General features: G+C 34.9%; 1 protein-coding gene and 1 pseudogene across 1 annotated transcript; both read right to left on the reverse strand.

Annotated features, from left to right (window-relative positions):
• Nucleotides 1-7,679: 7,679 nt before the first annotated feature.
• Nucleotides 7,680-57,660, reverse strand: OSTN (osteocrin). The gene is made up of 5 exons (XM_066347694.1): nucleotides 57,608-57,660; nucleotides 45,195-45,293; nucleotides 41,163-41,377; nucleotides 13,098-13,194; nucleotides 7,680-7,911 (listed from the first exon to the last, which is right to left on the reverse strand). The coding sequence occupies exons 1-4, from the start codon at nucleotides 57,617-57,619 to the stop codon at nucleotides 13,110-13,112; spliced, it is 411 nt and encodes a 136-aa protein (XP_066203791.1). The 5' UTR covers nucleotides 57,620-57,660; the 3' UTR covers nucleotides 7,680-7,911; nucleotides 13,098-13,109.
• On the reverse strand, nucleotides 32,458-32,532 carry LOC136380174 (U2 spliceosomal RNA; annotated as a pseudogene).
• Nucleotides 57,661-72,089: the final 14,429 nt, after the last annotated feature.

Genomic DNA, 72,089 nt, shown 5'->3' on the forward strand with positions numbered 1-72,089 from the left:
AGGTAGCTCTTTCAACAGTTCAAGACCTTCTATTTCTGAACTCTAGTCCCTTTTTACTTGTTTGCAAAGATATTATCCCCCCCTGCATTAATCAATTTCTTGTAATACTTTGCTACTTGTACCCAGTATCAACCTAAAAATACTGCCAATATTCTATTTTCTAACCTTTTATTCCACATGTTCAAGGAAACACAATCTGCATCTGAATTCTGACAGATGTCAGTTGTACCACATATTTTGCTACTTTGGAAAATGTCTTTTAATTTTTTCCAGTCCACAGTATCAGTTTCCTTGTCTGCCATGAACAGGCTGCTGAAACTTAGGTTCTTAGGGAAGCATCTTACTTCAAGTTATCAAATTGTGTTATGGGACAAATTAGGCAAACTACATTAACAAAATAACTTCAAAATCTTAGTGATGTAACTTCTTTAAGATTCATTTTGCTTTTACTTGAAGCCTTATCTATGTGGGTCATTTTCCTTCTCTTCATGCCAACACCATGTATCCCTGAAACAGAATAAGAGAACTGAAGGTGAGCACACTGTTCAATGCCCAAATTAAGCACATGGTCTCAATCTAACTTAATGAGGTCAGGGAAATACCTGGGAAATGTAGAGAAGCACAAGGATTAGCTGGAGAGTCTTATCTCTACCAAAGATATTTTGGGATTATTATGCCAATAGTGATTTCAGTGGACCAGTAAATATATAAATTTTGAGTTTAGGGAAGCATCCAAGACTAGAAATATAAATTTGACAGTTATCAGCATATCAATTTTGGTATTGTGATGAGACCATTTAAGGAATGACTCCAGATATAAAAGAGAAGACATCCAAGGTTGAGGCCCCCATCACTCCAAGGTTAGAGATTGTGCAGATGAGAGTCAGCAATGGAGACTGAGGACCAAGCAATGGAGACAGGTGCCAAGGAAGGAGGCGACAAAGAAAAGAATGCCCAGAGTCAAATAAAAAACTTTCCAAGAAGTAGTTCAACTGTATCTGAATCTTTGACAGATCCGGTGAGATGAGAACTGAGACCTTCCCTCTGAATATCAATGAAAGTTATTATGGCTTTGATAAGAATTGTTTGATGGACTTTTGGTAAAAGGGAATGTGATAAAACAAAATGAAACACTGACAATAGATAACTATTTTGAGGAATTTTGTTCTAAAGGCTAAAAAAAATGGGGTATCAGCTAGAGAAGTTTGAGGGGATCAAGGAAGCCTTTTGTTTACTTTTCAGCAAGGAGATATTAAAACATATATGAGTGTAGTAGGAGCAAAGCAAATATTTGTGGTGATAAACATAATGATTAGATGCCCAGAGCAAGTCACAAAAATAGCCTACATTATATCTAGAGTGTGGTTCTATTGGCATACTTAGAAACTGTCTACCCTGAATAAGCATGAAGTTTACATGGACCCAGAGATTGTTTAAGGCAATAGTAATTTACACGTACTGTGAGATATTGTAATTTGCTCTAATTTTTTAATATATAGTTGATAAACACGTGCTAAATTCTTCCATTCATTAAAACTACAGCTAACACCTAGTATTACACTAACAACAGGAATTACAAGTGACCCAGACAGAAAGGAAGTGTCACTGGAATGCTAACTTTTTCCTTCACATAAATGATAAGTGTTAGACAATCATGGAGGAACTGGCTCTACTGGCAATACTATTCATGACAGGTTCTGTTAACCAAGTTTAAAAATCTTTCCAAACTGCATTCCATTGCATTCTTAATTGAACTGCTTAGGTCACGTAAGTCTTGGATATAATGAATAGATTTATATTTTTCTGCCAGACTGAGCTGGAGAGCATTATGCTAAATGAAATAAGCCAGTTAAAAAAACTGAGAATTCAAAGACACGCAAAGGAACAGAAAAAGCAGTGATGATAACTTTCCAAAGCACAATATAAAAGGAAGATTGCATTAAGGAGGCCAAACTCTTCATTTTAATGTCTAAAAATAAAATTCTCCTTTCATAGAACTGGAATGTGCTTTTGTTTAAAGGAAACCGTGGCTCTTGTAGAAATGAAAGGTAGACTGTGAGTGCTATCATAACACTGTGTGTAATGGTTATGAGCATATGGGTGACAGTCTCCAAAGTGAGTAGAGTTAGGGAAGGAAAGCTGGGAAGGTAGCTACTTTATTATTTATTTGAATGTGTCTTAACTGTACTTAAAAACTGAGGTTTTTGTTTAACTCTTTCATTGTACATCCTATTAATCAGTAGTGAATCAAAGGCCCATCTTCCTGAGATCTTAATTTCACAAACCATTTAGATGGAAGGAAATGTTAAAATTTATACTTAGTTAAATAAAGCTACTGTTTGTCAGGCAATTTGTTGGGAACAACCTATAGAAGATTTAAAAGGATTTATGCATTTGAAGATTGAAATGCTGTTCGAAGTGGTTTGATTTTTCTGAAACATCATTTTATGATTGGAATATGAATATTTAATGTGAGAAGTTACAGTGAGTCTTTGGGTTATGACAGTCTTGACATATGACATTTCGAGTTTATGACATTCATTCCCTTAAAAACTTAAAAAAATTGAGACATGAATGTTTCAGCTTACCGTTAGTGTCATATTTAGGGACTATGTGGGCAAACTAATTTGGTTGTGCGTGGCAGAAGAATATGCAGTAATGCCATGTAAGAGGGAGTCAGCACCCCCCAGTATGCTTACCTGTGCCATTTTGGACTGTTAAAAGTGCAAGTGTCCTGTTTGTGTTGCTTTGTTTGTAATTTTTTTGTTATTACAGCACATATATTTATGTCCTTTTCTTTTTTCTGTGGCTTAGTTGTGTTTTTATGTTCTAGATTATGATTTTACAACTGTGTTAGGACAGGTAAGTGACTTAGGCTAGGGTGTGTTTCAACTTACACCAAAATTCGGGTTATATCACTGTCATAAGAACAGCACTGTATTGTAACCTGAGTACCCCCTTACTTAAATACCATTTGTTGGTTTACAAAGGGAACTTTAAATTCTCTTTCTTCTTCTTTCCCTTATAAATAAAAGCTCATTTATCACTTCTTACTTAGGTGACTTCTTTTTGGGATTTCAGTTACACCCAATTATAAAATAGAGGCTGCATCTGATAAGACAACTTACTCTAGTCTCTGAATTGTATTACATATATTATAACGCATATTACACTATTAGAATACAATAGTGCTGTCCAATAGAACTTCATGTGATGATGCAACAATTCTCTAATTTGTGCTGTCATTACAGTAGTCACTAGCTACAAGTGATTATTGAGCACTTGAAATGTGGCAAGGATAATGGAGAAGCTGAATTTCCAAATTTTATTCAATTCTGATTAATTAAAAGATGTACATGAGACTAATAAAAACCATACTTACCATCCCTTTTGAAAAACCTTCTCATACTCAGGCACATATAAAACTATTTTATTCAAATCTTATATTTTATTAAATAGCATCCTAATTAAGAATTTGTTGAGTTCTTATTTAGCTTGCTTTTGGAAGCACAGTGTCTAGTCTTTTCTCTGAATAAAAGAAAGATGTGAACACCAGGACAAAACATATATCTCTTCACTCTACTGCTTAAAGATTGTAGCTTTTTCAAGCATAAAGAAACTGTGGTATTTATTTTGCATATCATATATCAGTTGCACTTTGAATGACATGGGATACTTTCCATAAATTCTTTGTCCAAATATAGTTTTTGTCTGGTGATGGCTATACTGTTAAACTATCAATTAAAATATGTAAAAAACCATTTTGGGAAATTGAAATAAATTATATTTTCTCAATTTATGTGGGAAATATGCATAAGTGTTCTTTTGTGCTGGCTATTATCACTTTTCTGTGAATTTGGACAATTATCTTTGAGATCGCTACAACTAAAAATACATTAGTAAGGAGAAGAAACATAATTTATTGGACTCTGAAAAAAAGTAGTATTAAATGTCTCAGAGATAGATATTAAGAAAACTTTTGGCCCTGGCCGGTTGGCTCAGTGGTAGAGCATCGGCCTGGCGTACAGAAGTCCCAGGTTCGATTCCCAGCCAGGGCACACAGGAGAAGCGCCCATCTGCTTCTCCACCCCTCCCCCTCCCCTTCCTCTCTGTCTCTCTCTTCCCCTCCCGCAGCCAAGGCTCCATTGGAGCAAAGATGGCCCAGGCTCTGGGGATGGCTCTATGGCCTCTGCCTCAGGCACTAGAATGGTTCTGGTTGCAACAGAGCGATGCCCCAGATGGGCAGAGCATTGCCCCCTGGTGGGCATGCCAGGTGGATCCCAGTCAGGCACATGCAGGAGTCTGTCTGACTGCCTCCCCATTTCCAGCTTCAGAAAAATACAAAAAAAAAAAAAAAAAGAAAAAGAAAACTTTTTTACAGAATAATATGCTTTTTGGTTTCTTAATTCTCATCTCTGCCTCCTTCACAACATCAGCAACTACTTGAGACTCTCAGCATGTCTATAAGAGACTAGACTCAGTGTGTTAAAATACAACAAACAAAACAAAAACTCATTGGCTTTTCCTTGATTGGTATTTCTTCCCCACATTTATACATTATACTGCTCTTGCTTACGTCTGAACAAGCTTATTTCATCAACTCAGGACTGGGAATTCAACTCTAATTTTGTCTGCTACTTGCACTGGTGCAGAAACATTGTCAAATAACTTTATAATTTAAAAATATTAATGACTAGAATAGTCGGCCAGATGAACCTACATACATTCTCTTACTTCATAATATGGGGAAAATGCAGTTTGTCTACATAATATTAATTTTATGGTGCTTAAGGATAAAACTATTCCATAAGAGAAAATGAACAAGGCCCTGTCTGGATGGCTCAGTAGATAGAGCGTTGTCCTGGTGCACTGAGGTTTGGGGTCACGGGTTCTATCCTTGGTCAGGGCATGTAGGAGAGGCAATCAATCAGCACACAATTAAGTGGAACAGCTAAGTGGAACCAAGGGTTTTTGCTTCTCTCTCCCTTCTCTTTCTATCTCTCTTAAATTAATGGGGAAAAAAGACAAAATGAACAAGTTGCATAAAGTGAAAAAATAAAAAAATACATAAAATAACCAAGGTGAGTAATATGTTTGTAGTACTACATGTATAGTTGTTAGGAGCCAATTAAATGTTTCTAAGGATTTGTTGTTCAATAATGCCTGAATGTTCCCATTTTTTACACCATTTATGAGCACAAACATATTACCATAAAGACAGGAACCCCTGTTTTCATCATCTCATGTTTATTAACTTTGAAGCAGTTGAACAATACTTAAGCATTTTGAAACTTTTAGGGTAATGTCATTTAAAAAGCATTTGACACTTCTTTTTAGAATATTTCATTAAATACTCTTTTAATAATTTTCTATAAGAAATATAATTCCTGAAAGCTATCTGTAGATTAAAGGTAGAACTTGCTAAACTTTATGTAGTGTGAATAAATTTTTAAGACTATGTAGCCAAGATCAACATCTTCATTAAAATTTGTTTATGTAATTGATACCGAAACTTAGAAGTCTATATTCACAATTTGTTCTATGAAGCTTCACACAGAAACAAGGAGAAAAAAAGGTAATGTATTTCTTTGAAACAAAATGAAAAGTCCCTTCTAGTTGGTGAATTCTCAATGAAATACAGTTGTGTTAGTAATATATAATACATTGGAAAAATGAGATGAGTCATCATAGTCTTAACAGAAATTATGTCTTAATTTTTTGCTAAGTTAAAATAATGCCCTAGCTTAAACTAGTATCCTGCTGACTTATTTTTTGCTCTGTACAAAGTAGTGATAAAAATTAAAATATGAAATAAAATACTTATAAGTGAAGAAAATAACTTTCTCTTCATGAAAGTCTTATGTATATATTATAAGACAAATGCATTACATGCTAGAATAGAGTATAAATCAATATATTGTGACCTCTTACTTTAAATTGGATGCCATGCCATATTTTGAATTAAAATATTTTAAAAGATAGGAAGTCAATTTATTTAATCCAACCAAATCTTCACCATGAAAAAAAATTTTAGACTTAATTAGGTTTGAATATCTTTGTCAAAGCATGAAGCAGTTTAGCACCCTATTGGATTAGAAGTTTACAAACACTCAAATGGGAGAGAAAAGAAAGAAAGGTTTTCCAAGGAATAGGACATATTTTTGTAATTAATTGGAAGGTTGGGGAAAGGTGGGCAAGAGAATTATAGCTCCTTTTTAAAGAATTCTATCAAATAGTAATTCCTGCAGGATTTTACCCATGTAGGATTGCTTACTTTTGAACACAAGTTTATGAAAAACAAAATTGGTGAGCTTTCTCAAAATTCATTTTTCTTTGTTCCAGCTCTTCTATCACAATGAAAAGAATCATTCATTTACTGTTTTTCCCTAAACTTAAAGATTTTCAGCAGTTGGAAAATTTTCTCCAAAACTAAAAAGTTATATACAAAATCATTCTGTATTCTAAGTACATATGTTTAGTTTTATGTTTTTTTCTGAGTTTATTATTCTTTGGTTTGTACGTTTATTCATTTTTAGCTAAGATTAACAACTACTCATTTCTCTCCTCTTCTTTCAATATGAATATACAGTACTTTCTTTTAACACTCTTCATTTTATGCTAAAATAAAACTCTGTTGTCCTGGCCAAACTTTTTTCCTCCCCCATATCAGGTCTGTTTGACAGTGATTACTATGGTTTAAATAGTGTTTTCTAGGGAATTTATAAACCTGTAACTTATGTTGAATGTCTGGTCCATGTGTAAGTTATCTTTGTGTTCTGAAAGCATATCCAGTGCACAACGCTTAAATTATAGTAAAACCACAATTAACTGTTGAGAATTGAGATTCCAGAATATCAAACTTTATGCTTTGATAGAGCATTAAAAATAATTTGGATCCCTTTAAAGAAACCACTCTCAAACACGTTATACTCTTTAATGCCTTATTAAACACAGCATATGAAACAGATTAAACGTTTCTTAGGTGAGTCAGTAACATCAAAAAAGATGGCTTATTGTACTATGCTAAAATTCACTGTTAAAATTATGTGTATTTAACTGGCACAAGACTGTTCTGGTCTTCTGCTTGATAGTCTTTGACTTCCCTATACTTTTATCTGTTACTGGTGTAAGTCGTTGTTCTCATAATCAGCCACGGCTGCTCTTAATTAACTATCAGTTGTAATTGAGAGAAATGGAAAACTATTAGGGAACACAGGATATCCAAACTTGACAAAGCAATAATATCCTTCTCTTCTTAACTCCAGGTCAATATGCTTTGATCTGCAGGTATTTTCTCAGTACTTTGGGACACTAAAATTTAGAAGGCTTAATTACTGTTGTTCTTTCTTTGCTTAGAGATCTTTCTATGCTGATTTCAAAACTGGGACTGAGTTTTATTTGATTAAAAATGACTGAAGTCTGAATATAATATGAGAAGTCTAATTTCATAATTATTACCCAAGAGGACCACAGACAAAGGGTAAGAAAGAAGTGAAGCAAGAGAAAACACACAGCACTGTCTTTCTCCCAATAATGAACAGATTGCTCCTAAATTTTACAGAAACAAGTGAGCCTTCAGTTCTTCAACTGCATAAATGTGAATGGTAAACACATATAGAAAGCATTTCACGGCATTGTGTTTTTTGATTGTTTCTTAGAAAAGTAAGGTTTGGGGCCAAGTTACCATTTCTGAACAACTAAAATATACATTAAAAAAAAAACTCATGCATTGAAGTGATCTGCATAATTTACTTGAAGCTATAACTATACTGTAATGTGACAGGCCTAAGTTCAAGCGTTGGAAAGAATTTGAAGAAGGCCAGTTTCTTAAAAGTTTAATCATTAAGGAGTGTGAAGAAATTCTGAAGCATCTTCCATGTTTCTGTGACATTTCACCCGATGAAGTCACATCTGCAAAAATGAAAGTTGAAAGGGTTAAAGCTATGGAGAACTTTGTAGATCAGGGGAACTCCATCAAATGCAGTTGAGAGGAGTTAAAACCTAACTACTTGATATTTCCTTATGACTTTTATTTATGAAGCATATTTTTACTGCAAAAATAATATGCAAACTTATAGTTTCTGATCAAATACAAGAGAGCATTTTTAAATGTGTAAGCTAGTTCCTTGTGTTCAAGCCACACCTTCTGTTTAAGTACTTGCTGTAATCTATTTCTTCTGAGATTTCAGTCTTGGTTCAAAGGGTGTTGTCATGACAAACAAAAGATAAGAAAATCTGACTACTGCTTTCTGTTTATTGTTATGATCACAGGTTGATATTTGTTGTAAATTTGGCTCTGTTTAAAGGATTCAGCCATTCAACCATATAGTAGCATTTAAATGTTATTTTTGTTATTTGAGTTGTAATAATTAATTTGAATGGTGGTATGTCAATATTGTTCGAAAATAAAAATTTTCAGTATAATACAGCAACATGTGCCTTACTATTGTCTTAATGCATGTGGCAGCAATGGGACCACAATTAATGATCATATTTCTACCAAATTTCATCAACTAGGCTTCCTGATTTCAATGGCAAAAACTAGAACTTGCTACTTGCATCTACAGAATCTGTAAAACCTAGACAAAATACCTCTCTAGATGTGAGTTTCTTAGAACTGAGGCCTATTAAAAATTTAAAGCTTTGCTCCAATAAATTAATGATTTGGGGAGGATATTGTGCAAATGTCAGATTACTATCCTTTGCAAAATAGATTTCAGGGAAGAGATTAGTACTTTTTTCCCTGAAAACTAGATAATACACATCAGCTATTTCTAGACTTAACCTCAAACTAAGCAAAACTTCCATGATTACTACTAGTTTCATTTTTAGTGTGAAGACATATAGTAAAACCCAGAAGGTGAAAACCCACAAATAAACCTGCTCTAAAAGGGTATATATCTTCTTCAACAGAAGTAAAGCCAAGATTTTCACAAAGTCTGAAATACTGTTGTTTTAGAAATGTATAACCAGTGATATTAGCATAGCAATGACAATTTAGCACCTGCAAGGCCTTATGGATCATAAAGAGAATGTTGTCCCAGAAGGCCAGAGAGTTGGTTCTGGATCTCATTCTATCTGAAAGTCCTTAAAATTTGGGACAAATCCATTTCTCTCACAGTCCCTGGGTTCTCATTTGTTAAAAAACAAAACAAAGCATACAAAGATTAGATTAAATGAGACTACATATTTTTAATCTCTAATGCAGTGGTCCCCAACCTTTTTTGGGCCACGGACAGGTTTAATGTCAGAATATATTTTCACAGATCGGCCTTCAGGGTGGGACAGATAAATGTATCACGTGACTGAGACAAGCGTCAAGAGTGAGTCTTAAACGGATGTAACAGAGGGAATCTGGTCATTTTAAAAAAATAAAACATTGGCCCTGGCAGGTTGGCTCAATGGTAGAGCGTCGGCCTGGCGTGCAGAAGTCCCGGGTTCGATTCCCGGCCAGGGCACACAGGAGAAGCACCCATCTGCTTTTCCACCCCTCCCCCTCTCCTTCCTCTCTGTCTCTCTCTTCCCCTCCTGCAGCCGAGGCTCCATTGGAGCAAAGATGGCCCGGGTGCTGGAGATGGCTCCTTGGCCTCTGCCCCAGGCGCTAGAGTGGATCTGGTCGGGACAGAGCGACGCCCTGGAGGGGCAGAGCATCGTCCCCTGGTGGGCAGAGAGTCGCCCCCTGGTGGGCATGCCGGGTGGATCCTGGTCGGGCGCATGCGGGAGTCTGTCTGACTGTCTATCTCCGTTTCCAGCTTCAGAAAAAAAAAATACATAAAACATCGTTCAGACTTAAATATAAATAAAATGGAAATGATGTAAGTTATTTATTCTTTCTCTGTGGACCAGTACCAAATGGCCCACGGACCAGTACCAGTCCACGGCCCGGGGGTTGGGGACCGCTGCTCTAATGGTTTAACATCATGACTAAATCATTTGAGATTATTGTAATGACTCTTAATTTTTCTATTAAACAATATGCACATCTTTTGAATCCAAAGGAACATTGTGACAAAAGAAAATAATATGCCAAAAATTTTTTTGAAAAGTTGAATGGAAATTAGAAATACATATTTTATATCTCTTGTCATTCATGAACTATAATACATAAAACTTCTCATGAGAAAATCAAACATATCTGAGAAATCTTGTTGATAGTGGCAGGAAATAAAGAAGAGAAACATATAATGGTTGAGCAGGTGAATCCACAATGATTGACAAAAGGAAAAGAGAAAATGTACAATATTCAGCTCTTTTCTAAACTTATTTTTTCACGATATTATCTTCTCAAGATTTTAATAATAAGTACACTGGTTGTCATGACATTCAACAAAGTCTGTTAAGTGAAGGGCATAATATACTAATTTGAATTTTACCCAACAGTGATTCTGTAAATATTATATTAATTCAAGGTTCTTTTCATAGTTTAGTAGTTATCTGGAGTTTTTATGGTCTAAAGCTTATCAAAATTTATATAAAAATGTTTCCTGTAAGATTTCTCTTATCAAATCTCTTTTGGTTAAATTCAGAAATGCCAAAATGGGTCATAATCAAGGGTGGTTAAGGTGATAAGGTACATATGAAAATCAATCAAATTTAATTATTTTAATAAAAACAAATCAAACTTGATTTTTTTAATCTCAGTATCACAACATTCTCAATATATCAAGAAACTGAGAGATTATGACTTGATTTTCAATAGCAACTAGTTGGTTCTTCCTCAAATATAACATGGTGATTTTTCAACAACCCTGAACATTTCCATACTTGGTATACTGCTAGATAGGAAATTCCATATGAGATCTGAAGATAGTGCTGTTCAAAAGGTACTCTTCTGGCGGTATTCATAAAAACACACAGTAACTTCATAATTTCATTATCAATGACCCCACAGAGAAAAAATTATTTTAACTAAGTTATTCTGAAAAGAAGAAAGTTGAGGTAAAATACTGACTTCTGGTTGTGGTTTAGAGCATTTGATGAGGAGAAATTAGGTCAGGACTAATGTAGTGCTTCTTAGGCCTCTGCATCATAGTTCTGAGGATTATCTTGAGAAAAGCAAAAAGCAGAGTTTTCTCTTCTGTATCTAGGTTGTGGTACCTGTTTGGGAAGGAAGATGCACCCACTAAGCTCTCGTGGGAAAAAATACATAGTTGAGATATTATGTTTTTTTTTGTTGTTGTTTTTATTTTTAATTTTTCTGAAGTGAGAAGCATGGAGGCAGATAGACAGACTCCTGCATGTGCCCAACCAGGATCCACCTGGCAAGCCCACCAGGGGCATAGCTCAGTTGCAACTGGAGCCATTCTAGCATCTGAGGCAGAGACCTTAGAGCCATCCTCAGCATCTGGGCCAACTCTGCTCCAATGGAGCTTTGGCTATGGGAGGGGAAGAGAGAGATAGAGAGGAAGGAAAGGAGGAAGGGTGGAGAAATAGATGGGTACTTTTCCTGTGTGCCTTGGCCTGGAATCAAACCCAGGATATCCACACACTGGGTCGATGCTCTACCACTGAGCCAAGGGGCCAGGGCCTCAAGATTTTATGTAATAAAATAAACATGTAATGTTTAAAATATATGCTATGTATGATTAAATATATTGTTTAAAATAAAGCTCAGGGTTTAAGCTTTCTGGATTGAATTCTATTTGCATCATTTACTAGATATGTGGCATTGAAATTAATATATCTAAGTTTTTCATGTATTTGTATAATAGTAACTAATTATTAATGACTACTTAATATACTTGACAGGCACTATTGTAAGTAGTTAATGTATATCAATTCATTGAGTCTTCAGGACAATGTAAAGTAGTAGAAATTATAATTCTCATTTTACAATTAAGATTTCAGAATTTAAACAAGGTCTCACAGTTAACTGTTAATGGGATTTAGATGACCTTGTATTTGACCCACTAAGCCTGACTTCCCTAGCTGACACTCTCACCCATTTATTGTACTGCCTCTCAAGATATTGGAGATAGGAATAGTATCTACTTTATGGAACAGGATAATTAAATGAAGCAATGCATGTTTAGCACTCAGTATAGAGCCCAGCACAGAGTAAATTTTCAGAATTGTATTTATAAGCTATTATCATGTGTGTGTATTGTGCATCCAACACCTTCTAACATTTAATTTAATCTCTAAATACCATCGTGTTCTATAAATGTACAAGCTATAAAGAAAGTATCTTGATGGAAACAAGATAATGAATGATGGAACCAGAATTTGGATTAGGAGCTCTGATTCTAAGGCTAATACTGTTTCTGCTACACCATTCTCCCTCCTATGTTCCATGTTATCATAATTCTGGTAATGTTATTTGCAATAAAATGGTGTGTGTTGCTGGATTGTGTGTTCTTCACAATAGAGGGATTGCTACATATTATGTATATTTGTGAAAGTAATTTATTATGTTAATTAGAATTTTAACCTTTGTTTGCATATTAATATTCAGTAATTATATAAAAGTGTGAGAGAGTACCTAAATCATTTTTTTAGGGTGAAGTAGATGTAGGACAATACTTTGATTCTTTAATGTCATCTAAATTACTTAGCATCAATATACTCATTAAGTACAGAATGTTTGAAAATATAAATTTATAAGCTAGAAAATCAAAAGGGAGATTTATAAACTAAGATGGATCAATTAGCCTGATCAGGCGGTGGTGCAGTGGATAGAACATCAGACTGGGATGCAGAGGACTCAGATTCAAAATCTCGAGTTCACTGGCTTGAGCACAACTCACCAGCTTGAGCACGGGGTTGCTGGTTTGAGCATGTCCCATGGTTGCTGGCTTGAGCTCAAGAGTCACTGGCTTGAAGCCCAAGGTGGCTGGCTTGAGCCCAAGGCTTGAACAGGGGTCACCCACTCTGCTGTAGCCCCTGGTCAAGGCACATATGAGAAAGCAATCAATGAACAACTAAGGTGCAGCAACAAAGAATTGATGCTTCTTATCTCTCTCCTTTTCTGTCTGTCTCTATCTAATCCCTCTCTCTGACTCTCTCTCTGTCAAAAAAAGAAAGATGGATCAATTAACCTATTGTGAAATATTCATCAAAAGCTTGCATGTATTGTTACATATTCAAATTGTACTCACAATTGGAATCAATTAGCCTCTTGAATTTGAAAGCCGGTTTCCACCAATCCGATCCATGGGGATACCAAATCGCCTTTTTGGATGATCTACTGCTTTCCTGAAACAAACCAAGGAGAATGTTTATAATTGAAAGTCCAAGTTATCAGTCATTTATTTTACTCTTTTATTTCATGCAGATCTGGAGGCTCTCTTTGTGAGCTGGAATAACTATGATAGTTATCAATCATCAGCACTCACTCTGTGCCAGACATGAACTCTTATCCTTTCAACATCTGTGGAAAGTAGGTATTACTTCCTTCTTTTTACATCTGAAGAAACTGAGACTTAGAGAAATTAAACTTACCCAAAATCAAACATGCCAAATGAAAAGCTAGGTATTATCAGAAAATCAATTTGCTAAGTGTTTAGTTTGGGGAAGATGCTTTCCCTCTCCAGATTTTGGTGTATTTTTTGTTAATCAAGGAAAATTGGCCTGACCAGGTGGTGGTGCAGTGGATAGAGCATCGGACTGGGATGTGGAGAACCCACGTTCGAAATGCTGAGGTTGTTGGCTTGAGCAAAGGGTCACTCGGTCTGCTGTAGTCCCCAAGTCAAGCAAGGCACATATGAGAAAGCAATCAATGAACAACTAAGGAGCTGCAATGAAGAACTGATGCTTCTCATTTGTCTGTCACTATTTGTGCCTCTCTCTGTCTCTCTCTGTCACAAAAAAAAAGAAAAGAAAAAGAAAAAGGAAGATTGCACTAGATCAATGATTTTCTCTAACCTCTACCTCAGACTGATTCTTCTGGGAAAGATAGGAGAGGAAAGAGTGCTGATACTAAGACAGAATGTGGAATAACTATGTCTCTCATGTCTTCCCTCAGATTTTACCTAGAGAAGTTTTGTATGTGATGGTCTACATTTTTTGTATATTCTTGGTGTTGAATATTGTTTAGGAAAAAAACCCTTTATTATTAAAATGAAGTTTAAAAACTCCTAGAGAAAGCCTTACAGTTTCTATGTTCTATAAATTATTTTTTTATAAAGAACATTTAAATTGATTTGTTATTACCATCACTTAGTGCTATTAAATCAAAATTTTAACAGGAGAGGTCTCAGAAGTTTGGCATTAAGAGAAATTATGTGTTTACTTAATGAAGAAATAGATATAAAAAGCTAAGAAGCCTATGTAAATAAGTGACTTGTGTTACAGTGAAAGGTAATTATTTATAGATTTGTTAGTTTTTTTAATTGACATATTAGACATGTCAAAAAGAAGATACAAATTAACAATATTAGACATATGTAGATCACAAATGCAATAAATACCCAGATCAAAACCCAGAACATTACTGTTAGCATTGGTAGCTAAATATTAATAAAGAAAGGAAGCAGAGGGAATAAGACATTGAGCATAATAAACTAGGGAAAAGGGAACCAAATATTAATCTTAATAAAACTGTGAAGCCAGCTTCAGCAAGAAGTTGTAGTATTCCATTTGCTGGAAAGCTTTGGTGTTTGGGGTTTCTGACAACCAGAAGGTGTGGTCGGAGGTGGGGTCAAAGCCTTGCCCTGCTAAAAGGATTAATATCCCTCCCTCCCTGATGTGAGGAGGAAGGACAGTTTTCAACCTCCCAAGTTACAACCAGTCCATCCACAGACTATGGAGGATTGTACTTCTGTGCTTCCTCTTGGGCCATGCACAGTGAAAGCCAAGATGGTGGCCATAGAAGCCTGTCATCTAGCCTAGAAGAGCATCTGATTGGTTAGTGGGAGGAAGCTATAGAAGCTATAGTTTTCTCAGTGCATTTTCCAAGCAGCCATGCAGCCACATGATCTCCCAAGTACAGGCTCTTAGTGTGGCATGGGTACAGCAATGCAATGCCTGGACTAGACTAAATGTTAATATGGATTGAACCATGGCACAGAGTTTCTGGACACTGGTCTTTCTCTTGGGCCTGAAAAAGACCAGGTTGGCCTTCTTTCATGGCTTGATGAACAGAGATGAGACATTGGGAACCTGTGGGCAGCATTTCATTTCAACTCCAAATAAATCTTACCACAGAAGCCTCACTCTGTCCCATACACGAGTCCTGTAGAATACCTTCCCTGAAACTCCATAAAAGAACACCATTTTCAATGGTAACATTACCAGCAATTAAACACTTTTGGAATGGGAAATAGTCTTCAAAGTATTCTCCCACCAAATGTCAGAATTCTGCTTCATTTTTTTAACCAGCAATTATCTATCTCACCACTTAAAAATCTCAGTGATGAGGTGCTAATACCCTCACCAGACAACTTTATAAATTTTCTCAATAGCTTAAAGAGTTAAACAAGATTTATTTCAGAAAATTTTCAATAGATTCTTCAGTTTTTTCTAATTACTTGTATTATATTGTCAATATATACCACACAATATAAACACTAAAAAAAAATGTAAACCAAAATATCTTTCTTTATTAGCATTTACTTTGAACCTATGTAAAGGGTTCTTTCTTGTGGCTGTCTTGTGAATAATAAGTCAAAAATAAGTCTTTACCTTTTCTTTTGAGAGAGAGGGAGAGAAAGACAGGGACAGACAGGAATGGAGAGATGAGAAGCAATTGTTCATTGGTTGCTTTTTTTTGTGACAGAGAGAGGGACAGATAGGAACAGACAGAGAGGAAGGGAGAGATGAGAAGCATCAATTCTTTGTTGTGGCACCTTAGTTGTTTATTGATTGCTTTCTCATATGTGTTTTGACCAGGGGGTGACAGCAGACTGAGTGACTCCTTGCTCAAGCCAGTGACCTTGGGGTTTTGAGCCTAGGTCCTTTGCATCCCAGTCTGACACTCTATCCACTGAGCCACCACCTTTTCAGGCTCATTGACTGCTTTCTAATATGTACCTTGACTAGGGGAGCTCTAGCAGAATGAGTCAACCCTTGCTCAGGCCAGTGATCTTGGGATCAAGCCAGTGACCTTTGAGCTTAAGCCAGCAGCCATGGGGTCATGTCTATGATTCCACACTCAAGCCAGTGGCCCCACCCTCAAGTTTGGGAGCCTGCACTCAAGCAGGATGAGCCAGCACTCAAGCCAGTGACCTTGGGTTTTCAAACCTGGATCCTCAGGATCCTAGGCTGATGCTTTATCTACTATGCCACCACCTGGTCAGGCAAGTCTTTACTTTTAAAAACCTTTAATTAAGCACTGTCAGAGTGGTAATGATTCAATGCAAATAGTAAAGGAAAAAATTCTCTCAATTTTCTTGATGGCAAGTGTTTAACTTTACATAAGTCTTATCAATGTTCCACATATCACTATTAGGTAAATTTATTTTAAAAGCTCTGAAAAGTATAGAGAACAATAAAAATATGACAGATTCGGTTATTGTATCTTGCACATAAAAAATTCTGTAAACATGGCTTAGTTCTAATTAAAACAATCTGAAGGTAACTAACATTTACATAATAGTTTCTATATGCCAGGTGCTCTGCTTAGTGCTGTGTACATAGCAGTGATAAAAATTCACATAGAATGTGGTATGTAACTCGTCCTCAAATAATCTTGTAGAAATAGGGCCATGTTATGTGTTTTTTAACTTAATTCAGCTTTATTTTCTGCTGATTCACATGTATATTCCTTATTAGATTGGCCTTTAGTTTTTCTAGTCAATGCAGATAACATTGTGTGTTTTTATATGTATGACCTTATATGACTGTCTCCTAGAGAATAATTTGATTGGCAAAGGAAAACCTGGAAAGACAACACTTTAGTGCTTATTATCCTTAATCTACCCATATCTCTGCCTCCATTTGCCAGATTTCTGAAAAACACACACTATTAAGTGGCGTTTATTTATTGCACTTTTGGATTTCTTGACATTGTATTAACTACTTATTTTTCACTTGTTAATCTGATGGAAAACATGTTATCTGAAACTATGCATATCAGTTGTGCTTTAGGTCTTCTGATGGAATTATAAAGAATGACTTGAGAAAAAGAACACTGTCTTTATATTTTTTCTTATTTTTATTCACATAAGTAAATTTATAGACTCAATTTAAGCATTTATTTGCCTTGTGGTAGTCAGAATAATGCCATCTTCCCAAGATATGTACTTGTCATAGCCACAGAGTTTTAAAATATTATTTGAGATAGCTAAAAGGACATTGCAGATAAAATAAAAAAGACCTTGACATAAAAAGATTATCCTGGATTATCTAGGTGGGCTCAATCTAGCCACAGAAATCCTTAAAAGTGGTAAATGACTGAGGAAAAGTGGGTCAGAGAGCTGTAATCTGAGGATTTAACCCACCATTGCCATGCTGGAAAATGAAGAAAACGATCAGGAATCAAAGAATGCTGTGGCCTCTAAAAGTTATTAAAAGAAAACAGGGACTTCAGTCCTATAACCTTAAGGAATTGAATTCTGCCAGTGACCTAAATGAGCAGGAAATAAATTCCCCTGAGCCCCCAAGAAGGAGCACAGCCTGCCCATGACCACTTGACTTCCTCTGTACTCCGCTGGCAGACAGGCAAAAGAGGGAAGCACAGAGCTACACGCAGGAGGAATTTTATTGGCACCTACTGGCTGGCAATCAATTGTGTAGCTGCACCTAATTGAGAAGACTGAAAAAAGTTTTCTAGACTGATATACGGTGACTGGTGAGGATATACTGGACTTCTGACCTATACAATTGTAAGATGATAAATTTGCGCTGTTTTAAAACTAGATGTTTGTGGTAATTTACTACCATAGCAATAATAACAATACATATATCTGTATGATTTAGGGTTGATGTCTAAGTATAATGTGGTTAGTGTATAAAAAAAAACAAAAACAACAACAAAAAACTGATTTAATTTTTCTTCCTTTAACCCTTAAATTCCTTCACTGACTACTGTCATTGTAACTCCAAGAAAGGGTAAGATGGAAACCATCTGAGGATGGAGGAGAGTGCTCAGGGGAAGTCCCAGATGGCCAGAAAGAGGAAGGAGAAACCAGCCCCTTCCCAGTGGTTACAGGACTGGTGAGAAGAGGAAGGCAGCGACACCTGGAAAAAAACCACTGTTTCACATGTGTCCTGACCTCCCAGAGGGCCTGGAAAATGAGTGCTGCCGTGAAAAAGAATCCTTTTACTTTTTAAAAGAGAACTATGGTGATCTCATGCATCGTTATAAATTTGAATGTATAATTATTGGTCCACACTACCAATGTATTTTGTCAAAAATGAAGGTAAAATGAATAAAAGTAGCATTTTTCTTTCCTCACTACGGTTGACCTTTTTCTGCTCAAGTAAATGAGAGACAGTATGGTATGGTGAAAAGCTATAAAATAAACTCTCTTTTTCTTTCCTTTTTTCCTTGTTCTCTGTTCTTGCTTTCCCTTCTTTTCCAAGATTTGATCCAAAAAGTATTAGGAGCCAATACTTGAATTCTATATGATTCTTTCACTTACTTGACAGTGTGAGTGTTTGCAACTCTGATAATCATTTTGAGCTTCTCTTTCCTTTTTGAAAAAATTCAGATAATACTTGTGCTACCTATCTTCTGGGGCTGTCTATTCATTTAACATACTTGTTTGTTATTTTGATTGTTTTATGCATAACCACAATATAATTTGTTCTCTTCACTGGAGATACAGTGGTGAAGCAGACAGATTAGCTATTGGGTTCACGTTTTACTTGGGATAAGCTAATAAAGTAACATATCAGAAAGCATTTTATACATTTTAATTAATTTTACTAGTTTTTTTTGTCAGTCAAGTCTAGTGGTTTTCAAACTATTTGTAGTTTAGTATTTCTATGAATAAAAGCTTTTATTTTTATTTATTTTTTCAGAGAGAGAGAAAGAGGGGAGAAGTGGGAAGCATCCACTCACAGTAGTTGCTTCCCGTATGTGTATGGACCAGGCAAGCCCAACATTTTGAACCAGAGACCTCAGCATTCCAGGTCGACACTTTCTCCACTGTGCCTGGCTATAAGAACTTTATAAAAGAAAACCATATTGGCCCTGGCCAGGTAGTTCAGTTGATTAGAGCATCGTCCCAATATACCAAGGTTGCTCGTTTGATCTCGGTAAAAGCACATACAAGAATCAACCAATGAACACATAAATAAGTAGAACAACAAATCTATGTTTCTCTCTCTCCCTCTCAAATCATTAAAATTAAAATGAAAAGAGGACAATATCTGAAAGGTTAAGTGAAGAATTGTTTCAGTACAGGAGTACCCTACCTTCCCCACTAGAAAGAACTTCCAGGAACATTTAAGGATCCTTAAAGCAGAGTTTGAAAACTACTGGTTAAGTGGACAGAGTCATGAATGCCTTTGTTTTAGCAATAGATCCATAATAACTTTGATTCATTTTATCAAATTTTGGATTGGTCACAAATGCTCACAGGTCTCTTGAAATCAGATAAGAAAAAGAAATAAAACAAAGAGATATGAAAAAACCAATTCAGTATTTAAAGTGTCTAGCACTAATATAAAAATGAAAAAAATTATTGCCACAAAGCAGATAAACCAAAAAATGATCATAGCTCAGTAAGTTAAATAATTTCTGTATACTCTGTATCCATTCAGAACTAAAATGGCAAACTAGTATTTATGTTAAAATTTTTGTTGACATGAAATATATGTATAGCAGTATTACACTCTATATCACGTACACTGACAAGAATACACAGTGTATAGAACATAAATGTTAAGACAGAGAAATAGTCTTAAGACCAAAAGAGAAAACTTAACTTTCTGACTATGTAGTCCCTCTTGTGACAAAATAATGGTAATACATGTCTCACATATATATCCATTTAACCCAATCCATCTTTTCCATTCTAAAATATTCTGAAAGTAATTTAAGGATAAAGAATATCTACCAAACTAATATAAGGAGAATGGATTGTTTATTTTAAGTATAACTTTTAACTTTACACTAAAATATAGACTTTCTGTTGCAAATAGGATTTTCTTTAACATTTATATTCTTTGATAATTCAATTTCTGAAAAGGTTTTACATCCTAAAACAGTTAGAAATATTGTATTTAAATTTTAGAAGTCTCCAAACTTTAGATGTTCCTTATCCCAAATTGCATCCCTTTCATGGCACAGACACAGAGGTAATGTATTGAATAAATTTTGGTTTAATAATTTCTTTGTTTTTCCTTATAATCCATATATGTGCTTCAAAACTGTCTAGTTGAGATGGTTCTAGAATTTTATTTAAAATGTATGTATTTAGAAGTCCTCTTGACTTCCTTCTGCAAATATTATGTTTTCAGACTTGTCTATGTTGACATGCATAATTGCTGTTGCTTTATTTTAATTGTTGTATAATATTTTATTGTGTGAATATACAATAGCTTATTTATACATTCTTTGGTGGATGAAAATTTAGGGTTTTTTATTTTTGGTTATTGTTATGTGCTGTTCACCTGAAAATGATGCTATAGTTATCTGTAATGCACACTTAAGGATTTCTTTATAGTATGTTTTTGAATAGAATTGCTAACTATGCCTGTATGTAATTTTTACATGTAACATCAAGCTGTTTTCCAAAATTGTACTGATTTACATGTCCATGAGTAGTATATGAGCATTCCTGTTGTTTCACAGATTTATGCCAACCATTGTACTTTGAATTTTTAATTCTGTCACTCTCATGCTTTTGTAAGAATTTCTCATTGTGGTTTTTTTTTTTTAATTTGCCTTCCTTGAGTAATAATGAGGTTGCTCACCTTTCTATTTGTTTATTGACCACTTGAATTTTTTCTTGTGGAAGTGCCTGTCAGACTTGCTGCATGTTTCTCTGTTGGTTTGTTTTTCTTTAAAATATTTATTTGTAGGAAGGTTTCCTATACTGTGAACATTAGTTAGCTGTCAGTTATATGCAGATATCCTTTCTCCCTTGTACTTAATTGTGTCTTTTATGAAAGTCTTTAATGTTGTTTGATATTTTTTTATTTTACATTTTTTAAAATTTTTACTAAATTTGTTGGGGTGACATTGGTTAATAAAATTATATCGATATCAGGTGTACAATTCTATAATACATCATCTGTATGTTCTGTTGTGTGTTCACCACTCAAGTCCAGTCTCCTTCCTTCACTGCTTATCCCCCCTTTACTTTCTTTTACCTTCCCCGGCCCCCTTTCCCTCTGGGGGTCACCATGCTGGTGTCCATGTTTGCAGCTTTACCTGGAATTGTACTGAATCTAATTGTAATAAATCAATTTGGAGAAAACTGAAACCTTTGTGATACTGACTCTTACTATCTAAGATTGCTTATTTAGGTTATCTTTTGCCTTCTTATTGATTTTTATAATTTTCTCCATTAACACCTGCCATGGTTTATTGGATTTGTTATTATGGTATCATTTAATAGTATGTTGTAAGTTTTTTTTTTTTTTTTTTTTTCCTTTCATTTTTCTGAAGCTGGAAACAGGGAGAGACAGTCAGACAGACTCCCGCATGCGCCCGACCGGGATCCACCCGGCACGCCCACCATGGGGCGACGCTCTGCCCACCAGGGGGCGATGCTCTGCCCATCCTGGGCATCGCCATGTTGCGACCAGAGCCACTCTAGCGTCTGAGGCAGAGGCCACAGAGCCATCCCCAGCGCCCGGGCCATCTTTGCTCCAATGGAGCCTTGGCTGCGGGAGGGGAAGAGAGAGACAGAGAGGAAGGTGCGGCGGAGGGGTGGAGAAGCAAATGGGCGCTTCTCCTATGTGCCCTGGCAGGGAATCGAACCCGGGTCCTCCGCACGCTAGGCCGACGTTCTACCACTGAGCCAACCGGCCAGGGCTATGTTGTAAGTTTTTTTAATGTGCTCTTTAGAAGTTGAAAAGAGTTCCCTTCCATTGTTAGTGTATTGGTGATTTCCATTATTTGTAGATGTTTAATCTTATTGAATGCTTTTCCTGCATCTATTAGGAAGATATGGCTTTATTTCTTTAATTTGTTGACTCTATTAATTAACTTTGTAAAGCAAGTCACTCTTATACTAAATTTTTGTGATTGACCTGACATGATAACGGTATATAATTTTTTTATACATTACTGAAATTGTTTTGTTAATTCTTTTGGTAGGGATTTTAATCTAAAGTTATTAAAAGTTGCCCTTTAATTTTTTGTTCTCTCCATATATGGTTTGGTGTCCAGATAATGCTATTCTCAAGTTGAGGATTGTACCTTCTTTTTTGACTATTATTTTATTTACTTAATTATATCATGGTTGGAGAATATGTTCTATATGATAACTAAACCTTTAAAAATCTTAAGGTTGCCCTGTTTGGTTAGTCAGTTGGTTAAGAACTTTGTCCAGAAGTGACAGGTTGAGGGTTTGATCCCCAGTCAGGACACACACAGGAGCAGCCAATGAATGCATGACTAATTGGAACAACAAATGAATGCTTCCCTTCCCCCTCCCCTCTCCCTTTCCTCTCTCTGTCTTTCTAACAATCAACCAATAAAAAGAAAAAATTAAGCCCTGGCTGGATAGCTCAGTTGATTGGAGTAACATCCCAAAGTGCAGATGTTGCCAGTTCTCAGGGCACATACAAAAACAACTGGGAGTTCCTGTCTCTCTGCTTCTCTCAAAAGAAAAAAAAAAAAGAGAGAGAGAGAGAGAGAGAGAGAGAGAGAGAGAAAATTAAGGCTTATTTGTGGTTAGGTACTTCATTAATTTTTATAGATGTTTCAAATAAACTTAAACACTTTCTCCCCCCAATGGTTGGATACATCAGAACTTTTATTGTTCCTGCTTATGGTTTGGAGTTCCAAGGGAAAAAACTTAGAAATTAGGGTGTGGAGAGTATTCCCTAAAACAAACAAATAAACTGTTTTGCTGCTACATCTTTAAAGGGCAATAAAATGCTTAGACCCTTCTAAGAAAGTCATACAGCATCACCGACACTGAATGATATGCAAAAAGATAGAATATAGTACTGATAATAAAAGATGCTCTTTTAAATAGTTTGGTAATTTAGATTAATAAAATTAACTTGTTATTCTCTAAGGCTTAGATAAGTATAGTGGCTAAACTCCAATAATTCTACCGTGATTCTGTCTCTTTTTACATTAAACAGGGTTGATCTCTGTAACCAACAAGAAACTGTGGAAATTAAGATGTGTGACTTCCAGCCCTGGCCTGTTAGCTCAGTGTTTTAAAAGTGTTGACCAAAAACAACAAGGTTGAGGGTTTGATCTTGGTCAGGGCACACACTGAAAGCAACCAAAAATTGCACAATGGAGTGGAACGACAAATCCTTTCCTTCCCCCTCCCCTCTCTCCCTTCTTCTCTTTGGAACAATAAAACTAAAACTATCAGTAAAACTAAGTAAAATCAGTAAAACTAAGCCCTGGCTGGATAGCTTGGTTTAGGCACTGTCTCAGACTGCAGAGGTTAACGGTTCGATTACCCCAGTCAGGGCACATACAGGAGCAGCCTGATGTTTCTGTCTCTCTGGCTCTCTCAAAAAAAGAAATAACAACAACAACAAAAAAAAACAAAAACAAAAAACAAAAAAACAAAAAACAAGTGTGACTTCCAAGCCTAAGTAATAAAAAATATTGCAAGTTCTGCTTTGCTTGGTTGGATTACGCACTCCAGGGGAAGTCAGCTGCCATTTTCTAAAAACACTTTCACATTCCTATAGAGAGGTTTATGTGGCAGAGAACTAAGGCCTCCTGACAACAGCTTGTGAAGAACTGAGACTTCCTGCTGTTAGCCTTGCGCCTGGGCCATTTTGGAAATGAGTGTCCTATAGCCTACTGATGTGCTAGAAGCAGTCAGCAGCATTTTTTAAGGATTTCTGATGCATAGAAACTGTGTGAGGAGCTACATTTTTTTATTGTCTTAGGTTGCTAAATTCTGAGTAACTTGTTTGCCTAGCAATAGCTATTTAATACAGTGAGATTCGTAGTGCTCTGGGATTCCACAGGAGAAGAAATAGCACCCAATTTGAGGGTTCTAGGAAAATCTTATGAAGCATGTAGAAACACTAAATAAATGGTGACCCCTAAATCCTGCAATCTTGGTTATCATAATTGAAAATTAAATTACAGAATTAAGAAATTACTATAAAAAGACAAAATATATGAGGTTAGAAGGATTGATGTGTGAGAATATACTGAAAAGGACTCAGCAAGGCCCTGAAAAGAATAAAAAAGGGGATCATCAAAGTCCGCAGAGTCACGTTTAAATTCAAATTCCAGAATGTTGGGATGAAGGACCACATTAAGTTTGAGTGATGATGTAGTTTTTAGGGGCCACTTATATATTGTCCTTTGATCCCAAGTCCACATTGAGAAACAACAGGGAAATAAGATATAAATGATTAATGCATAGAAATCAAAATGCCATTTTGATCAAGCTGAATGTAGACTAGTTTTTTAATCTGCATTTCAAAGGATCCTTGCATTTCCTCCTTGCATTAGACAGATTTACACAAGTATTCATAGTTATTCAATAAAATCAGAAAGAGAAGGGATGAACCAGACATGCTCAACTCCTCCTCCCAGACTGACCTATCAGATAAATGAGTGCTTCTCCTCTGGGAAGGAGTGAATACGAAGGTGAGGCAGGGTACAGTCTTTCCCTAAGGGAGGTTCCACTGCACAGAATATGAGGCTTCATATAAGGTGTTTCTTTTTCTTTTTTAGATTTTATTTATTGATTTTTGGAGAGATGGGAAAGAGAGAAAGAGGAAGGAGAAGGGGGAGAGAGAAAAAGAGAGAAAGAGAGAGAAAGAGGAAGGAGAAGGGGGAGAGAGAAAAAGAGAGAAAGAGGAAGGAGAAGTGAGAAACATCTACTCATAGTACATAGTGGAGCCCTGTAGGTGCCTTGACTAGGCAAACCCAGGGATTTGAACCAGTGACCTCAGCTTTCTAGGCTGGTGCTTTATCCACTGCGCCACCACAGGTCAGGCCAATATAACACTTAATAAATGAGATCTGTGTAGAATGAAAAGAAAGTGCTACTTCTTCAGGGGAAAGTTGACTTACGACTTTCAGAATTCTATCTCAAAAGTGGTAATTCAGTTTTAAACATTCTTTTAGATTTATGGTGATGATGCTGACTAGGCATGGCGTCAGCTTCTAAAGTATTATTCCAAGAAATGGGCTATATGCACAGGCATTCAGAAACAAACCATGAGCGCTGGAATCAAATAATGACATTTAAAGGGTTTATTGTAAAATAACCCAGGGATGGTGAATTTCAAAACTGCTGTCAAGCTGTAGGAAAGGGCAGAGAAAAGCATTTGCTTGGCTCATAGATGAATTTGAGGGTCTAATAAAACTTCTGAAACTTTTATCCAACAAATGGATTTACACAAAAATGTCTTCTAGAATTTTTTTGAAGGGGGGAGAAAGTGGGTCATGAACATTTCAGAGCCTATATATGGAACTAAGTATTTGGGGGAAAGTTTTAAACCTTTCTATACATATGAGTCTGAGTAGGGAGAAAAGGAAAAAGGACTTTCTCAATCTGTGGTGTTGCACTGGGATGTGGAGAGGCAAGCAAAGCTGTTACTACAACAACAACAAAAAAATGGCTATGGCTCAAGATCATTTTCCTCAAGCGAATTTCCTACAGTACAGCCATGCTTTCCAGCCAGGCAGAATGAAGCCTGGAAATGTGGCACCACACTCCGAGTCCTTTCTCTGGGTTACTCAGTGTGAAATGGGACCCATTTTGAATGACTCCTTTTGGGCATTAGCAAATAAGAGTTGGGAAGAAATAACAAAATTCAGGAGATACCTCTGTTGGCCTTGGTCTGTGGCATTGCTTCACAATGAGTTGGGAAGGAAAATGTTATGTTAGGACATTTACCTTTAATCTTTGGGGCTGTCTTCAAGAAGGGCTATCATAATTGACAAAGTGAACCAGAACTTCTCTTCTCAGCATTAGTCTAAACTTCATGTCTGGCTTAGGATCAAAACCCATGTATCATTGGTGTAGTTTTTCCAGAACTATTTATTCAATTCATATCTTGAAATGAACCTCACTGTTCCTGGACTTGGACAAGTGCCTTATTCACACAGATCTTTAGTTTCTTTATCAGAGCAGCTTATTTAAGTGTGAGTCATTGGGCTTAGAGTGAAGCAACCTGACATTCTAGCTAGGGAAATAATTCTATTTCTCTGAAAATATACCTTCCCAAAATGACATAATATTGTTTTAGGGTATTGTAGGGATTAAATAAAAACTGTATCAAAATGTTAAAGTGAGATTCTTTCTACCTCAGTTTTGGTATCTTATTTTTTGGCTGTGGGCCAAAAAAAGCTGAGTGGGGAAGGGAAAGAGTGATACTTCCTTTTTCACTCCAAAGTAAAGTAAGTAAAGTGCTAGACTTCTGCAATATTTTCAGTGAAGGTCACTATGAACTGGTTTTTTCAACTTTAATCCAATAAAAGAATTGATGTCAAATAGGTGAAGAAAGAAAATTTCTTTGAAGTAGTTATTGGAGAACAATAGTATTTTCCCCTCCTCTATATAGAGGAAGGGCTTCAAGAAAACCATTCAGAGAGCTTGACACATACTTGTTGAAGTGAGGTAGACCTGATGAAGCCCATGAAATCTAAAAGGCAAAAATCTATGAGAATTGGCCATCTGCCAGAGTGCAGAGATGGTTACATAAAGAACAGCTTCACTTTCAGTGACCAGAGTCAGGATGTGGGTTTTCTGTGGAGCAGATGTACAGCAAGCATGTGGGTAGAGTTGGCCTAGATTAATTAGAAAAAGAACCTTCCCCAAAGGGCTTTCTGCCAGGGGTTATGGGTGAGGCAACCTCAGCAGGATACTGGTGGTGGTGACAAATGAAGAAGTTATAGGGTAGGATGAGGAGAAGCAAAACTAACCTGCTGAAAGAGAAGCAAGGCTGGGGACAGTAATATTTAATTTGTATCAATGTTCCCAATAGGGTTATGCAATGACTCTACAAGTACATCTCATGTTAGGGAGTCAGCTTTGAGCGTTTCCTGAAGCCAGAGTGCCCTAAAGCCAGTTTATGGTTGTATCAGTCAAGAAGGCTTTTCTTTACCTTTATGTTTCCCATCCCCAACACTGGAGGGGGCACAAGGCAGCTAGCTCACTGTGATGGGGGAAGAGATGAGGATAAACTGACTGCAATCCCTACTGCACTCTTCAGCTTGAAAAGGAGAAATTTCCATATTTGATTATTTATTTATTTATTTTTTTGTATTTTTCTGAAGCTGGAAACAGGGAGAGACAGTCAGACAGACTCCCGCATGCGCCAGACCGGGATCCACCCGGCACGTCCACCAGGGGTGACGCTCTGCCCACCAGGGGGTGATGCTCTGCCCCTCCGGGGCCTCGCTCTGCCGCGACCAGAGCCACTCTAGCGCCTGGGGCAAAGGCCAAGGAGCCATCCCCAGCGCCCGGGCCATCTTTGTTCCAATGGAGCCTCGGCTGCGGGAAGGGAAGAGAGAGACAGAGAGGAAAGAGAGGGGGAGGGGCGGAGAAGCAAATGGGCGCTTCTCCTGTGTGCCCTGGCCGGGAATCGAACCCAGTACTTCCGCATGCCAGGTTGACGCTCTACCGCTGAGCCAATCGGCCAGAGCCATATTTGATTATTTTAATTACGGAAATAGAATTCCTTTTCTAATAAAAAGACTAAAGGGATACTTATTATTTCAGTGTGACCAGTAGAGCTGTATAATGCCCACCTTTGTTTGTATCCAAGAAATAGGAAACAACAACTTCTACTGAATGCATTTGAATGCATATGGGTGGGGGATAAAATTATTTTCTGAATATGTCTAATGGAGTCCTCCCTCTCTCTCTGGTTAGTGGTTATAATATCAATGTTATGGATCAGAGTGGTTATTGACCTGAATCCATAGAATGTGTATATTTGTGCTGGGTATCCTCTACCAGCTCTCCAGGTCTACTCTCTGCTTTCTCTCACCCTACTTTCCATGTGAGAAGCTAACCTCCTCACCTCAAAGAAAAGTTCCTGTGATTTCTGGCTTTGGTTTGGGGCAGGAAAATGGTGGCCTCAGCCGAGAAGACTGAAAGGAGAGAGGAAATGAGGTCAGAATAAGTTTCATCTGGCTCCCTCTTTGCAAAATTACTTCCCTCTAGGTCATCACTGTGTTCAAGGCAGGCATCACTCTGCCCAGGGCTCCACAATATTATTCCATTCATTACGATTTGCCTGTACCCATTTTTTTTTCCTTTGCAAATAGTCTTATTGTGCATAAACACTTCTCAGATTTTTCAATTTCAAATGCTCTGCCTGTTTCCTGCAGGAACCCTGACTGACATCACGTACTTTGCAGACCTCAAAATATTAGTGGGAGAATTAAAGCAATAATAGTTGTGAAATGCTCACAAAAATTAAGGGATCAAGGAACGTGCAGATACTCCAGTACTTTCATTCAGCCTTTTGTATAGTGCATTTTCACCAATAAAATAAAAGTTGGTTTTGCATCTCATTTGCATAACAGAACAATTTTTTTGACTTGTCATTTGCTTTTCTGATGTTCTTGTTTAATAAAAAAATAATCAAATGCTTCTTTTTTATCACTTCATATTTATTTTAAAACAACCTCTAATTTTTGGGAGCAGTATAATTAAATTCATACATAAACTATTATTTTTGTAATTGTTTTTGTATAATATTTTTACTATCGTGTGAAGGTGGGAAACCATCCTACAAAAATATTTCAGGCAAATCATGGATATCATCTAATATTAAAGTGGTCATTTAGAGAGTAGATACTATTTTGCCAGAAATGTCATCATAGTTGCTTCCTTTTTTTTGCATAAATGGTATAAACATTCATTAACTTCAGGTTTTAAATAAGTGAACTGAAAAAAGAAAATATTTTGGACTTTGAAACATAGTTGAGTTAAATTTGCCATGGGAATAAAAGTAATTGGCACATCCATCTGAAATAGAAGCTAGTGTCATATTCAGATAAAAACATTTTTAATATAGTATGAAATAAAAAATGGTTCTTTGATTCATTTTAATATGCTCTGACAATAGAGTATATATGCCCTGTTTAACTTTTTATGGTTGTTTTGATTTTTATTTTTCCCTAGCTATTCATTCATTCTTCCATATAATCTCTTATGGACTTTATCAAAAACAGAGTTCAAAATTTTTTCTTTTCTGATTGTTTTATAATAATTGAAAATAAAATAATGCATTTCATATGCTTGAAACTCAGAGTTTTAAAATCTGGAGTCATGTGCCATTGTAATTCAGGGATCCATAAATGTGAATGAGAAAATATTACATCTTTAGTTTAATTACACTTTAATTAAAATATAACATTTGTTTCAATTATAAGTGTAGAGAACAAATCACAATAGTATTAGTAGCACCTTGACCTTTGTCACCAATAAAACTCACAGATACATTTAGGTCATGTATTAGGCATTGTAGATAATTTGAAATTGTTTTCATGTTCAGCACTACTTGAGATTATAGTTTTTTTTTTAGACCCATCTTTTAGATCTTGTTATTTTATGTGTTAATAAAGAAGCATATCTATTGTCATAATACAATCAATTTTTTTTTTTGTATTTTTTCTGAAGCTGGAAAAGGGGAGGCAGTCAGATAGACTCCTGCATGCGCCCGACCGGGATCCACCCGGCACGCCCACCAGGGGGCGACGCTCTGCCCACCAGGGGGCGATGCTCTGCCCCTCCGGGGCATCGCTCTGTCGCGACCAGAGCCACTCTAGCGCCTGGGGCAGAGGCCAAGGAGCCATCCCCAGTGCCCGGGCCATCTTTTGCTCCAATGGAACCTTGGCTGCGGGAGGGGAAGAGAGAGACAGAGAGGAAGGAGAGGAGGAGGTGTGGAGAATAAGATGGGCGCCTCTCCTGTGTGCTCTAGCTGGGAATTGAACCTGGGACTTCCGCACGCCAGGCCGACGCTCTACCACTGAGCCAACCGGCCAGGGCCATAATACAATAAATTTTAAAGTACAATATTTTAATAATTCTGTTATAATATATTGGTAATATTTGAACTCCCATGAATTTTATGCATTTAAAAACAATATTCTGAGAAGGGATCCATAGGTTTCACCCAGTGCCAAAATGGCTCATGACACAAAAAATGCTTATTATCCTCTGGATTTAGTGGGACTATAGGAAATGTATGACTGAGAAGGAGAAAAACTGATGGCATGTACATGAACACCACAGGTGATCACAATAACAGTAACAAAGAAAGTAACTGTGTATATTCATGCACATTAAGGTAACAAGATCCTTCCTCACTTTGTTAAAAATTCAAAAATAAATAAGAAAGAAATAAAGCTTTCTGGACTAAAGGACCAAAATTACTATTTTATGTAATGTAGTAATAGAGTAGCAAATAACTTTGGGTCTAGCTTTCCTAAGCAAAATTATTATAACTTTTATTAACATTCTTTTTACAAAATAGTTGCAAAACTCCAAACTGTACATTCTTGCTACTAAATATGCAAACATTTTCTGTTTTTATCTTGTGACTTTACTATAATTATATAAATAATGCTGAAATATCTTTATAACAGATAATAGAAAATTTAAACCTTCAATTGTTTGAGTTACCATTAGACTTTGAAAGAAATCTAAAATTATTTTTCTATTAAAATTCAATAATGTACATAGAAATATTTTATGTAATAGTTACTACTTATCTCCCATTGTTTTCCAATATACAAACAAATGTAATATTTGCTTTAAGATCAAGAACAGGAATTTCTGCATAAAATATGAATCATGAAGAAAAATTTTACCAGAGTAAAACTATCAAACTATCAAAAGTAAAAAAAAAAGATAAAAATAAATTGCATGTAAACAAGAAAACTGTTCATTTATAAATATCAATCTAAATACATACTAAATAAAACAATGCTGACATTGAAGGTCACCTTTGTTATTTATAGAGCAAAAAAGGCAAGTAAAGTTTTTGTGTCTAATTGCTGTCATGAGCAGATAAGGAGTCTAGATTAGGGGAAATCTTCAGTTTTTCATGCCATGAATAAATTTTTATGCAAATGCAATAGACCTTCATAATTTCTAACTTTCTGGAAACAGAGGTGAAAAGAAAGGTAGAGAAAAAGGTTATTATTTTTGCAATTCTATTTTATGGGTAGTCTGGGTTCTTTCATCAGGAGGCATCTGATGATTTGTTAGATTTCCTCTTGTGATGTTGGTAGTAATTAGTGATCATTGTCTAGAGCCATCATCTCTTTATGGTTTGCAATGTAGAAATATTCTAATTCTATCATTCCATCTTTATTTATTAGGTGGAATAATTCTACCTCATCAACTAATTCTATCATTTCCCCATAGCTTTAGCTGTAATAAGTTTTTAAAGAGAAAATACCTCCTCATCTACTATTACTTAGTGGTACAGTCTGCTTAAGAAAAGAAGGATGAAAGTTCTCTTTATTTACAAGTTTTCAAATCAATGAATTGATCACTTGCATTCTCTAAAGAAAATAAATTAATCTTTAAAATATTTAAAATTCAGAGATTTAAACAGTTTTAATAATCTGCTATTAATGTGTTTATTCATGCTTAGATTGTTGTATTTGGCCAGTGGAAACTTCTTTTAAGGAAACCTCTTCTAATTGGCTCTTGAGTCCTTTCGTGTGTGTGTGTGTGTGTGTGTGTGTGTGTGTGTGTGTGTGTGTGTGTGTGTGTGTGTGGCAAAGACACAGAGAGAGACAGAGAGAGGCACAGAGAGGGACAGACAGGAAGGGAGAGAGAAGAAGCATCAATTCTTCATTGGGGCTTTTTGTTGCAGCTCCTTAGTTGTTCATTGATTATTTTCTCATATGTGCCTTGACTGGTGGGGGCTACAGCAGAGCGAGTGACCCCTTGTTCAAGCCAGCAACCTTGGACTTCATGCCAGCAACCTTTGGGCTTAAGCCAGTGACCATGGGGTCATGTCTATGATCCTATGTGCAAGCCAGTAACCCTGTGCTCAAGCTGGTAAATCTACGCTCAAGCTGGATGAACCAACACTAAAGTCAGTGACCTCAGGGTTTGGAACATGGTTCCTCTGTGTCCCAATCCGATGCTCTATCCACTGTACCACTGCCTGGTAAGGTGGCTCTTGAGTCCTTTTGACTTGACTTTAATTATAGCAACCTTTAGATATCACACGATATTAAGCTCAATTTATACATTTTCTACCTCAACTCTTTCTTGGAGGAGCTCTATTTCCTTTAAGTGAGAAATGATAATGAGAGATGTCAATCTGGACACTAAGTTTGTTAATTGCTCCTGGATTGGTGCTTGTTTTGCACAATTTTCAATGTACAGACTGAATTATGAGCTCATGTTGATAGTAATTTAGAATCATGAGTATATACTAATGTGAATATTTTATGGACATTTTGAAATCATGGGACTTTTAAGTTCCAGTAGTTTTTATTTTAACATGTCCTATTTACTACACTTGATCTAAGCCAAAAGGCCGAGAAGCAATTAACGTGTCCAGTTTACAACTTTATCTTATTTTTATTCTATGTTGTGAATCCCAGTTCTTATTAGCACCAGGAATGACAAAATTAGAATATAAAATAAATATGTACTTGTTTTTCTCACAAGACAAAATGGACTTAGAATAGCAAAACCCATAGTACCACTTATAATATAATTTCTCAAAAATAATTTTAAGGTTTGTTTCTCTCAGGCCTTTTCCCCCGCATATATTTCAGTAGGGATATACAGTCAAATTATTTTATCTCCCCACTTTCAATAAATCTTTTTTTGTGCAGTAATACTATTAACTGGAATATATGTTATATTGTTTCATTATTTTTAATACTTAGGTATAAAATAGTAATATGTGTTATTTCATATGTAAACTATTTAAATGGTTCCAAAGACAGCACACAGGATATTCAAATAAATCTAGTTTTACTTTGATCCCTTAACCCTTTTCTATGTTTCATGACAGATAACCACTTAAAAAAAGATTTTATATTTATTCTTTTTACTTTTCTAACCTAAGTATTTTTGCACTTGTGTTGCCATTTTTAGAATGGTGACATACCATACTCACATTTACGTATTTTGCTGTTACTAATAACAATGTCATAGCAGAATGTAGTGATATCTCTCATTCTTTTTTCATAGTTAATAGTAATACTCCATTTGTGAGTGTCATAGTTTATTCAATCAATCCCCTTTTGATCTCGGTATTTTGTTGTTACAAATAGTTCTAAAATGAATAGCCTTAAACACACTTTATTTTACATGTTTTTGCCAGTGAGATTTTTAGAGGCAGAATGCTGGGCTAAAAGGTGCACATGTGATATTACTGAATATTGCCTCGTTCACCTTTGTATGGGTTCCATTTTGCATTCTGATCAGCAACATATGGGAGTGCCTTTTCCTCACAGCTTACTATTTTTTTCTGTCATGAAGCATTGCCATTTTAACACAATAATTGGCACATCAGTATAGTGTTAATGTACTATTTTTTTTATCATTATGAGAATGGTTGACATCTTTTCACATGGTTAAGAGACATTTGCACTTCTTTTTTCAGTAAACTATTTTTTTTTTTTTGTAGTTTGTAGAAGTTAGAAGCGGGGAAGCAGTCAAACAGATTCTTGCATGTGCGGAACCGAGATCCAACCGGCATGCCCACCAGGGGGCGATGCTCTGCCCATCTGGGGTGTTGTTCCATTGCAGCCGGAGCCATTCTAGTGCCTGAGGCAGAGGTTATGGAGCTGTCCTCAGCGTCCAGGCCAACTTCGCTCCATTGGAGCCTTGGCTGCGGGAGGGGAAGAGAGAGCTAGAGAGGAGGGAGAGGAGGAAGGGTGGAGAAGCAGATGGGTGCTTTTTCTGTGTGGCCTGATCGGGAATCAAACCTGGGACTTACACACACTGGGCTGACGCTCTACCGCTGAGCCAACTGGCCAGGGCTGAACTATACTTTTTACTTTGTTTTTATAGCTTTGTTCTTTTTCTCCTCTATTTTATAAAGTTCTTTGTATATTAAAGATATTAATTAACACTTAGTCTTTGATATGAGATGCTAAGATTTTTTTCAATTTATTCTTTTTTCTTTCTTTCTTTTTTTTTTTGTATGGGTTCATTTGCCATGGGAACTTCCAAAAACTCTACAATTAAATTTTTTTCTGAATTATTTTGACATTTGCATTAGAATTTAGAAGATGCTACCATTTCTTTACAGAACTTCAATAAGGTTTTCTTCTAGTATCTATATGGGTTCATATTCTTTTTTTTCCTTCACTTAAAGTTTTTATTCATTTAGAATTTATTATAATGCACTGATTGAGACTGACTCATTTTAATTTTTTTTATGTCCCAAATCACTTATTCAAAATATATCCTTTTATTAACTAATATGAGATGCTCCTTTTTTTTCTTTTTTAGTTCTTCTTTTTCAAGCGAGAGGAGAGGAGATAGACAGACTCCCACATGCACCCAGACTGAGATATACCCGGCAACCCCCATTGGGGGCTGATGCTGTGCCCATCGGGGGGCCATGCTGGCAACCGAGTTATTTTAAATGCCTGGGGTGGAGGATCCAGGGAGCAGAGTGAACCTCAGTGCCCAGTAAGATGCATGCAAATAGCCATGGCTGAGGAAGCAGGAGAAAGATAAGGAGGATGAGGGGTGGTGAGAAGCAGATGGTTGCGTCTTCTGTGTGCCTTGATCAGGAATCGAACCTGGGACATCTACATGCCAGTCGATGAACTAGCACTGAGCCAACCACCAGGGCGAGATGATCCTTTTTTAATGTCTTAAAGTTACACGTATAATTGTAAAATTTATTGAATTTCTATTCTGTTTCATTTTGATTTATCCATGGGCTAATAATATGCTACTGTGAAGGAAAAAAACAAGTACTATTTAAAAATATTTTGTAGGGTTCTTCTTTCTTTTTTTCTATCTTTCTTTCTATCTATCTATCATCTATCTTCTCTCACTCTTCCTCCCTCCCTCCCTCCCTCCTTCTTTCCTTCTTTCTTTCTTTCTTTCTTTCTTTCTTTCTTTCTTTCTTTCTTTCTTTCTTTCTTTCTTTCTTTCTTTCTTTCTTTCTTTCTTTCTTTCTTTCTTTCCTCTTTCTTTCTCCTTTTCTTTCCTCTCCTTTCCATTTTCCCCCCTTAGGATTTTCCTGGCTATGCTAGTTCTTAGTTCTTTCAGATGATCTTCATGATCCTCCACCACTGTCTTCCATTCCCCCTTCCTCAGGCAGTTGTCACACAGTTGTTTGTGTCGATGAGATTTTCTCTTTTTTTCTCTTTTTTACTCAATCTCTCCATACCCCAACTCTGTTCCCCAACCCCTCTCCTGACAGCTGTTAGGCTGCTCTCTGTCTGTGAGTCTATCTCTGCGTAGATTGTTAGTTCATTAAATTCCATGTATGAATGAAATCATACAGTCTTATCTTATTTTAAAATTGTTGCAGTACACTGTTAACATCTGTAAATTCATGCATTGATATTAATACATGAGATAAGTCTAAGGTTTCCTTTTTTTTTTTTTTTGTATTTTTCTGAAGCTAGAAACGGGGAGAGACAGACAGACTCCCGCATGCGCCCAACCGGGATCCACCCGGCACACCCACCAGGGGGCGACGCTCTGCCCCTCTGGGGCGTCGCTCTGTTGTGACCAGAGCCACTCCAGCGCCTGAGGCAGAGGCCAAGGAGCCATCCCTAGCGCCCGGGCCATCTTTGCTCCAATGGAGCCTCGGCTGCGGGAGGGGAAGAGAGAGACAGAGAAGAAGGAGAGGAGGAGGGGTGGAGAAACAGATGGGCGCCTCTCCTGTGTGCCCTGGCCGGGAATTGAACCCGGGACTTCCGCACGCCAGGCCGACGCTCTACCACTGAGCCAACCAGCCAGGGCCTAAGGTTTCCTTTTAAAAAAGTAATAGTTTTGATTTGGGGGGTCAATATTATATTTCTTTCAGGAAATAAACTTGAAAAGCTAATTTTTTTATGTTCTAAAATTTAAAATAATATTGAGATTATCTGATAACTTAAGATTTAGTAAATTTCTCCTGTGAAAATATTTAGATCTTGTGCTATCCCTAGATTAAAAAAAAAGGTAGACTGTTTTTCTCTTTTTGGGGGCCAATACTTTTAAATTATATTTGTTTAAAATTTATCTATTATTTTCTAGATTGTCAGGTGAGTAAAGTACTTTTTTTTTTTTAAGTTCTTCTGTTTGATGATTTGATAGTATATTATGGTTATTTCCATCTTGTCATTTCTAGTTTTGTAAATTTGCTCTAATTTTTCTTAATTAGGTTAGCTAATGACTTGTTCTTTTGTCATTTTAAGAAAACAGCTTTGCACTTATTTATTATATTCTGTGTTTTGCTTTATAGGCTTATTGATTTTAGGTTTAATCATTATTAATTCCTACTTTGTGCTTTTTCCCCCTCTGCTTGTCCTGGTTTACATTGCTGTTTTTTCTAGATTTTTGCTGTGTAGTGTTAACTTTTATTACTATGGTGGTAATTTTTATCTGATATTTGCTTTTCCTGCCCATAATATCACACTATCATTGTTACTATGTTCAATAAAGTATGTAAGTTATTTTGTATTTCTCTTTGACACAACAGCTTCTTAAATGACATGATTTATAGTTATAGGTAAAAGTACTTTCTTGGTTTTTTTGTTTTATTATTAAGTTCTATTTTTATTGCATTTCAGTTAATGAATGCTTTTGTGATACATCTGTTTTGATATACACTTGAGGGTGTTTATTACTTCAGATATGATATATTTTGTGAATATTCCATATGCACTTTAGAAAAACAATTATATTTTCTGTTATTGAATTTCAGAGTTCAAAACAGATTTATAAGTTCTATTTCATGAATTATATTGTGTATATCTTCTATAAATCTTCAATAGGTAATCCATCTTGGATTTTAAAAAATGAACCAAAGTAACCTATTAATAATATATTTCTTTCTTTTTATTCCTAGTAGTCCCTATGGTTTCTCTTTGAAATATGTTTTGCACACTTTATTTTTAATTCTTTTTCCTCATATAATTTGTCAATTCTTTTATTTTTAACCTTTTTAAATCTATTTAATTTTAGTTGTGTCTCTTATACACAGAAAAGTGTTCAATTGTCCTTTGTCAGCCAATTTGAAGATACCTATAAAATAGTATGTAAGTTATACTCATTCTTATTTATTAATATGATCAATATGTTTGGACTCTATATTTTACAAGTAATATTTATGTATGCAAATCTTTTATATAAAGTTTTTTACTGTGTCTTATTTTTTATAGGATATTTTAATTTTTATTGTTATGGTTATTTTTATAACAATATTTTTATATAAAAACCTGGCCATTTCTCTTTTTAGTTTTTGTCTTTTATTCTTTTGTAAAAGATTCATTAAATTTAGTTGGTAATCTTTTCTTTTTCTTCTTCTCCATGTCCCCCAACAAGTATTTGTTGTAATATCCCTTTCTTCCCAGAAAATAGCTGTGAAGCAATCAAAAACTTATTTAAAATTTTATATGCTCTCAATGTCATCTTTATATTATTTGATTCTTTGCTGTATCTATGTTGTCAAATTGCATATAATACATGACATTCTTTTTCTTGTAACCATAATTTTACAATAATTCTAAAGTTTAGCTCACACCAGTTTTTATAATGATATTTTTCCAGTCATTTTAATTGCCTGATAAAACTCATCTAGTAGTTTCCCTAGGAAGTTTTATAAAAATAATATTCCCTATTTTTTTATAATAGCTGATTTTTAGCCTTTAAATATAAAAATCTGTTTTAATGGATATTAAATGCATACCTCTTTCCCTTTATCTCTTGCAAGCTGCGCTGTTAGGTAGATAAGGTTTATCTCCTAATATAATCTCTGTTTATGATACTTCTTAAGAAATTTTTATGATGAGGACTCAATGTAGATTATATATGTTTATAATACCTATACCATAAATACAATATTTATGGGGTACTTATTTGGTATATACCCTATGTATGCTATTATAAATTCCATATGTAAATATTTACATATGACATTTATATATTAATTTTCAAATTATTTAGTAGTTGCAAGACCCAGGATTCAAAAAATAAATATTTTTTAGAAAGCATAATATTTTCTCCACATATCCCTTGAATTTTCATGGCCTTTATAAATAGTTCTTTAAACATATTTCTTCTTGCTTAGTGTTACAATTTGTTATAAATATTTCTATGTTTCTTATTAGAACAGAAGTTTTCGGGTTATGACAGTCTTGCGTTTCGAGTTTACAATGCACATGCATTTTGAGTTTATGATTCTTACACCCATAAAAACTTTAAAAAATTGAGATGTGAATGCTTCAGCTTACATTGTTAACACCATACTTACTTACTATGTGGGAGAACTAGTTGGTTTCACAGGGCAGAAGAATACACAGTAATGCAGTTTGTGAGTGAGGGAGTTGACCCTTTCTGGTGTAAAAGCCAACCACAGGAATAAAGGGGAGGATTTTTTTTTACATTCATTTTTTGTCATTTTTCTGTTACTACAATACAGTTTACAGTATATTATATTAATGTTCTTTTCCTTTTTCTGTGACTTTGTTGTGTTTTTATGTTCTAGATTATGATTTTACAATTGTGTTAGAATAGGTAAGTGATTTCATTAAGGGTGTGTTTTGACTTAGACCAAAATTTGGGTTATGTCACTGTTGTAGGAATGGAACTGTGTTGAAACCTGAGGACCCCTTGTACATGGTTTCTTTGAGGGACAGAGACTATAGTTTCCTTCTCTTTTCACTATGGGCGAGCACAGTGCCTAGAACATAAGTGAAACTCATTTGTATTTGCTTTTGGGTTTACATTTCAAAATACAGGTCTAAGGTTATTTTTGAAATATAGATAGGATAAATAATAGTCCCAAAGTGATAATTTTATTTTCTAGTGTAGCTTTTAGAATCTTTCAGAACAGAAGTCTAGCAGATGTCATTCTATATACTGGGTAACATTGAATATGCAGTCATGGGATCATGAATAAGCATGACAAGTCCTAGAACTCCTGGTAACCAGGCAAGACTGGAGCAAAGGATATGGAAATGAATGCACAAAGGATTGGGGTGCCAGATGATGCAATCTTTTAAAGGGTTTCATTAAGAAGTTTGCTTTTATTTTATTTTATTTATTTTATTTTATTTTTTTCATTTTTCCGAAGCTGGAAACGGGGAGGCAGTCAGACAGACTCCCGCATGCGCCCAACCGGGATCCACCCGGCATGCCCACCAGGGGGCGATGTTCTGCCCCTCTGGGGTGTCGCTCTGTTGCATCCAGAGCCATTCCAGCACCTGAGGCAGAGGCCATGGAGCCATCTACAGTGCCCGGGCCATCTTTGCTCCAATGGAGCCTCGGCTGCGGGAGGGGAAGAGAGAGACAGAGAGGAAGGAGAGGGGGAGGGGTGGAGAAGCAGATGGGTGCTTCTCCTGTGTGCCCTGGCCGGGAATCGAACCTGGGACTCCTGCACGCAGGCCGACGCTCTACCGCTGAGCCAACCGGCCAGGGCGAAGTTTGCTTTTATCTTGTAATCAATGGGAACATTTCACAAAAAGATTTTTGTGTTAGGTAACACTCTCGCCCCCCAGAAGAATAAAGGATACATTGGTGATAGAAGGGTGGTGATGGTGGTGGAAGTAGATGAGAAAAGATTAGAGAAATAAAAAAAAAAATGGAAAAGATAATTTAGACCAGAATTAAGAAAGTCTTAATGGGAAAGGATATTCTGGAGCTATTTAACATATAAAGCAAATTTTCTCTTTTCTTTTTTATGTTCTAGATTATGATTTTACAATTGTGTTAGGATAGGTAAGTGATTTCATTAAGGGTGTGTTTTGACTTAGACCAAAATATGATTTAGAGAAGTTAGTAAAAAATGAAATGTTTAGAGTGAGCAAAAGGAATCCTGCTAAGCAAAAAGAATTCTAGTAAATTCCCCAAATTCCACACTTGGATAATTGAGTGGTCTATTGTGCCATTGCTAATATGAAATTTAGAGCCTGAAGGAGATATTCAGGGGTTAGAAATGAAGTGTTTTGGATGACTGCTTTAATGTATTGACATTTATCAATAATTAAAAAGAGATTTAACCACTCTAATTCTGTTACAGTAATTAACAGTTTAAGATTACTCATTTAATTTTTTTTTAGGTGAGAGGAGGAGAGACAGAGAGACAAGCTTCTGCATGCACCCACACTGGGCTCCACTGGCAAGTCCCCTACAGTGGGGGGCTCTGCCCATCTGGGGAAGTTGCTCAGCAACCGAGCCATTTTTTTTCTTTTTTAGCACCTGGGGCAGAGGCTCCACAGATCATTCTCAGTACTTGGAGCCAAGGGGACCAACTTGCTGTAACCAATTGAGTCATGGCTACCAGAGGCACGAAGACAGAGAAATAGAGAAGGGGGAGGAGCAGGGGTGGAGAAGCAGATGGTCGCTTCTCCTGTGTGTCTTAATCAGGAATCTAACCTAGGACTTTCAAACACTGAGTGACACTCCACCACTGAGCCAGCTGGCTCATTTTATTTTTATGAAGGTAAATAATTATCCTTATTTTACAGATAAATAAACTGAAGATCACAGAGAGTAAGATTTTTATACAAGTATATGGCTAGAAATTATCAAAATTTGACTTAAATATACGTGTTCTGACTCCAACTCCCAAGAAATCACTATCTTTTAGTATAGAACAGTTGAATCATTCACATAATTTGGAAAGATTTTTTATCATTGGTAAAAATAAAAATGGTATTCTGGTTACCTTTAATAAATAGAAAATTCAATTGACTGGAACATTTATTTCATATCTCCCTTCCAAAATGCAATATCTTACAATAAGTATTTTATGTATGCATGTGATAGACTTTTCCTATGGATGCATGAATTCCGTAACAGTCATTTTGCTTCTTAAACAATTACATTCAAAACCATACTATTACACTTACATGTTACCTAATACACTGTCAAATCTGTTTACCTACAAGATTTTCACTGTATTATTTTTTCCCATGGAATTCTGTGTTTCTGAACCCAGAGCAGAAGAATTAGAAAACATAAGTGTTCTTTCTCTAAGTGCTTACTTACCTCTGTTTGCCTTTGTGATCCACAGAGCCAGCTGAGAGTCTGTCCAGTGGAGACCCAAAACCAGGGAAGCTCCTTTTCTTCTTTGTTTCAATCACATCATTCTCCAGAGACACAAGTTCATCAAGAAGCATAAGTTTTGCTGCAAGATCGGCTGCTGATTTCTCTTCCCTGGCTGTAGGTGGTGACTGCACATCTCTGATTCCAGCACCAAAAGCCTAAGGGGTTAGAGATAAGATTCCATTCACCTCAAATATGTACAATCAGATGCATTTGACTTTTGCCATCTTCTGTTGATACACCTCTCATGAAACTTGATTTTTCATGGAGCTATGATCCAGAGGGACTTTCGGAGACAAAAATACATAGACGTGAAGTATACCAACAGAAATGAAAGGAAAACAAAACAAAACACACACACACGACACACACAAAGCTTTATGCTTGCCTCTCAAATTTTTTATATTAACTGATAATTCTTTCAGATTCTTTCCTAGTAACAACTGCATTTTTCATTATTATTCCCATAGCATTTTAGCTATACTCCTTTGATCTTTGCATTCATTAAATTTTTTATAATTTATTATGTATTAGATTGTAACTTGAGGACAATGACTACCTAATTGTCTTTTATTTTCTATATTTAATGCCTACCCCAGTATTTTGCTCATAGTTAGTATTCAAATTTTTGCTAGTATTTTTTGAATTCCAAACCACACTAAACATCATGCTATTTTTTTCACTACTCATTTATTACTTATTGAGTAAAGCCACTAAGCATTCACTGCATACCAGGTTTGCATTAGAGCTAAGAATACAAAAATGAACAAAATGTAGTAGTCTCTCCCCTCAGGGCACTTACCATTTCCATTCATGTAATTTATTAACAAATACTAATGAATGTCTGCAATGACTGAGAATTTTCCCAATGTCGTTACTTTTCCATGTAAAATTTCTTGTTTATCTTTTGCTTATATTGTCCTTTTGTAGTTCACTAAAGTTATAAAAGTTTGGGTATTTAGTTTGTGAATTCTGTCTTTCCCTTTCTGAGGCACAATCAGCATTTTTTTTAATGCTCCTATTAACAATTTCAAGTCATGCATAGTCTAGGACATATTGCTTCTTTTCCAAGAGTCTGAGAATATTCCCCTATGGGAAGGAACTTAGCTCCAGGATCTCTGCCCTTTAACCTTTAATCACATTCTTCTATGTGTTAGATTCTTAGTCTAGACTAGACTTTTTTTCTTCCTGTCTTTCTTTTTTTCCTTTTTTTCTTTTCTTTTAAGAGAGAGGAGGGGAGATAGAGAGACAGACTCCCACATGCACCCCAACTGAGTGGGATCCACCTTGTAGCCCCTGTCTAGGGCAGATATTCAAATTAGCTGAACTAGCCTCTGCACCTGGGGCTGACACTGGAACCACTGGAGCCCCTGGCAATACTGAAACCAATTGAACCACTGGCTGCAGGAAGGGAAGAGAGAGAGAAAAAAGGGGGAGAAGGGAAGGGAAAGAAGCAGATGGTTGCTTTTCCTGTGTGCGCTGACTGAGAATCAGACCCAGAATATCCATACACCAGGCCAACACTCTATTCACTAAGCTAACTGGCCAGGGCCTCTTCCTATCTTTTTTTTATTCTTATATTATTATTTATTAATTATTCTTTATAAACCTATTTTTGCCCCATCTTATATATATATTTAATTTATTTATTGCAATTACATAGATTCTAGTGTCTCCCCAAATGCATCCCCTCCTCCCTGGTGTTCCCCTCAACTTCTCCCTTACCCCTCTCTCAAAAGCTCCCTCCCCACTTCCCTTCAGGTTTAATTCCATTCCTCAGTTCACATTGTTCCTTGGATTCCTCAAATGAGTGATAAGTGCTGGTGAGGATGTGGAGAAAGGGGAACCCTCCTGCACTGCTGGTGGGAATGCAGACTGGTGCAACCACTGTGGAAAACAGTATGGATATTCCTCAAAAAATTAAAAATGGAACTGCTTTTGACCCAGCCATCCCAATTACAGAAATATATCCCAAGAACACCATATCACTGACTCAAAAAAAGAATTGCACCCCCATTTTTATGTCAGCATTGTTCACAGTAGTGAAGATCTGCAAACAGCGCAAGTGTCCATCAGTGGACGAGTGGATTAAAAAGCTGTGGTACATATATACAATGTAATACTATGGGGCCATGAAAAAGAAGAAAATATTACCTTTTGCAACAACATGGATGGACCTGGAAACTATTATGTTAAGTGAAATAAGCCAGGCCATGAAAGAAAAATATCTTCCTGTCTTTCTTATTGAATTATTTCTTTCATTTTTTAAAAATTTTATTCAATAAAACAGCATTTTCCAAGTCTTTTTATTCCTGACTCCAGCAACTCTCTTTTGGAATTCTTACAGCCTGACACACTGACTCAAAGCTATTGAGTCTATTTTAGTTGTTAAGTTAGAGTCACCAAATCTTTGTAGTTCCTCCTGGCCTCTGCTCTTTGTGATTTCAATAAGTAGGGACTTATCTCAGCTCCTTTTCATTGCTGAATGTATACACTTAAATCACTTATAATTTTTTTCTTTTATCTTCCTCTGTTTGCAGTTCCATCCTGAGTGCTGCCATGAAGTTAGTTATCCCCAAACACTACTTTCATTGTATAAAAAGAAAATTAAAAATCTCTCATAGCTCTATGTTATTTACAGTGCAAAGTCTGCAACATGGTTTCAATCTTCTCTTAAAATCTCAACTTCTATCACTTTCCTAAATAAGACTGACAACACAGAAACTGGAGAGGAAGAAGATTCTATAATAATAAGAAATTTAAAAAAGCAGGAGACAAATACTCTAAAGGCAAAGATGGAAGATCTGTCATTGTCTCTCAGAGCATCCTCCAAAAATATTTTTTCATTCTTCCAACCTCCAAACGTACAAAATAGGGTTTTGTTTCTTTTTAAAGATACTCTTAATCCTAAAAAAATCATAGAACTTATACAAAATTTGTTTTTTTGGTAAGTGCATTTCAGACTCTCATTTTCTGTTATTTAAGAAGTATAAAGAATACACATTTCTTTCTTTCTCTCTTTCTTCCTTTCTCTCTTTTCTTCTTCCTTCCTTCCTTCTTCCCTCCCTCCCTCCCTCCCTCTCTCCCTCCCTTCTTTCTCTCTCTCTTTCTCTTTCTCTTTCTTCTTTCTTTCTTCCTTTCCTTTCCTTTCCTTTCCTTTCCTTTCCTTTCCTTTCCTTTCCTTTCCTTTCCTTTCCTCTTTTTTTTTTTGTTCAGTGAGAGGAGGAGAGACAGAGAGACAGACTCCAGCATGTACCCCAACTGGGATCCACCTGGCAGGCCCACTAGGGGGCAATGCTCTGCCCATCTGGGGGTTGCTCTGTTGCACCGCCAACTCACTCCAGTTGAGCCATGGTTGCAGGAGGACAAGACAGAGAGAGAGAAAAAGGGAGGGAAGTGAGAGAGAAAGGGGTAGAGAAGCAGATGGGTGTCTCTCCTGATTGGGAATCAAACCGGGACATCCACATGCGGGACTGACGCTCAACCACTGAGTCAACTAACTGACCAGGGCCCACATTTCTAATTAGAACAAATAACCCAAATAAATTTGTTTTTCTGTGAAGCTGTCCTTACATTTTCTTTTCTTTTATACACTAGTAAGAAGAAAACAGATGTACAGTAATAAGAAGTTCGGTCAAAATTCCTCAAATTTTGACGTTACTGTAAACAACTTCAAATTTTATGTAAAAGCACTTCAACTTCATATAATTGATTTAATTATAAATATGGTTAAATGATAATAAATTTTCTCTCATAATTTTTTTCAAGAAATACAAATTCTTTTATAAAACATTTAGACACCTAGCTTTCTCTGAATCCACAGTGAGGACAAGTCAGAAAAAAAAAAGCCAATTTCCTTGACTTTGTGTTATCAAGGCATTTCCTTACTTGTCAGCAGGCCCTGCTTCTGACATCAATAGAAAAGGCTTATGTTCATAAAATATATATATGTTCCCTTAGGCTAGTTCCCATTACCTCTGTTGATACATCCACTGAAAGCACTTTTCCTGAGCTCCACAGCAGCAAAGTCACAGCCAGGATAAAGTGTGCACTTGCCAATCTCCAGTCCAGCATCTATGGGTCACATACATCAGGGTTAACATTATCAGTTTGGTATACTCAGCTGCTATATGCTGAAGTGCACCTTTGGAAAACTTAAATAGTAGTTAATAGAAGCTGTCAGTCTCCCAGAATGAATCCTATAAGGGCTTTATTTCCATGAAAATGCAGATTGGAGTTGTATAGATATAATAATAATTCAATTCAAAGTAATGCAAGTCTGAGAATTCTAGTTTGTGTATAACTTTATTCCTTGACTGTCTAATCTAGGGACTACAGCCTCATGTACCAAAGGGGAAGTATGTAAAATTAGTCAGATATGAGAAAATAAGGCCTGGTGATGTCTGTGGTGAACCAGAAAGAATGAATTGTTTCTAAAAGCATTTTAATTTAAAGGATCAAAAGCATCCTAGATTCAATAGAAAAATATTTTTCTGTCCCTGTGATATATAAAGATGTCTTAGGCAATATTTAAAAGGTATACTCCTTATAGAAAATATTGTCAAATTTCATTATATCAAAATTGAAAAATTTCATATGATAAGATAACACAAATAAAAAACAAGTTAAAAGATAGACTATATTTCCAACATATATAAGAAAGAAAAATCAGCACTTGAAAAATTTGAGTAACTCTGACAAAATTTTAAAACTAGACAAATAATTAAGTAAAAATGGACCCAAGTTTGTACAGAGACATGTATCTGAAAGTTCATAGTCTCATTGTTTATAATAGTAAGAAATTAGAATCAACCCAACTAACCTATTCCAGAGGAAATGGATTCATCAGTTGAGATATATTCATACTGTGAACTCAAAGCAAATAACTTAAACATATAGGTATCTATGTTAAAACAAACAATGTAAATGTTACGTATATTTATATTCATGGATTTAAAAAACAGTTTTAAAGAATATTAGATGTTCTATAACATTACATTTGGCATTCTACTATTTATCTAAGTTGAAAAATCACAAAGCAATTTCATGTACTTAGAAATATATACATATAATTAAAGTATAACCATTGGAACTTGATTCATGACTATGATCACCTCTGGGAAAAGTGAGAAGCAAATAAGATTATGGAGAAAACATAGGGACTCTTCAGATAGATAGCTATTGAGAGAAAATATATCAAAATATTATGTTTGTTCATTTTGTGTGGTAAGCACAAAGATATGCATTTATACATTTATGAGTTTTTACATTAAAAACCACTATATGTCCAACTAAAACTTATCTATGGCCTATATCAGGCCTGCTGAGGGCCAGTTCGGCCACTGGTGATTGGGGAGGGACGACCGTGGGTGGTGAGTTACAACAGAAAGGGCTTGCCTTTGCCACCAAGTATGGCATCGGGAAGTCTCCCAGTCCATCTTTTATAAATGTGAAGTTTCATTAAACTTATATTTTACTTTAAAAACCTTTGAAAACCTGCTGGGAGCAGAAGTAAAGGGGTTCTAGGATGGATTTGAAGAACTGGGTTTGTAGAACTGGATATATGTCTAGATTTAGCTTCAGTGTTAGTGTGACCTTGGGAGTGTAGCATTGAACCTTCTTGAGCTTTACTTTCCATATTTATGAAGTGAGGAGTATTTCTCATCTCAAAAGCACTTTAAGAGGGTTGAGTTAATTCATGTATCTCTGTATCTCATAAAATATTTATAATTTGTAAGTGAAAGAACACATCTGAGCTATGACTAAATATTTCTTTAGTAACTACATTCTCTTTGGTGTGACCTAAGATTTTCTTTATGACTTCCTTAAAATATTTTTACTATGAAAGTTAGTAATAAATAGTATCATCTAGAAAATAGACAAATCAGTATTTTATATAGACAGCCTAACATCAGTATTGACTTAAAATATATCTAGACTTAAAAGGAAGATAAAATATTTTAGCATTGTCCTTAACATTTATTTGTCAAATATGATCTTAATTTTTATGTAATATAGTCTGAACTAGTTTTTCATTATATTTCCAGTTGATTTGTTTTGGAATCATGTCATGTAATGGAGTCACAACTGCTTCTCTGTATTTTACCTTTTCTGAAAGGAAGCTATAAATTCTGTGTGCTCTTCCAAGCAAGTTGATATTTGAACTGTGGTTGTTATTTTTTTTTTTTTGGTAAGTATAAAAAAAAAACCAATAAATCATGATTATGTCTTTATTTTCAGACAGTAGGAAAATAACAAGAAAGAGTGCAACATTATCTGGTAAAAATACCAACCCAAAACTGCATTACCTATTCCTTTAGAAAATCAGCCACTGAATCATTTTTTTCCTCCTGATTTTGTTGATGTCTCTCTGATTTTCCTCAATAAAAAGGAATATATGTTAAAACACAGCAAATTTAAGTTATTTCATATTTCTGGCATCTTTCCCTCTTTTTAAAATAGTTCTCTCATTCAATCAAAGATCAACCACCATTGTGATGTTTTTCTTCCTTGCTTTTTATCATGTTAAAAACAGGTTACAAAGTATAAAATTGCCCAATTTTATAAGCCTTTCCATGTGGATTTCCTTTAACTATTTTTATGCACATTTTCCTAACCTGGTTTCTCCATCTCTGCGATCTTATAAATGGCACAGGATGATGGGTGTTTACAATATTGATGATTATGTCTGAGGCATATATTTTTGTGCTTGGGTGTATATAGGAAAAAAGTCATAATGTATCATCTTACAGATAACCACATCCTGATTATTTGGATAGGGAGATGTAAAAATAAATGCAGAGTTTAAATACACACATTTAATGGTTTAAAGCCATACTTGTAGCCAGTAAACCGAAAGGCCAAGTTCCTAAATATGGCATTTGGTACACTAATGAAAACAAACACCCTCGCACCTGCCACACAAAAGACATTTGATTAACTAGTTGAAACTTGATTGCTATAAAATTAGAAACAGAGGAAATTATAGGGAGGGAAGGAAAAGACTAGGTTCAGCTCCATTTCCCTATTTTGTTGATAGTGGATAAATATAGTCCCTGATTTAAAAATCTCAGCCCATGTACAGTCCAGATCACAGAAAAAGCACTCAAAGGATATTCATTGTGTGAATACACCAAAGTGGAAGTGTTTGCCATTTTTTCAGTACACCAATATTTTTTTATTGAGTAACAAATAAATAATATTCTTTTGGGTAATGAGGAACTTCAAAAGAGACAGTGGGCATGAGATCTGTCTTATAAAATTTGGTGTGTATTTCAATCATTTTTAGCCAATAGGTCTATCATGTACACGGATTTTCACTTTTTAAACAATACTACTGAATAAATAAACATCTTACTCTGTGTAACAACTTAACCATCGTGTAAAAAAAGCCTTTTCACATTTAAGAACTCATTATATTTCAAAGGGTTCCCCCAACCTGGGACTGGAGTGGTGGTGGAGGGAGCAAAGTGTGGAGATGTGAAGTTTGATTTTTTAAGTTTGGGAAACAACATATATTGAAAATTCCTTTAGAACACTGATAGTGCATTGACACATAATGACTCTGAAAGTTCAATAGTAAAGGAACTGATTTAATTATATTTAAAGCAGCATTAAATGAAAAGCCTTAAAATGAAGAAAGATGTTTGCATTATTGAGAATCAGTGTTGCAAAGAGTCACTGTTACTGTAAAAATATTTGTTAAGGGGGTTGGAGCAGCAAAAGAAAAGTTTGAGAATCATTGATCTCAAAACGAAAGAACAAATGAGATGAGGAGTGGTGTTAGAGTAAGAGAGGATTAAAAAAGAGAGGATTAGCCAGTATCTGATCTAATGTACTTTTAAAATAAAACTTTTAAAACATCTGCCTTTGAGGGCTCCTGTCGAAGAAAAACAAAAAAAAACTCAGGTAACTTAAGTTTCTCTTCAACGATATCTGATTTATAGATAGTAGATCTAACTGTTTGACACTCATAAAAAGATTGAGTTTGGGGCTAAATTTTGATAATTTCTGGAATTATTTTTCCTAATTTTTTAATTAGAATATTCTAAAAAGACTGTATTCATGCCTATTTTCAACAAAAATTAAAAATAAAGGGCTTAACGGTAAAGGACTTAAAAAGTAATTTAAAAACTTTTAAATCTTCTTCTCCCACTTTGACAGAACATAGACATTTAAGTGATATATAACAGGATCTGTGATAAATGGTCCTTAGTTCAGACACATGGAAATGACCACGTGTGCCTGCCCACAACATTGCCCACAGTCTTCTCTTCTTTCTCTGAAAATGATGGTGATCTTCTAGACTAGAGGTAAGGTGGCTTGGTCGCTACATAAATTTGTAAAGCAGAGTACATTTTTCAGTATACTCTTTATCCTGCTTGTAAGTTATACTCACTCAGGCATTTTTTATCATAGAAAAAAGCAATAGAAATAGTAAAAACAGAGCGACTATAATTTTTTATTTTAAAAGAGGGCTTAAAAGGGACCATGCTTAACACAAAGTCTGTATGGCTTGCTGTAGTAGAGAGTCCAAATCTAAGACTTGAGAGACACAGGTTCTGCCTTGGTTTGGGGCTATATTACTATATTACTTTAGGCAAAAATTTGTCTGTAGACTGAATAAAAGGAGGTTTCTCTAACTGATATATATGAAGTTGGCTCTATTCTGGTGTAAGTGCAGACACTGTAGGTAATGATAATAATAGGTGAGTGTTTAGCTAGAAACATCTTTCTGCTGTCCCTCAAATCAGCTGCATCTATGTATAATATTGCATCTAGGTTTTGACATAACTATATTCCTCCTGAATATTCTACTTAATAAGAAAGGACCTCCAAATCTTTAATTGTAAGATAGCATGGTAAGAGATCCCATTTTACACATGTATTTTAAGAAAGAAAGAAAAATGCTACCATATCAATAAAATTATGACATGCTATCAAGTGTAAGACCTATTCTAATTTCAGAAATATTAAATATACATAAGAATGAATGAAATACAGTATAATATATTTATTTTTGAATGTTTGGTTTTTTTACATTTTTTGTCATCATGCTGAAGTTGTTTTGCTCAATTCCCCCACACTTTCAAAACAAAATTTGTAAGAGCTGAGGTACTAGATGTTATTGTGTGCAGTTACATCCCTCAGAGGAAGAAAGAATGGTACTATATTTAATGTATTAACAGATAAAAAATTAAAAATCACATAATTAAAGTTAAAAAGTTTAAAGAATTTTTTTAGTTCCTAGCCCCTGCATTTAGAGTTAACAGTCTATCAAGGTAAAATAATCATTTAAATATGCTCATAGTAATCATAAATAATAGTATTAGTAGATATAAAAACTGGCTGATACAAAACGGGAATTTTTGATAAAAGGATTTTTCAGCTATCTGAAACTAACACCAAAATTACATATACACCCATATGTGTGCGCACATTTTACACATAATGTTATTCCAAAAATCTTCTTTAGATGAACTAGTGAATACTTTAAAAATGAAATTCTTTCAGTCAATGAATAGGTATTTAATATAAAAAAATTATATCTGTGATGGTGAGAAAAGAACTCAGAATTGACTTGAATGATAGGGATAAGTATCTTTGCTGTGTTATTTATTGGCCTAGTGACCTTGAACAAGATGCATAAACTGTCAAAATTGTCTATTAAAACTAACTTTATGAATTCACAAAATTTTAATTAATTATAGTTAATTTGAAATTATGTAATAATTTACAAATAGCACAAATTATTATAAACTTGGCTTAGTTTTTACAAATTACAGCAATAAAAGTATTTAATTTATATTTAAAATTATTTAGTAAAATATATAAAGATATATGTCATCTGTATAAAAAAATACCACATCATTTCTCTTATTTTATCATAGGTAAGAAGTTTTCAGTGGGGACTCTAAATTGTGCATGAAAACATTTTGTAAGCTATAAGGTAATGTGGAAAGATTAATGACATGGTATGAAATTGTTACTGAGCTGAAGGCAGGTCTTTGAAGCCAAGTCCTTCCAGGGAACATAAAGCTTATACTCAACAACCATCTAGGGATTTGGGGCCATTTATAGAGACAATCTGCAAAACGTATGTTAAACAACCAAGCGGATACATTGCAATTTGACATTACACAGATAATCTTGGTATTTCAATGAATGATATTTAAACAGGGCGTGAAAGGAAGTTGTTTCTAGTTTTCTTTGATGACTAAAGCAACCAGGTGTTTGAGACACTTGCCTTCTAGGAAGCAGAGGTGAGGATTTTGTGGTCTCTTTATTGGTGCTGCTATTCCACAGCTTTACTGAAATCAGCTCCACCAACAAAAGAACTGAGTGTGGTTATGGCCCTTAGAATTTTAGAAGTGGGGAAATAGTTTCAGATCCTTATAAACTCAAATAAGAAATTTGAAATCCCAATGGATTTCATGCAAGAGCAATTGAATTACAGCTAGTTGCTTTTGTCACTAACATATACCATATATCATCCTCACAAAATACAATGGACAAATATTCATGGGGCTTAGCCATTTATTTAAAAGTCTCTTTGTGTCCTGGATGTGTATCTCAATTGGATAGAGTGTTGTTCAATATACCAAGGTTGTGGGTTCAATCCCTGGTCAGGGTATATATAAGAATCAACCAATGAATGCATAAATAAGTGGAACAACAAATTGATGTCTCTCTCTCTCTCTCTCTCACTTCTCTCTCTTAAATCAAGAAAGAGAAATTAAAAGAAAAATAAAGTCTCTAGGTAAAATTTGTTGTTTTCTGTCACACCTTGTGTGACAGTCATATTACTTTGTTTTGAATATGATCCTCAAAGGAAGATGCAAATTGACATTGACAAATTTAACATTTTCGGTTTTATTTTTTAATTAAATATCAGGAATGCCTTCTTTCCCATTCTCATTAATCAGCAGTAGTAAATTTTCCAAAGTCACAAAGCCAGTTAGAAGAAGAGCCATAACAACTTACGTTTTCAGACACTCAGTTTCATGCTCCTTCAAGTCTAACCTATTTGTGGAAGTATAAAACATTTTTCCGTCTCGAAAACAAATTGCTTATAAAGTAAAATGTTTATGGATGAGGTGTTCCTAATGTAGAAGACACCTGCATTTTAAAATGACTTTCCCTGAATGCTACAAATCAGGAAAAATAATAATTTACTATTATACATGTGTTAACTGATTTAATACTATTTGGAACCATTTACATTCTTTTTCAAAGACTGTTGCCTCCAAAATTGTAAAAATTTGTGTGTGTGTGTGTGTGTGTGTGTGTTTTACTTGGAATTTTCAATCATGCCTCTAGTATCTTTCTTGCAAAAATTTAAGAAGGCAGAAACCTACAGTGACATTTTAAAAGAGGATTCCAGTATTAACAGGGATGTTATGTTTAATAAAGTTATTTAGTTGCCAATGTAAACTCTTTGAGGGTAGGAATTATGTCATGTTCACCATCTCAGCACCCAACAGAATGCATAGTAGAGTCAACATTACGTGTTGAATGAATGCATGGAGCAGCCTTTTGTGGTGGGAGACAGGAATGCAGGGCAGATATTACCATTCCAGTTTTATTGATATGGTAACTAAAGCTCAGGGAAGGGGAGAGATTTGCCCAAGTTTTACACCTACAGCAATATGTAAGAAAGTTCATGCCAAAATCCCAGTATGTCCATTACTCTTTTTCTTAAAAATAATTTTTCTTTCATTATTTATTAATTTTTAGGGAGAAGGGAGAGAGAGAAAAGAGGGAGAGTGAGAAAAAGAGGGAAGAAGCAGGAAACATCAATTTATAGTAACCACTTCCTGTATGTGCCTTGATTGACAAGCCCAGGGATTCGAATCAGCAACCTCAGTGTTCCAGGTCCATGCTTTACCCACTGCGCCACCACAGGTCTGTCCATTACTCTTTCACATTGCAGATTCTCATTCTAATAAAAGGGACTTTTATCGGTATTCCCCAATAATTAATTCAGTACAGTTTAAGATTTCTCTTTATCAAGCACTAGTTTATGTTGAGATCCCTGAACTATTATTGTTACTCAGAAATAGAAAAAAATTTTGTGTATGATTATGTACAACTCTGGTAAGGGCATTTGTTGTTTAATTCTAAATTTATAATAAAGGGAAAAACACAAATCTTTAAAAGTATGGATGGGAAAACTGGCAGAATTACACATGACATGCTGCTTGGCCATTTGATACATAGGAAATTTTTCTGTGGCATTAAAAGGATTTCAAAGGGTTAAGTTGGATAAATGCAGTTAAATAAGGCAAAATAAGCTTCAGGATAATGTGGGATATCATCACCTCCTCCACCCTTTATCCCACTTTGTACTTATATATAATATTTAATTAAATATTGACATACATTTTAATTATGTTAAACTAGGCAATATAAAATGTAAATGAAGGGCCAAAAAATAAATCTTACAATAACAACAGGATGCATTTATTAGATATACACTGTATATCAGACAGATCTCAGGGATGTAAAAGTGAGTAAGACACTCTCCCTGACCCCAGTTGCTCACAGCCTGCTGGGGATGGAAACCCCTTACCCATTGCCCTGCCAGAGTTTCCTCCTCCAACAGCACTCTTCCTGAAGTATTTCCATTTCCTGGAAGTACAGGTTTTGTATATAACCTTTATTTTTTAACCTTTGCAAGTACTTTTTTTATTCTGAAATTCACCTATCTTCTTTCATCTTTTTAACAGTCATGTTAAATCTGTATGGAACATATGATTTTATTGTTTTAATAGATGAGCTGACATGACCTGGGTTACTTTTAAAGCTCTGATCTCCTAACGCAGGGGTCCCCAAACTACAGCCCGCGGGCCACATGCGGCGCCCTGAGGCCATTTATCCAGCCCCCACCGCACTTCTGGAAGGGGCACCTCTTTCATTGGTGGTCAGTGAGAGGAGCATAGTTCCCATTGAAATACTGGTCAGTTTGTTGATTTAAATTTACTTGTTCTTTATTTTAAATATTGTATTTGTTCCCGTTTTGTTTTTTTACTTAAAAATAAGATATGTGCAGTGTGCATAGGGATTTGTTCATAGTTTTATTTATACTCCGGCCCTCCAACAGTCTGAGGGACAGAGAACTGGCCCCCTATGTAAAAAGTTTGGGGACCCCTGTCCTAACGTCTGGGAACGTGTGGATACTTTCCAATACAACAAAATGAATAAGTAGAAAGAAGTTGGTTGGCCCTTAATTCACAGAGACTTCGGTATGAATGCTGATTGGGCATGTTACACAACTTCTACGGTGTATTATCTTTATCAAGAAAATATTGCAAACATTTACTTTGTAGGTTTACTATAAGGATTAGGAATAATGTATGTAAAGTAACTGGCACAAAGTATTCAATAAATAATAGCTATCATTCTGATATAGCCTTCTAAATATAGCAATTTTTCAAAATACCTTTTTTATTTTTATGAAAAATGAACCTTTGATATCTTTGTTCATTTTAAGGAACAAAATTAGTCCCTGGAATATAAAGTATGGCAGATTGATAGAAAATTAGATTTAATAAAGAAAGTAATATTGGTTGGTGGGGGAAGAAATTTTACTAAAGAGACCTAAGTGGCAATAGCTCCAACATTTGATATACATTATCATTAATTGCAGCCATAATATTTATATAAAAACATTAGCATAAACTATAAAGAATATCATAATGGGGAAAAACAAGGGGAAGACATCTCAGTTACCCTCAGAATATAATTATTCTTCATGCTTTAATGAATAAAAATGAATATTTAGTTGAATTTTAATATAATTTTATGACATATTTTTTGTTTTGTAGTTCATAAGATACCTTTATTGACCTCATTTTTTAAAGAAAAGTCATTAATTACATTGTTAAAATCATGACTTCCACATAGTTTTTGCAATACTGACAAGTATAGCATAGTCAAGTTTGTGTCATGGAAGCAGAGCTGCCATGGGTGTTATGTCACAGTTAAGGACCTTGTGACATGAAATAAATACATTTTGTACAAGCAAGTTTGCAGCTGAGAAGAGATGAGCTGTGACGGAGGTCAAGAAAGAGAGGACATCCCTTTCCTATCTTCTAAGAGTCCTGGCATGCATGGACAAGTAGAGCTTGCAGGAAATTCAACCAGTACCATAGGGCCCTAGGGAAGCCTATGAAGAGGACCACAGGAAGCCACAGCTATGACTTGGTGGGTCAGCAGCCAGTGGTGGGCTGGATGATATTTTAAAAGTGTGTTTTATTCACATGTTTAGTGACTTATGTATCATGGGAATATAAAATTTTAGAAAGGAAGGTGGCACTCATTAGAAATTATCAAATTAAAACCCTCAAATGGATGAAGAGCGTGAGGCTCAGAGACAATTAACTTGCCGAGCAGAGAGGAGATGAAGAGCAGATATAAAATGGATGAAACAGAGAAGGGAGGAAGAAGGAGGGAGTAGGGGGAGGCAGGGTTTGGTGCTGAGGTCTGAGCTGATGAGGCATCCACAGGGGAGAAGACATGTGCCTGGGCAATAGCCAGTTCAAGGCACCCAGGCACCGGCAACCACTGACAGGGGTTGCTAACCACGCGGCAGAGCTGTGCCCTGAGAATTATTTGGAGAAAGGTGAGGAGGGCTCAGCTAAAAAATGCCTCTAATCAGAGAGATCTTCAGGCAGTGGGAGTTGGCCTGGGGAGAAGTGTGTCCAGGGCTGGGAAAGAAGATGTGGTGCACCTTTTGTACCCTCCCAGCCTCCAGTTTCTCTGAGGGAGGAGGAATCCCTGGGAGGCTGAGTGAAAGCTGCCCCAGTCAGAACTGAGATCAGAAGCCTGGTTTCTTGACTCCAAAGCTGTGTTCCTCCAATGGCACCATCAAATCTAAGCAAACGCTGTCCGGTGGGTAGGGATCACAGATCATATATATAATATTGGCAAGGAGGTCAAATTAGATAATGCCTAAAGAGTAGCCTCAAGATGCTCTTTGACTGGATGCTTATTTTCCAATATAGGGAAAATTGCTCGACTCCTTAGCAATTCCAGTTATTATTATTATTGCTTTCAAACTTACAGAATATTATTCAGCCCCACTCTATGCTTAAGGCTTGCCTGAAGTTGCACAACTGCATAGTGACAGAGTTTTGGGACTGCTTACTTTGAGTTCTATTCTTTTAAGACAAGCTCAATTAATCTAATTTTATTATACAAATGTTCAAATCACTGAAAGTATTTAAACAAGAAGTTAAATTATAGCCCTGATGTCCCAAACAAACTCTACTAAACATATCTGCTTCTCTTCTCTCTGTGATTCATTAGAGAAGAATCAATTCAAAACCCTGAGGAATAAGGGGGAGAAAGCAAACGTCAACCTTTAACGTCTTAAATAGTTTATTGAATGAAACCATAGGCAATTCACTTACAAAGAGGAGACTGAAATTCATATCCACAGGAGCCTCTCCTCAGGAAGGTTCTGTGATTGCTGGAGGGTAAGTATCAAAGTAAAGAGGAGACACCAATGTGCCTGATGTGTTTGGGGAGATAATTAAAATAAGCCTATCAACTCCATAGCCAATATATACATTAAAATGATGTAATTTCTAGAAAAATAGCTCAGAAACAAATAATCACATTTCTCAATCTATAGAATCTATTACTGTAATTCAAAGGGGCAGCAGTTTGCATTGCTAAACTGTATTTATTACGTGCACATTATTTCCACAGAACAAAACCTGAAACAAAATTTTAAATTTGTTCTTAAAGAGAACTCAAATATATGTTTCAGATTAACTTTCAATTTAACAGCAGAAGACCTTCATCAAATACAGAAAAATAAATGTGATACGTGTACTCTAAACTGTTATTAATATACTTGCATAGCTGAGCTTCATAAAAGGAAAAACAGGATAATTTAGATTTAAAGAATGTAAAACTTGATTAATTTAGAGATGTTTCCTTGGCTGCAATTTTGATAGAAATAAAGATAAGAGAAAAACTTTCTATTTAGGTTTTTATAAATGGGTCTCTTTTGTACATTAAAAAATTTCCTAACAATTAACATCTTTAATAGAAACAAACTAATACTATTAACATGCATATAGAATCATCATTTTGAGTTCCCTTTTTCTTTGTTTTAAAACGAAAAATAAAAGCTAAAACATAATGTAATAAGTATTCAATGTCTGAGCAAACAATTATCTCCACTCAAAGTTTACATTACAAAATTATCTTAGATTTTCTACTCATTTTAGAGATTGGAGATATTACCCCTCCAAAACGTTTTAAATTTTAACAAAATCAAAGTGTAACCAAGACATTTAAAAAGCATTTAAAAATTTAAAAATAGTCAAAAGGGAAAAAACCTTGAAATTTTATCAGTTAGTTAACTATAAACTTACCTTGTGAAACATCAGGAGATTCTAACTTTAGAGTCCTGTCTGTACAGTTTCTCCCAAACTCAGCCCTGATGTTAGTTTTCTCTCTGAGTTTTTATAGTCTCAGTTATACACCTCTTACTCCAATCCCTGCCTTTGCTTTCTCTTACATCATTTCTACAGATTTTCCACTGAACATTTCCCCAAAACTCTCTTTAATCTCTTTCTCTCTCTCTCTCTCTCTTTCTCTCTCCTATTCTTTCTTTTCAGATTTATATCTATTGCTTTAATCATAGCATTTCAGTAAAAACGGGAGTTTGGGCTCTGGGAAAATTTAAGTATACATTTAGCCTTAGATTCATTACCTCTTCTTGAGGTTCTGGTCCAGCTCAGATAATTACAGATGATATTTGGAAAATAAAATGCACTAAGATTTGTTTTAAAAAATTATTAGAGTATTTCAAAGTAAGATTTCAGGAGATTATTATCAGAAACCCAAACCGATATATAAATGTATATTTGAAACCTTAACTTAAAATGATCATCTATGGAAATGGTGAGTAGTTTCAGCCTTTGTCAGGTGAACAGCACAGTGACAGTGGAACTGACAGCTACTTCGTAATTAACATTGCTATACTGGGAAGGCAGTCACTAACAAACCTATAAATACTGAACTGTGACATGTGGGCTATAAATGCAGACATTGTAATCATTCTTATCTTGCTCTTGTTCTCTAGTATTTTAATTTCCTTTTAACTAAAATATTCCTGCCTCTGTCTGAAAGTTTGCTTCATTCCCATTTCCTACTATTCTATTTGCAACTTTACACACACAAACTGTAAAATAGTATTACCAGGTCCTAAAGGTAGTATGCTAATTTGTTAGATGATTATTAACTCATTTGATTTACCAGATCTCCATTTAACAGATAAAAGAAACTGAGGCTGGATGAATTAAGTGACTTTGTGAGCTCACACAGCTAGAAGTAGTAGCAGAGCCAGCTTTCAAATATAGATCTTAATTCCATATGCAGTTCTTTTCCCACAACTTTATGCTGTCTCAGTGTTTAAAAGGCTAGAAAAGAGAATCCAAACCATATTATGTTTTTTCACAAATAGAAATAAATTTGTTCTTATGGTTTTGCTTTAAAAACCATTTAAAATACTATTTGCTAGTATAGGAACTATTACATGGTTAATTTGGATTTAAATGGGGAACTGACCAGAGCTCACTTGAATTGGTGGGACAGTAAAACGCTTCATTTTTATGAAGGGTTTCCAGGGATAACATATGTCTCAACAAGCTTGAAATTTGAGTAGTTGGCAGCGATAATTCACAAGTCAAGATAAAAATACAGCCTAATTGTGGACTCTTGTTTAGACATTACTGCCATAAAACGATTATGTTAGCTTGAATCCGCATGATGGAAAACGCTCAATATAGATTTAATGGATACATCATAATGCTACCAGAAGCCAATATTCTTGACGTACCTTCTACCCTTATTTGAAACGTCTCCTTCAGCATGCTGACAAGTGATATCTGTGGCTGATTTATTCCAGATCTGTCCCTGCTTAGACAGTCCAAAGATTCCACCCTATTTGTGGATTTTGTTGACCTAATTCAAAAGTTTGACTTAACTGTTCTGTAGCAGTAGAAATAGCAAGTTTATTCCAGGAACATAACCATGGTACATTTAAGCCATTTATACAGGCTTCTGCAAATTATATACTCCTATTTAAATTACTTATGCATTTGTACATAATAGAGAAATTCCACTATCTTACAAAAGAGAGTAAAAATGGAAAATTGTGAAAAAATAGAAATAAAAACAACAGTGATAGATGAAAAGACTGAGATGAAAAAGGGAGAAAAATTTGTATGAAAAGTTTTTCATGTTTTAAAGCAGTATTTTGTTCCTCTAACAACCTTGCCAAGGAGGTATTATTATGCACATACAACAGATGAGAAAACTGAAGCTCAGATGTGTGAAATGGTTAGCCTAGGTGCTCACAGCTTAAAAACTATGGGACCAGCTAATCAACAGCCGTCTATAGGGAGAGAACCTTTGAAATAAAAACTAAAATTTCACGCTGCGTCTTTGATATAATCTCCTGCCGAGTTTACCTTTGGTCAAACCCAACTGACAAAGGGACTGTGAGAGGGGAGATGAAGGTCCCAGCACATTATTTTATCTCAATTCTGTGCTAAGAGACATACAAATAGGAACCTTTGCAAAGATCAACATGACTATAAGTACCATTACCTGCATTATTAGCTCATACTTCCTGACATTTTTTTCCCAGTCAGGTTTATTGAGGTATAATCAACATATCCAAAATTCACCCTTTTAAGGTGCGCAATTTGATACGTTTTGAAAAATGTAGAATATATGTAGTCTCCACTACAATAAAGATATATAACATGTCTATAACAATGTCCTTTTACAATGAAACCCCTATACCCTACCCATAGGTCCTGGAACCACCGAGCTGATTTCAGTCCCTATGATTTTGCTTTTTCCAGGAGGCTGTAAGAAATTATATGGTGTGTAGTTTGGTGTCTGGATTCTTTTACTTAGAATAATTCTTCTGAGATTTATCTATGCTGCTAAATGAGTGTATTCTACTGGATGGATGGATGACAATTTGCTTACTTTTTCATCAAATGGTGAAAATCTTTTTTTCTAGTTTTTGGTTATTATGAATAAAGCTGCCATAAACATTAATGTAGATGTCTTTGAGTAAATATGTGTTTTCATTTCATCTAGGCAAAATACATAGATTTGGGATTTCTAGATCATGTGGTAAGTGTATGTTAATAGGAAATGGCAAAACCGATTTCTAAAACGGCTTGCCATTTTGCATATCCTCTTGAAATGTATGAGAGTTCAGCATCCTTGCTAGCATTTGACATTCATTGTCATATTAAAAAATGTAGCCATTTTAATAAATGTATTCTGGTATTTCACTGTGTTGTAATTTATATTTTCTTAATGACTAATGATGTTGAAAATCTTTCCATATACTTATTTAATATTCCTATACCTTCTTTGGTGAAGTTTTTGTTTAAATTTTTTGCTAATATATAGGTATGAGAGTTTTTTTAATTTTTTAAAAAAAATTTTTGAATTTATTGGGGTGACATTGGTATATAGTTAGACAGGTTTCAGGTGTACAATTCTATAATATAGCATCTGTTCATTGCATTGCGCATTCACCACTCCAAGTCAAGTCTTCTTTCATCACCGTCTATCTCCCTCTATCCTGTTCTACCTTTCTCTCCCCACCCTCCTTTCCCTTCTGCAATCTCCACACTGTTGTCTGTATCTATAAATTTTATTTGCACAATTCATTCACCTTTTTCACCTATCCTTCCCAAACCGTATCCCTCTGACAACAGTTATTCTGTTCTCTGGGTCTATGAGTCTGTTTCTATTTTGTTTGTTAGTTTGTTTTGTTCATTATACTCCACATATAAGTGAAATCATATGGTACTTGTCTTTCTCTGACTGATTATCTCAACATAATAATCTCCAGGCCCATTTATGCTGTCACAAAAGGTAAGCTGTCCTACTTTTTTTTTTTTTTTTTTTACTGTTGAGTAGTATTCCATTTTGTGAGTGTTACACAGTATTTTTATCCACTCATTTTACTGATGAGTACTTGGGCTACATCCAAATCTTGGCTATTGTAAATAACGCTGCAATGGACATAACGGTGCATATATTTATTTGAATTAATGTGTTGGGTTTCTTTGGATAAATACCCAGAAGTGGAATCCTTGGGTCATAAGACAGTTTCATTGTTAATCTTTTTTGAGGTAGCTCCATACTGCTTTCCACAGTGGCTGTGCTAATCTGTATTCCAACCAACAGTGAACAAGGGTTCCCTTTTCTCCACAACCTCACTAATACTTGTTGTTTGTTGATTTATTCATGTTACCCATTCTGACAGGTGTGAGGTGATATCTCATAGTTTTAATTTGCATTTTTCTGATGATTAATGATATTGAACACATTTTCATATGTCAATTGGCTGTCTGTATTTTGGAAAAGTGTCTATTTAGGTTCTTAGCCCATTTCATAATTGAATTTTTTTTTGGTGTTGAGTTTTATAAGTCCCTTGTAAATTGTGGGTATTAAGCCTTTATTAGCTGTATTGGAGAATATGTTGAGACTCTTTTGATGTAATTATTTCCTATTCTTATATCTTCTTTGGTAAATTGCCTGTTCAAATCTTATGCTAATATTCAGTTGTGAGTGTTCTTTATATATTCTAGATAGATTTTTTAAGACTTGTGTTTTGCAAATTATTTCTGCTCTGTGCATGTCTTTTAATTCTCATAAGGTTTCTTTCACAGAACTGGCATTTAAAATTTTGATGATGTCCAGTTAGCCTTTGTAAAATTTTCTTATTTTTAAATTGATTTTAGTGAGAAAGGAAGAGACAAAGAGAGAGACAGAAAGATTGATTTGTTCCTGTATGAGCCCTGACTGGGAATTGAACCAGCAACCTCTGTGCTTTGGGACAACTGCCTATCCAATAGAGTTATCATGCCAGAGCAAGCCCCCCCCCCTTTTTTTAAAGTGAAATATGGCTTGGCCTGTGAATGGCACAGTGAATGAGTGAAGGCTTGACCTGGAATGCTGAGGTCACTGGTTCGAAACCCCAGGCTTGCCTGGTCGGGGTACATGTGAGAAGCAACTGCTATAAGTTGATGCTTCCTGGTCATCCCTACCCCTTCTCTCTCTCTCCTCTCTCTAAAATCAATAAATGAAATCATACAAAAAAAGTGGAGTATGCTGCTTGTGTCCTTAAAAAAAAGACTTATAATCACTTCCTCACTCAGTTTGCAAAAATATCCTCCTATTTTTCCTTCAAGTTTTTCAAAATTCTTTTGTCTATTTTAGGTCCTTTACATTTCTACATAAAATTTAGTATCAGTTTATTATAGTACACAAAATGGCTTTTGGAGATTTTTTGAAATTTTATTAAATCTAAAGATCAATTTAGGGAAAACTGACATTGTAACAGTAGTGAGTCTTCTTTTTTTAATTTATTAATTTTAATGCGGTGACATTGATAAATCAGGGTACATATGTTCAGAGAAAACATCTCCAGAGTATTTTGACATTTGATTATGTTGCATACCCCCCACCCAAAGTCAAATTGTCTTCCATCACTTTCTATCTGGTTTTCTTTGTGCCCCTCTCCTCCCCCTACTCCCTCTCTCTACTTCCTCCCCCCTCAACCGTTACCATTACATTCTTGTCCATGTCTCTGAGTCTCATTTTTATGTCCCATCTATGTATGGATTCATATAGTTCTTAATTTTTTTTTAATTTACTTATTTCACTCAGTATAATGTTATCAAGGTCCATCCATGTTATTGTAAATGATCTGATATCATCATTTCTTACGGCTGAGTAGTATTCCATAGTATATATGTACCAAAGCTTTTTAATCCACTCGTCCACTGATAGACACTTGGGCTGTTTCCAGATCTTCGTTATTGTGAACAATGCTGCCATAAACATGTGGGTGATTTCTTTTTTTCAGTCGCTGATATGGTGTCCTTGGGATATATTCCTATAAGTGGGATGGCTTGGTCAAAGGGCAGTTCCATTTCTAATTTTTTGATGAATCTCCATACTGTTTTCCACAGTGGTTGCACCAGTCTGCATTCCCACCAGCAGTGCAGGAGGGTTCCCTTTTCTCCACATCCTCGCATCTATCCTGTGTTGTTTTGTTAATGAGCGCCATTCTGATTGGTGTGAGGTGATATCTCATTGTGGTTTTAATTTGCATTTCTCTACTGATTAGTGATGTTGAACATTTTTTCATTTGTCTATTGGCCATCTGTATGTTCTCTTTGGAGAAGTGTCTATTTTTTTTGCCCATTTTTGATTAGATTGTCTTCCTGGTGTTGAGTTTTACAAGTTCTTTATATTTTGGTTATTAACCCCTTATCGGACGTATTATCGAATATGTTCTCCCATTGTGTAGTTTGTCTTTTTATTCTCTTCTTATTGTCTTTAGTTGTGCAAAAGCATTTTAGTTTGATATAGTCTCATTTGTTTATCCTGTTTTTTCTCTTGCCCATGGAGATAAATCAGCAAATATATTGCTGCGAGAGATGTCGGAGAGCTTACTGCCTATCTTTACTTCTATGATGCTTATGGTTTCACGGCCCACACTGAAGTCTTTTATCCATTTTGTTTATTTTTGTGAATGGTTTAAGTTGGTGATCTAGTTTCATTTTTTTGCAGGTAGATGTCCAATTTTCCCAACACCATTTATTAAAGAGGCTGCCTTTACTGCATTGTATACTCTTAGCTCCTTTGTCAAATAACAGTTGTCCATAGAACTGTGGGTATATTTCTGGATTCTCTTTTCTGTTCCATTGATCTATATGCCTGTTCTTATGCCAGCATCAGGCTGTTTTGAGTACAATGGACTTGTAGCATAACTTGATATCAGGAAGTGTGATACCTCCCACTTTATTCTTCCTTTTCAAGATTGCTGAGGCTATTCATGTTCTTTCATGGTTCCATATAAATTTTTGGAAAATGTGTTCTATATCTTTAAAGTATGTCATTGGTATTTTAATTGGTATTGCATTGAATTTATAAATTGCTTTGGGTAATATAGACATTTTAATGATGTTTATTCTTCCTATCCATGAACACAGTATATGCTTCCACTTGTTTGTATTTTCCTTCATTTCTTTTATCAATGTTTTATAATTTTCCGAGTACAAGTCTTTAATCTCTTTGGATAATTTACTCCTAGGTATTTTATTTTTTGGTTGCAATAGTGAAGGGGATTGTTTCCTTAATTTTTCTTTCTCACTGTTCATTGTTGGTGTATAAAAATGCCTCTGATTTCTGAGTATTAATTTTATATCTTGTCACTTTGCTGAATTCATTTATCAGGTCCAGTAGTTTTCTGGCTGTGACTTTAGGGTTTTCTATATACAATATCATATCATCTGCAAATAATGATAGTTTTACTTCTTCTTTTACAATTTGAATGCCTTTTATTTCTTCTTTTTGTCTGATTGCTGTGGCTAGGACTTCCAGGACTATGTTGAATAAGAGTGGTGAAAGGGGGCACCCCTGACTTGTTCCTGATCTTAAGAGGATTGCTTTTAATTTTTGCCCATTGAGTATGATGTTGGCTGTGGGTTTGTCATAGATGGCCTTTATCATGTTGAGGTATGTTTCCTGTATTCCCACTTTGCTGAGAGTTTTGATCATAAATGGGTGCTGGATTTTATCAAAATCTTTTTCTGCATCTATTGAAATCATCATGTGGTTTTTCTCCTTCTGTTTCTGTGGTGAATCACATTGATTGATTGATTTGCAAATATTGTACCAGCCTTGCCTCCCCAGAATAAATCCCACTTGATCATGGTGTATGATTTTTCATATATTGTTGGATCTGGTTTGCTAATATTTTGTTGAGGATTTTAGCATCTAAATTTATCAGGGATATTGGCCTATAATTTTCTTTCTTTGTGTTGTCTTTGCCCCGCTTTGGAATCAGAATTATGCTCACCTCATAAAAGGAACTTGGAAGTTTTCCTTCCTCTTGAATGTTTTGAAATAGTTTGAGAAGGATAGGAGTTAGTTCTTCTTTGAATATTTAGTAAAATTCACTCGTGAAGCCATCAGGCCCAGGACTTTTCTTTGTTGGGAGTTTTTGATAACTGTTTCAATCTTATTTGTTGTGATCAGTCTGTTTAGGTTTTCTGATTCTTCCAGACTGATTTTTAAAAGATTATATATTTCAAGGAATTTGTCCATTTCATCTAGGTTGTCTAGTTTTTTGGCATACAGTTCTTCATAGTATTTTCTTACAATATTTTGTATTTCTGTTGTGTCAGTTGTTATTTCTCCACTCTCATTTCTAATTTTATATATTTGAGTCCTCTCTCTTTTTTTCTTGGTGAGTCTAGTTAAAGGTTCATCCATCTTGTTTACCTTTTCAAAGAACCAGCTCCTGGTTTCATTGATCCTCTGTATTGTTTCTTTAGCCTCTATGTCATTTATTTCTACTCTGATCATTATTATTTCCTTCTTTCTACTACATTTGGGCTTTACTTCCTGTTCTTTTTCTAGTTCTTTTAGATGCAGGGTTAAGTTGTTTATTTGAGCTTTTTCTAGCTTCTGAAAGTATGCCTGTAGTGCTATGAACTTTCCTCTCAGTACTGCGTTTGTTGTGTCCCATAATTTTTGAGTTGTTGTATGCTCATTATATTTTGTTTATAGAATTTTTTTATTCCTTTTTTGATCTTATTGTTAACCCATTTGTTATTTAACAACCTGCTATTTAGTTTCCACGTGTTTGAGAACTTTGAGGTTTTTTGTTGTGCTTGATTTCTAGTTTCCTGCCATTGTGAACAGAGAATGTGCTTGATATGATTTTAATCTTCTTAAATTTGTTGAGACCACTTTTGTGCCCTAACATGTGGTCTATCCTAAAGAATGTACCATGAGCACTTGAAAAGAATGTATATTCTCCTGCTTTAGTGTAAAAGGTTCTGAAGATAGCTATTAAATCTAGTTGATCTAGTGTGTCCTTTGATTCTGCTGTTTCTTTGTTAATTTTATTTCTTGAGGATCTATCTAATGATGTTAGTGGGGTATTAAAATCCCCTACTACTATAGTATTGCTGTTGATCTTGTCCTTTTAATCCATTAAAGTCTGCATTATATATTTAGGTACTCCTATATTAGGTGTGTAGATATTTATAATGGTTATATCTTTATGTTGGATTGCTCCCTTTATCATTATGTAGTGGCCTTCTTTATCTCTTATTATAGCCTTTGTTTTAAAGTTCATTTTGTCTGACATAAGTATTGCTACTCCAGCTTTTTTTTTCATTTCCATTTGCATGAAATATTTTTTTCCATTCTTTTACCTTCAGTCTATGTGCATCTTTTGTTTAAGGTGTGTCTGTTGTAGACTGCATATGTAGGAGTCCTATTTTTTTATCCATGCTGCTACCCTATGTCTTTTGATTGGATCCTTTAATCCATTTACATTTAAGGTTATTATTGATTTATAGTTGTTTATTGCCATTTTATTCTTTAAAGCTGTATTCCTCTTTTGCTATATATTCTTTTCCCACTTTGATGTGTTTACAACAGGCCCCTTAACATTTCCTGCAGCATTAGTTTCATTGTAATGAATTCCTTGAGGTTTTCTTTTTTTTGTCTGGGAAGCTTTTTATTTCTCTTTCAATTTTAAATGATAGCCTTGCTGGATAAAGTAGTCTTGGTTGTAGGCCCTTGTTCTGCATTACTTTGAGTGTTTCTTGCTATTCCTTTCTGGCCTCAAGTGTTTCTATTGAGAAGTCAGATGTCATCCTTATGGGGCTTCTATGTAGGTGATAGCCTTTTTATCTCTAGCAGCTTTTAATATCTTCTCTTTATCACTTAGCTTTGGTATTTTAATTATGATGTGTCTTAGTGTTGATTACTTTGGGTTTCTCTTTAATGGAGTTCTCTGTGCTTCTTGAACTTGTGAGTGTTTTTCCTGCATGAATTTAGGGAAGTTTTCAGCTCTGATATGATTGAACAAAGTCTCTGTCCCTTGTTTTTTCTCTTCTTCAGGAACCCCTACGATGTGGATGTTATTTCTCTTCATGTCACAGAGCTCTCTAAGAGTTTCCTCAGGCTTTTTGAGTATCTTTTCTTTTTTCTGCTCTGCTTCCTTGCCTTCATTCAACTTGTCCTCCATCTCACTGATTTGATCCTCAGCTTCTTCCATCCTGTTTTTAATTCCTTCCATTGTGGTCTTCATTTCTGATATTGTATTTGTCATCTCCAACTGATTCTTTTTTAGTATTTCAATATCCTCTTTTATACTTGCTAGTTTTTTATTTAGGTGTTCGGAATGACCATCCATTGTTGTTCTAAGATCCCTAAGCATCCTTACAATCATTATTTTAAACTCTGCATCTGGAAGTTTGGTTATTTCCATATCACTTAGTTCATTTCCTGGAGGTTCCTTTTGTGGTTTCATTTGGATTGCACTTCTCTGTCTTCTCATTATGTCTCTGTGTTTGGGTGTATTGTTTGTAGAGCTGGTTGAATCTAGGCTTGGTGTTGTCTGCCTCCAGATTTCAGTTGTGTTATTTCTAGGTCCAGTAGTGAGTCTTCTGACCTGTGAATATTGTATAGTTCTCTTTTATTTAGATCTTTGATTTCTATTAACAATGTTCTTATATTAAAAAGCATACAAAATTTGCACATATTTAGTTAAATTTATCCTTAATTATTTTTGATGTTATAGATGGTACTTTTTAAAATTTAAATTTCTAGTGAACATTCTGAAAGGATAAAAAATAAATTTATTATTGTATAGTGATCTTGGTAAACTCACTTATTAGTTCTAGTCAGTCTTTGTAGATTACATAGGATTTTCTGTGTGTATAAAATCTTCTTACTTGGGAATAAAAACTGTTTTTTATCTGTTTCAATTTATATGTTTTGTTTTTTTTCTTATTGCTTTTTTCCTCAACTCACTCCTCCAGTGATATACTGAGTAGAAGTAGAAGGTGAACATCTTTTCCTTGTCCTTGATCTTGGGGTGGGATGGTATTCATTTTGTCACCATTATGTATGATAATGGGTTTTATAGACGTTTTTTATCAGGTAGAGGAAGTTACTTTTTATTGTTAGTTTTCTCAAAGATTCTTAAAATCATAAATAATGAATTTGTAAATTTTTAAAAAAATATATATTTTTGCATTTGGTGCAATAATTTTATTTTTAGACTATTATTATGGTAAATTATAACCTTACTTTCTAAGATAAACTCTACTTGCTCATATATATAATCCTTTTCTCTATTGTTTTGAAATGCTATTAATTTTTTTTAAAAGATTTTATTTATCGATTTTAAAGAGGATATATATAGAGAAAGGTGGTGGTAAGAATGGGACATATCTATTTGTAGTAGTTGCTTCTCCTATGTGCCTTGACCAGGCAACCCTGGGCTTTCAAACCTGTGACCTCTGCATTTTAGGTAGACAATTTATCCACGACACACCATGACAGGTTAGGCAAAATACTATTACTCTTAAAGAACCTTAATTAAGAAAAATATAGGCCTTTTATTTGTTTAAAATATTGTGAGAGAGCTCTCAGGGGCCTATTTTTATAAGGGCACAAATTCTTTTCATGAGACCTTTACCTTCATGACCCAATTGACTCTTAAAGACCCACCTCTTAACATCATCACACTGGGGTTGAAATTTCAACATATTAATTGGGGGGGGGGACATTCCATCTTAATAACTCTTTTGTATTTTCTCAAAGAGTGTGTGTGGAATTTGTGTTATTTTCTCCTGAAATGTTTGGCAAAATTTACTGGTGATGTCACCTGTGCCATTAATTGCTTGAGTGGGAAGGATTTTAACTAAAATTTCAAATTCTTTTATAGATATAGGGTTAACCATTTTAGCTATTTTTTCCAAATGTATTCTCATAGCTTGCATCTTTCAAATAATATGTTAATTTTATTAAATTTTTGAATAAAGTTATACCACTCTGGCTTTTCCTTTTACTATTTGTATAATCTGTGTTGATGCTCCTTTTTTTTTTTTTTAAAGATTTTATTCAATTTTTCAGAGAGGAGAGAGAGAGAAAGGGAAAGAGAGAGGAGGAGGGAGGAGCAGGAAGCATCAACTCCCATATGTGCCTTGACCAGGCAAGCCAGGGTTTTGAACCGGTGACCTCAGTGTTCCAGGTCAACGCTTTATCCGCTGTGCCACCATAGGTCAGGCTGATGCTCCCTATTTTATTACCAATCCTGGTATTGTTTTTCTTCATTCTTTTTCCTTGACCAATCATTTAAAAATTTTATCAATTTTATTTATCTATTCAAAGAATTAGAATTTGGTTTCATTAATTTTATCTACTATTTTCATCATTTTATTTTACTGATTTCTGCTTTGTATTTTTTCTTTCTTTTTTTATTTGGATTAATTTGCCCACCTTTAAATTTTTTTAAGCATAGATGTTTATATTATTGATTATAGATATTTCTTTTCTTTTAATTCAAGCATGTTATGCTATATATTTTCCTCTAAGCACTGCTCTAGTTTATATTTTATGCATTTTGATATGCTGTTTTCATGTTTTATATAATTTAGAATGTTTTTTAATTTAAAATTTTTGGCTATGGCTTATTTGGAAATATATCATTTAGTTTTTAAATTTTTGGTAATTTTCTATGTACTTTTTGTTATTGATTTCTAATTTAATTGTTTTATAGTTAGAAAACATACTTTGTATTATTTCAGTTATTTTAAATCTGTCAAGATTTGTTTTATAGCTGACAATGTATTTGTCTATTTTGGGTAAAGTTTTATGTGGACTTTAAAAATAATGTGTATTCTATTGTTATTAAGTGGAGTATTCTATATCTCAATGAAGTTAAATTGGTGGATTATGTTCAAATCTACGTTTTTAATGATTTTTGTCTACTTGTTTTCCCAATTACCAAGAAGCTGTTATTGATGTCTTCAAGAACAATTGTTAATTTCTTTATTTCTGCTTTCTGTTTTATTACCATTTGCTTCCTTAATGTTTAAGCTCTTTAGGCAGTCCTTTATCTTTATATAATTTATCATTTTATCCTTAATACAATTCTTTCTTTTAAATTTAATTTTCCTAATATTAATATGTTCGTTACATTTGATTATTGTTAACATGGTATATCTTTCCCTCACATCCTTTTACTTATAATCAATTAATGCCATTACATATAAATAGGTTTCCGTAGATAACACAGAATTAGTTCTGGTATTTCCCCCCAAGTCTATTAACCTTAAATTTCAATTGGCATATTCTGACCATTGAATTAAATGCAATTATTGGTATATTTAAAACCACCATCTTAAAAATGTTCTTTTCTTGTTTCATCTGTTCTCTGTTCCATTTCTTCTCATTCTGCCTTATTTTACATTATTATTTATTTTTAAGATGTTGCTATGGCTGTATAATATGCATTGTTATATTGCCAATCTTCCTTCAAATAATATTTTTCCATTTCACATATTGTGTAACAATGTTTCAACAATATACTTTCATTTTGTTATGCTCATTCTTTATACTATTGTTGTCATGCATTTAAAATTTACCTATTGTAAACCCCCCAATTGTTTTCTATTTATTCATACAGTTATTTTTAATGATATGAAAGTTTTAAAAAAATTATAGTTACTTAAATTTACCACTGCTGATGGTGCTCTTTATGTGTGTGTTTAGATTACTTCTCCATGTAGTACCACTTTCCCTTTGCAGAAGGAATTTCTTTTACCATTTCTTTTAGTATTTGTCTAGTGTTTAATTCACCTTTATTTTTGACTGTTATTTTTGCTCATAATAAAATTTTAAGATGACAGCATTTCAGTTTTTTAAAGTTAATGTTCTATTTTCTTTTGAACTGCATAGTGTCATGTGGGAAGTCAGTTATATCTGTTTTTCTCTGATGTGCTTAGCTGTAGTTTTTTTTATATTTATCCTAGTAGTCTCTGAGTTTCTTGGTTGTTTTCTTTCACCAATTGTAAGGAAAAAATGGTGATTATCTCTTCAAAATTTTTTTGTCCCAATCTTTCACTTTTTTTTTATTTCTGTTACCCTAATTACATGGAATTAGATAATTTGATATTGTCCCTTACCTTTTAGAAGGTCTAATTTTCTTAAAGTTCTTTATTCTCTCTGTATTTCAGTTAAAATAATCTGCTGAGCTAGCTTTAAATTTATTGTTTTCTATTCTGAATTCAGTTACTGATACTGTGAACTTTTCTTTTCTTTCTTTTTTTCTTTTTTTTAGAATAATTTAGGTTTGACTAATGAATATAAATTTTATTTATGCTTGGGGCTTCCAGAAATTCTAAACTCCTTTGCAGCCTACACTTTAAATTTAGAAATTTGTTAAAATTTTAACTTTTTGTTTTAATATTACTTTTATATTGGCCTTTTCTTCTTTAAATGTTCAACAAAGATGGAACAAATTGTCTTCTTTCTCCTAAGATATGCTGTAACCATTTGGAATTTACTGCCTCTGGTTGTCTACTGACCTCAACTCCCTGATGGGCTCAAATAAAAGTTATAGTTTTTCACATGTTTGCGAAAATGACACTGTCTTACAACTTATATGGTAGGCAGAAACACAATATTGCTTTTTATTGCTTATATTGCTTTTTATATTTTTATGCTTGTTTTATAGTATAAAATATTTCAATAATCCATAATCCATTTCTTTTAATATTTTTCTGAAACTATTATTTTTATTATAATACCTAGTTTATATATTTGGTAAAAGATTTGAAAGCATATATTATAGAAATAAGATGTAAAGTATGTCTCCTAGTTAAGTTCCAACTTTAAATTTTTTTTTAAGTTTATTGATTGATTTTAGGGAGAGAGGAAAGGAGAGAGAGAGAGAAACATCAATCTCTTCCTGTATGTGCCCCGACTGGAGTT

Source organism: Saccopteryx leptura, chromosome 8, assembly GCF_036850995.1.
Source record: "Saccopteryx leptura isolate mSacLep1 chromosome 8, mSacLep1_pri_phased_curated, whole genome shotgun sequence".
NCBI classification, from domain to species: domain Eukaryota; kingdom Metazoa; phylum Chordata; class Mammalia; order Chiroptera; family Emballonuridae; genus Saccopteryx; species Saccopteryx leptura.

Excerpts from the sequence above, each read along its gene's own strand:
- OSTN (XM_066347694.1), bottom strand. Across the intron at positions 41,378-45,194 it reads CAGTGGATGTATCAACAGAG|GCTTTTGGTGCTGGAATCAG; the intron begins GTAATGGGAACT and ends CTAACCCCTTAG. Across the intron at positions 13,195-41,162 it reads GATCACAAAGGCAAACAGAG|GAAAGCAGTAGATCATCCAA; the intron begins GTAAGTAAGCAC and ends GGTTTGTTTCAG.